Genomic DNA, 72,089 nt, shown 5'->3' with positions numbered 1-72,089 from the left:
TAGCTGTGCGCAACTACTTCAACAAATGTCAGATTTAAAGTGCAAAAGACATTTCTCTCATTTCACAACTTGTTTCACAGCAGGATCATCTGATACAGAACCATAGCCCTGTTACTGAGGCTGCCTATCACATGTAGACAAAACGGATTATGTTATAAATAAATAACAATCATGATTAAATCATGCACTTTGTTTTCAATAGAGGATGAAATATGCCTGTGCAACACAGTCAGACTTGCACGGAAACATAGAAAAGATCAAAGACAGACTGAGAGGGAAACTGCAAGATGACACTTGAAAACAACAGCAATACCCCGTTGAAAGTCAGGGTTATGGATGACTGCAGATTTAAGGTTGTTTGCAGTCCATTCCATGGTGGTAGAAAATATAAACTTTTTGTCAAGCTTAGAGTGAGTTTGAGTGCAGAGAAGAATGGAGTATCCTGACGTCACAGTTATCCTTTTAACTGATTCTAAACAGGAATCTGCAAATTTATCCCATTCAGCTTCAAAAAAGCTACATCTATTGACCAGACTCCCCTCTATACATACCCTGATATTCATTGTGCCTAATACAGAAAATGATCACTGTCTGAAGAACAGTCAGTCATGACATTCCACTCATGAGGTTTGTATTAACGGTCCAGACATGAATCTGACCGCATCCCCTCCTGTGCCTCAATCCATTAAGTACATGCATCCTGTTTCCTGGAGTATTCCTGACACATCATTTGTTATTTTATTAAATATTAAGCTATCAGGCAAGCAGTGCAGAAATGGACTAATTTACTATTACTTATAAGTAAAAATTCTTCAGTTATCTCACGTTCATTCAGTATTAGGGTAGCTATCCTTAAAGAGCATGTGTCACACATTTATTCGTAGTGCTGTAATGTCTAATTTAACTATACCCTTAGACAACACGATCTAAGGCCAGTCATAGGCAAGATTTCTAGACAAAAGCCAAATCGGCTACAACATTTCATTCAGTCAGCACCACTGAACTCCACACCATTAGCAAACAACAATTAAATGCCAAGGCCATCAGGCCGGTGATCAATACACTGTGAATGCTGAAAGCTGAATGGTAGAACCAGAGGGAGGAGGAAACAAGGTTGTCACACTCTGATGAAACTTGAAATACCTTGTTTAGCAGATAGATATATTCTCTCACTGCTTGGCTAAAATACCACGCTTGAAACCTTTTTTGTTCAAATGAAATTACAGCTGACAGACTATTTCTGCTTTTTCACTCTCTTTCTTGCTACACAGTTTAGTTTCATGCCAGCAGTTACCTTTTCTTCTCTTAAATCTGTTTTAATGCCTGGAGTCTCTGGTCTGTCCCTGTTAAATGCCTGAGAGGATTCTGTGTCAATTGCTCACCTCAGCTTGTCAGTTTTGTCATCAGTAAACTGTGTTTTTCTTTTTCCAGGGAAGCCTGATGTAAAATGACAAAGGCACAGGAAGTACTTTTGGGGACAAAAGCCTTGTAGTAGTAATACAACAAGGCTAAGGACATCTTAGTGGAAGCGAATAAAATGTGTTGTTACATCACTCAGTGCCTTTGTTTGTTTGTTATATTGACGTTATTATCACATTTTCTCTTTTCATATTTTGAATATACTGAAAGAGTCAAGCCCTGCTCATGCACAGGTAGGAATGTTTATTTTTTTTAGAGTCAGTGGAATACTTGTATCATTTTGAAATGAAAGATGTCACCTGTAATCAGGTTTAGAACTTGGAGCAATATCAAAGTTAAGTCAGTATTTCCATTTTTGAACAGTCCAAGGTTGCCCCGGCTCCACTACTTCTGGAGTTTCCAAAGTCCTCAGGGGGTCTGAAAAGAAAAAAGAGGGACTGGGTCATTCCCCCTATCAACTTCCCAGAGAATGACAGAGGCCCTTTTCCCAAAGAGATGGCGAAGGTAAGGGATAGTTTAAGGTATATTATAAACATAAACTGATGCTTTTTACATCATTTAAACATATCTTCATTAAACATATAATCATTAAACATATGTAAACATATCTAAACATTTAAACATCTTATATTTTCTGTGTTAATTAGATCAAGTCCAGCAATGCTAAAGAAATCGCAGTCACCTACAGCGTCACGGGTCCAGGAGCAGACCAGCCTCCTGTGGGACTTTTCACTATTAACAGAAACAGTGGTTGGCTTTATGTGACTCAGCCCTTAGACAGAGAGAGACAAGATAAATACACGGTAATATTTTTCTCTCTCTACTGCACAACATTTGTGTTTTGTGTTTGCTATATTTTCTGTCAAAACACCAGGTGGAAGTGTGACATGGCATGTTTGACTTTGAGTTCATATCATTCACATCTGTACCTTCAATACCATTAGCAGGGTCACATGTGGAAATTTCTCAAATAAACATGTGCCTTTTCTAGATACACTGATGGTGACAGCACTATAGAAGTGCAACTTTTTTCTCATGTTGAAGTTAAACTGAGTGTGAGAACTTGCTTACCAGTTTCCTTATCAGACCAGATTTTGCTTCATTTCATATGAGAAGGAGACTCATGTTGTTTGTCTATCGTGGGTGTTTTTTCATTGCAATATTACCTTTAAATTAGCAAGGCTGTAAACCTCACTTCTTTGTCTCAACAAACATCTGAGCATTAAAAGTGAAAAGGTTTATAAATGAATAATATTAATTAATCTCACTGATGTAATAGCTTCGGTGAAAATGTAAAATTCAGTATCATGATCATGGATTGCAATCAATAAACATTATTGAATTCATTTATTTTTTAGCTTCAAGCTCATGCTGAGGGAGCTGGTGGTCAGGTAGTTGAGGACCCCATGGATATCATTATCAGTGTAATTGATGTGAATGACAATAAGCCTGTCTTTACACAAAATCCCTTCCTTGGAAGTATTGATGAGGCAGCAAAACCAGGTATGTTCATATTCTGGTGTTTCTAGGTTTTTCAAGCAGTGTCTTTGTGTGTGTGTGTGTGTGTGACCATTATCGGCATCATTCTTAATTAAATCATGATCTTCACTTCTCTACTTGAAAGGTACTGAGTTCATGAAGGTTGAAGCCACTGATGCTGATCAGCCTGGAACTGACAACTCTGATCTCAAATACTCCATTGTGAGTCAGGAACCTAAACTGCCAAATGACAACATGTTTGCCATCAACCCTGTGACTGGAGGTATTCGACTGAGTTTAAGTGGTCTGGACAGAGAGGTAAGTACTCAAGTGTGTGACGGGTAGAAATGTCACAAACAGGAGGAGAATTATTTAATCTTTTTTCCCATTTAACTTTCAGAAATATCCCAAATACACACTGGAAATTCAAGTAGCAGATATGAAAGGAGATGGTGCTGCAGTCCTTGGGAAAGCTGTGATTACTGTAACAGACAGCAATGACAACGCACCTCAGTTTGAACAGACATCGGTAAGATAGTGATGCTTAATGTTGTTTTTCATGTCCCTGTTTTTCATTTGAGTGATCTGAATGCTCTTGTTTTCTTTAGTACACAGTGTCAGTTCCAGAGAATGAAGTGGGATATGTGGTTGTGAAAATGCCAGTCACTGATGAGGATGAGCTAAACACACCTGCCGTCTGGACCAAGTACAAAATTATTAGTGGTGACACTAATGGAGCCTTCAACATTACTACAGGACCAAATAAGATGGAGGGCATCATTACCACTGCTAAGGTACAAGAGATGTACAGAGACATCATTATCTGTATCTGTTCAGCCAACAAAATTATCTGTCTCTGTGTCTGTATTCGGACAGTAGACCGGATCTGGGCATGGTTTATGCCGGAGGTCACACTAAATCGGGCAAATGCAATTTTGGGCCTTCAAAGCATCATAATATCATAATTTTCACGTATAATCAATTATGCAATATATTTCCACGTCCTCATTCTGCATTTTTCTCTCTCTCTTTTTTTTTTAATTTTTATTTTTAACTAAAAGTTTTATGAACTGTGTGAACCCCACTACCACCATCACCCTTTAACTGGGGGACATTGAACAATCAGAAAGTCAAAGTGTTTTATAAATCGAAAGATTCTGTTTTGTATTAGAAATAGAAACTATTTACAGGTAAAATATATGGAAAAATATCCTTCAGTTGAAGGGAATACTCTTAAATTCCAATGATGCTGTGTTCGCGATTCTTAATGTTACTGCAGTTCACTAGGGAGATGTGAATTACTATTTTACAACAGTAATTTGCACTGACTCTGTGGGGGTGACTACAGAATATAGCGATCACTTTTCAACAATGTGTAGTAAATGAAATTACTTTTGACTATTTTTTTTTTAAATGGAGGAAATTAACACATACAGCTAAAAACTGCAGGTTGCAGGGGTAAATCAGCTGCCACACCAGGCTTTTGTCTCACTGTACTTTTCCGATTAACTTATTCAGATTTGGGTACATCCCTAAAAGGTACTGTACTTATCAGTGCCAAATGAGTACTGTTTAAATTGTCTAAGATCTGAGCATTTCACTCATTTTTATTTCTTGTTTCCTGTTGTCCATTTAGCCCCTTGACTTTGAGAAAAACAGCAAATACACACTGTTGGTGATTGTGGAAAATGATGTTCCGTTTGCTTCCCCTCTGGCCACCTCCACTGCCACTGTCACTGTGGATGTGACTGATGTGAATGAGGCTCCAGTCTTTAAACCAGTGAAGTTGATCATTACCAAACCTGAAGACCTGCCTGTTGGCGCTGATTTGGCTCTTTATACAGCCACTGATATAGACACAGCCATGAAACAGAAAGTGTCGTAAGTACCCTTTACCCACTCTTTTATGCATTCCCATCATAGTGTGATAAAATAGTGAATATTGTGTTGGTTTTGTGGTATGTCTTATTTTGTGCTGCCCATTTGTTTCTCTTATCTTGCTAAAGTGAGAAGTGCTCAGACTTTTTTCAGATTCAGGCTTTTCCCCCGCAGAATTCATCTCAAAAGGTTGCAACATTAGTTGCCCACTTGTATTGCGTAAGCTTTTTTGCATAGTTATTTTACTAAGTTTTTCATAAATTTGGGCAGAATAAGGTGGGCTGTAAAATATACTGGAGAAAAAATAGTGTACAAATGGCCACTTTATAAAAAATCACAGTTATTGAATAAGCCATCTGGAATTGTTAAAAAAAACAACTCCCCAAAAAACCCAGATCTTATCTTACTGTACCCCTGAGCAGAAATGAAGCCGTTAAAGTTTCGTAAGTCGGTCAGTATAATCTGAGAGGATAACTGTCCTTTTGTCACACTATTCAAAACCCGTGCACGCACACACACACACAGAAACACTTTCACAAATCTTAGTACTTGAATCCATCCAATTTCAGTTTCTCACAATTCAAAGGAGAAAACAGCAATAGGTCTAGACAACATGAACTTTCTATTGGCCTTTAACTACAACAGAAAGAAAAATGGTCACTTAGCCCTAAACAGTCCCCTCCAAAGTAAAAAAAATAGGCTCCAAATACACAAAGAAATGAAAAGTAAGAAAAAAAAATTCTCTTTGGATTTTAATAAATAAAATCGCTCTCACCAGATTTGGCGACAAAATCATCAGTATGAAAAACTGTGGACAAAAGTTCCAGATATGCGTTTTTTTGTTTGAGTGTTACACATACACACCCTTCCTTCACCCACTACCCTGACCTATCTACATTTTAATTATGTAATACTTCTTTTATTTCAGACATTACGTAATCGCAACCTTTTCTTTCTCTGACACTGTCACAGGTTAATGTTAGTCTTCTTCACCACTCTAAGAACGTCATCACTGTAATATGTTATCCTACAAGTTTGAAACAAATAATGTAATGTCTTAAATGTATAGAAAGAGTACAAGCCTTAAATAAAAGGAGTTAATGAAAACCTTTTGGTGTCACTTGTTTAACCATAGACAAATGCTAATTTTACAATCTGTCTTTACCTCAGCTATAAGACTGGCCATGATCCTGCTGGCTGGCTTACTGTCAATAAAGACACTGGACTGATCAAGGTGAAGAGCCCAATGGACAGAGAGTCTCTCTTTGCCAAGGATGGGAAATACACAGCTACCATTCTCGCCAGTGATGATGGTATTTTATTTAGCATCAGACCTTTTTTTTTTTTTTCCTAACTCGCATGTGTTTTTGTAAAATCAGTGTTTTATACAAGATAATCTTTTCTTCTTTCCCCAGCGGATGTTCCAGCCACTGGTACAGGGACCCTTGAAATAACCTTGGAAGACGTGAATGATAATGCCCCCACCATTGTAGAAAGATCATTCTCAATCTGTAACAAGGATCCTGCCCCTATACTGCTGTCTGTAACAGATAAAGATGGGCCTGGGTTTGCTGCTCCCTTCCATGTGGAGCTCCAGGGAGACAGCAGGAACAACTGGACCGCCAGAATGAATGACACAAGTAAGAACCTAACTGACATTTGGAAAACGAATGAGAGAACAACAGTTGTGCTGTATTCCTCAATTTAATACAGGGTGTGACTAATTTTATCAATGTTATTTTCAGAGACTGGCATCATACTGACCCTTAAGACACAGCTGGAGGCGGATTCTTACAACGTTGTGCTAAAGGTCTCTGATAATCAGCATGAATCTCAAGCCAGTTCAGTTACAGTCAGAGTGTGTGACTGTCAAGGAAACGACGTTGAGTGCTCAGAGGGGCGAGCAGCAGGTGTTGGATTGCCAGCAATTCTAGGAATTTTGGGAGCTGTCCTTGGTCTACTATGTAAGGAACTGGTTTTCCTGTTTGGTTTTTAATGCAAAAACATTAATATTCACTCAGCTTTTGTTGCAGTGTATAAATTGTTATCTTCTTTGAAAGGTTATTTTTGTAGGGTGCAGGTAAAACTTGCCATGTTATGTTCCGCCCCACAGTGCTAGTTCTTCTGCTGTTAAGGTTTATGAGGCAGAAAAGTGTGTAACTGTCAAGGAAATCATGGGAACCCTTACGAGGTGAGAAATACTTAATTGTTTCCCTTTAACTACATTACAGTGATCATTTTTAAAATATATACATATATATTTCTTCCATTCTAAATTTGTCAAACAAATGCATTTAAATTTACGCAATATTACTTCCCCATGTCCTGGTTCTTATTTATTATCTGATTTTTCACAATGTTGATTCCTCTAGTGCTGAAGATCCTGAAGACAAATATCAAATCAACATCCCTTTCACCCACACCAGTCGCTTCTGTATAATATGATTACAGGGTCTTTACACATGAATTTTTCTCTCTCCCTAAACTTCCTACTCTCCCCTACTCCCTTACTAAGTTCTGTTTTTCACTATCTGTCACTAGATCAAACCAATCTTTAAAATTCTCTGTTTGTTTATGGTCCTGCCTCTTCTCTCCTGGTAAGAATAATACTGTTATTCATGAATCAGGTTCTTCTTTGTCCTTCCCACCTTAAGCTCATTGATTTACCTTTTATGCAAAAGCAACTATGAAACTGCTTTGTGAGAATATCTTGTGCCAAAAGTGCTACACAAATAAAGCTTCCAATTTAATTTCATGTATGACTGTGTTCATCCTTACATAAAAAATGCACTCTTGTCCATGAAGAAAATTACAACATGCACAATTAGAGACTATTTTGGTACAATACATGAAATACTGACTTATGTCTCAGTTACATAACTGCAAACGTATCATACTATCATAAAAAATGTATTTATGTATTTGTTTCAAACATGCCATTACACGAATTTTTGATGTAACCTCAAACAATTTTGAAAATTAAAACTATGCAATCTGGCCATTAGGGGGCACCGTGGTCCACTCTGTGGAACAGAGTGAGCTGTAAAATATAAATATATATCAATGAAATTACTGTAATTAATGATCTCAATATCTCTCACAGACAGAATGGCAAGTTTTGAGATTTTGATGAACAGACTTCACTTTTGTATATACTTTAGTTCTCAAGACAGATGGTTTGCACCCACACTCTGAGGGCTTATTGTCTTGGTTTAAAGCAGAATAGAGAGTGACAATGTTCACTCTTTCTCTTCAGTATGTCACTTACGACGCTTTTTTAGGCATTTAGGGAGATTTTCTTGGTAAAAACGCTCAGCAAGAATGAAGGCTGCAGAGTGTCCATTAAGAGATCAGTTACAATGGTGCTGTTGAGTGGATCAGCAGTTCTCACAGTGCACATCAGCTTTAAGGCATCAGGTAGCACGCTGAGCTCTGTTACCGTTGGCACCTAGATTTTAATACCTGATTTTCATGCAGGCAGAGACTCTTTTGAAGAAATATCCACTTTTCCTACAAAACATGAATTTAGATCTTTCACAAGTCTATGTCCAGTTATTTCTCATATGGCTGGCAGTCCACAAAAGTAGCCGTGAGAAGAAGCGGAATCCTTATCAGTTAGTTCTGGGTGGTCTGCGTTGTTCTAAAAAAAAAAAAACAACACCACCACAAAAAAAACCAGATATAGCACATTCATATGTTTTTTCCCCCATTTCTGCAATTATTTGTGCTGCAGAGGTAGATTTCCATTTTCCTTGCAATCACAAGTGCCTTGCTCAGAGTAAATTCTATTTCAAGGAGCATTCTGTCACATCCACAGGTCACATTTGTTTGTACAAAGATTTACCTTCGTCACCTTTCACTCTTGAGGTGATCAGATCTGCTCACAGAAATCTTATAGTGCAATAACATTCCAGTCTGTCAATTTAGCAAAACATTTTTGGTCATTGCCTGAAGCAGTACCTCTCAGCTACACCATTGTCTGTCCTGGTGATGAAGGTTTCCAAAGTTCACAGGGGGTAAGTGGCGATACATAACTGACCAAGAGATCAAAGAAATTTTATCTCAAACGTTGTCTCGGATTACTCCGGGTTGATATTTTTAAAAGCTAAATTACAAAAAAAATTCTTGTGAGGAGGATGCTATCCGCTACCTAAGTGGGCCAGAACCAGTCCACAGCCTCTAAAATGATCATGCTAAAATAAATAGTCTTAAGCAACATGAGGAAGAATCAGGCTCAATTATTTTATTACAATTAACCAAAACTTATATTAAAATACTTTCTCGCAGCTTCTTCCATTAAAGCCAGCTACTGTGACAGCTAATAGTTTTTTCTAAGTTAAAAAGTTGGCAGTGGGCAGTTTGGAGGGGGGAGATGGCCAGTCGGTTAACTGTGGTTAACTGGTTAACTGTGCAATTAGGACCAAAATGAAAAGGAACATACACAGGAGACACATAATCAACAACATAAGATAATGGATAAGATAAAGGTTTATATTTACTTCTGCTTAGGTGATCAGATACTTGCAGAGAGGTAAAAACCACATGTGATAAATTGCAGACAACTGTTGCTGAAGTCATAAAAAGACCTCTGATTACCATTACTGACAGAAATTTACCCAAACAGTTCAGCCAATTTGTTAACCTCAGCATCAGAGGGGTTCAAGTATGCCCACCCACTACTTCATGTATTAGTCATCTTAGCAACCCAGTGTAAAGACTGAATTCATTGAGGCAATAAGGCAAGAGGGGGAGAGTCAGAACATGTGACCACTTGTGACAGGAGACCTCTTATTCTGACAGATGAGTCACACATAAGGCTGTGGTGGGAGTACCAGAAGCTGTTCATTTTGAAAAATATGGACAGAAATACTTTTTTTTTTCTTTAATCATCCTGTTTTGAATTAAATTTGTGGATTATTAATTCATTGTCACATACACTCTTTTTGGAAAATGCACAATTTTTAGCAACAATACTAAAATGATAAAGTTACTGATTTGAGGTCTTTGTTTAGTTTGTAACAGTACAAAGCTGTGCCAATGTGATTCAAAACGAAAAATAGGCATATGCACACTAAAATCATGCTTTCTTAGTTTCACAATGCCTAAAGCAGCTTTCGATCAAAGGCCTGCAGTGACCAATCAAAGCTCATTAATCTTTGTCAACCAGTTCATTATCTAATCACCATATACACCCATTCTCTACTCATCAACTCATTAGGTCTCTCACATAAATGTTTCACATACATGAGAGCACATGACTGAACAATGTCTCATGCTGACATAACAGACAATCAATCTGTTTTTGTTTCACTTGTTGTCTTGTTTTAGGCTAAATAAAGCAAAGGGAAGCGTGAATGCTTATAATGCATTTCAAGGAAAAGGAGAAGTGTGTTGTTTGTCTTAAAGAACGTGCACCATGTACATTGTCAGTTGGACAAGGGATTTCACTGACTGACTTGCTACTCCAAAAGATCTGACATAATATGATGTTTCATACTACCGCTGTTATTCACGGGTGCTGGAGTTTAAGAATGCTAAGAAAACCCCAATTGCCTTCAATTCTAAACTGGAAAACTTTCAGTTTTGTAGATGTTTAGTATTACTGTCATTGACAGCTATGAGCTGCATAAAAGGGTAAGTATGGAGCTTTAAGTGTACATAGTCCATTGGTGACAAACAGCACACAACATGTACTATCCCAAAAGTACATCACACAGAAAATGGCAATAATTACATTGAATTTCTCAATCATTTTGGCTGTATAGCACTGGATTCATGCACAGATCTGCATCCCAAATTGCAAAGTGGCAGTCAGATTATGTGCATATTCAGATTTTGATGTTACTTCTACTAAACAAAAACGTAATAAAATTTGAGACATCTTTGTCATATACTACAGAACAGGCTAAACATCATTTCTATTTGTCTTCAGTGCAGCACCATTTATAGTCTGGCAAGGCTTTGAGTTTGATAAGCACTTCCCTTCCAGAGTTTGGAAAAAAAGATATGCCACATTAAAATATAGGTAACTTCCTGAAAAACAAGTTATGTTAAGCAGAATTTTTGCCACTGCCTATCGGCAGTGATTTGGTTGTGTTTACAGTCACTTATTCAGACAAAGCAATATAACAAAGTGTTAGAAACAAAGCAGAAAAATAAAAATATGATAATATTAATTTCTTATTTTATGGTGCAGGCTTTTTTTAAATTTTGTTTTAAATTAACATTTATTATACATTTATGAATAATAAGCAATTTGAAGTTACACAGTTCAAACAGAGGGGAAAAAAGAGAACAGGGATTTTCTCTCTACACCATCTCACAGTTCAGAGTTAAAATGGGCCTTTCAAAGTTAGACCTGTTAATAAGTGACAGGCTCTGTGGGCGTCACTTATTTATCTATAGCAATAGCTAAACATTATGTTTTCTGTCTGTCTCCATCTCAGTTATAAGATTTACTATGATTCTGCTGGCTGGCCTAACATTAGTAAAAATAACACTCTCAAGAGCCCCATGGACAGAGGCAATCTTCTATTACATTACATTACATTGAGATGTAACTGCCAACATTTGTAACACCATCAGAACATTTAATTTATGATTTCACAAACTGTCTTGAAAGTCCCTATGATTTGCTCTAATGAGCAGTGAATGGAAACTTCCTGTGTCTCAGTGCAGTCAGATGAATGTGAGTTGGAGACAGAAGATGATTTTTACAGTTTCCTGTAAGCCACCAAGGCTGGAGGTCCATCACCCCTACTATTTGTGTGAGCAACATGTCAACATTTTACCTTATCATTGCATTGATACAGGTGAGTCAATTATTTTAGCTATTTCATTACTGGAGAGTCTACTGGTTACAGAGCAAAAAAATGTTTCTCAACCATTCACTAACTGCCTCTATATAACTCAGAGGCTCAAATTCAACTTTCATTTTCACCCAAGATCCTGGACACCACAGTCATATCAAAGTCTCGTCAAGACCCATCCACAGATTATGCATTTGCCAGCATTAAAGAAGCACATCATTCTGAAGGTGAAGTTGATGTTTTACTTCACAACTGAGTGCTGATCGTTGCTTGGTCTAATAATCGTAGGATAAATAAAAAGTTAAAGATCAGTGGAACACTGCAAACTCCACAGCCAAAAAAAGATGGAGCCTCCTCTCTGTACAACTCTGATGTGAATTTGGGGATTACCATATTTTCATCTTAGATCAATTATTGGATGAAGACTGATGAAAGATAACTAAAATGCATATCACAGAGATATGTGAAGCACAGTGAATACAGTTGAGTATCTCACCGAGTGATGTCCACAGTGAGACAGAGGTCTGTTTCACCTTAATGCTGAAGTCAGTCATTAAGGTTTTTTATCTTGTCTTACATAGTCTGTAATTCATATATTGTCGTATGGACGCCATTTGCTCAGATGTAGGGTTTGAGTTGTGGAGGCAACATGAAACTATTTTATATTCAGGTTTATAGCTGTATGAAACAACTTTGACATGTGTCAGATTTAAAGTGCAAAAGACATTTTCTCATTTCACTACTTATTTCACAACAGTGCCATAGCCCTGTTACTGAGGCTGCCAATCACAGATTATTATGTTATAAATAAATAACAATCATGTCTAAATCGTGCACTTTGTTTTCAATAGAGGACGAAACATGACAGTGCAACACAGTCAGACTTGCACGGAAACATAGAAAAGATCAAAGACAGACTGAGAGGGAAAACTGCAAGATGACACTTGAAAACAACAGCAATACCCCGTTGAAAGTCAGGGTTATGGATGACTGCGGATTTAAAATTGTTTGCAGTCCATTCCATGGTAGAAGAAAATATAAACTTTTTGTCAAGCTTAGAGTGAGTTTGAGTGCAGAGAAGAATGGAGAATCCTGTTGTCACAGTTATCCTTTTAACTGATTCTAAATAGGAATCTGCAAATTTATCCCATTCAGCTTCAAATCTATTGACCAGATTCCCTTCTATACATACCCTGATATACTTTGTACCTAATATAGAAAATGATCACTGTCTGAAGAACAGTCAGTCATGACATTCCACTCATGAGGTTTGAATTAATGTAGCTATCTTTAAAGTAGTATGCACATGCCACACATTTATTAGTAGTGCAGTAATGTCTAATTTAACTATACCCTTAGACAACACAATCTAAGGCCAGTCATAGACAGGATTTCTAGACACAAGCAAATTCAGCTACAACTTTTCATTCAATCACAACCACTGAACTCAACAATTAAATGCCAAGGCCATCAGGTCGGTGATCAATACACTGTGAATGCTGAAAGCTGAATGGTAGAACCAGAGGGAGGAGGAAACAAGGTTGTAACACTCTGATGAAACTTGAAATACCTTGTTTAGCAGATAGATTGCTAAACTGCTTGGCTAAGACACTCACTGCTTGGCTAAGACACCACACTTGAAACCTTTTTGCTCAAATGAAATTTTAGACTATTTCAGCTTTTTCACTCTCTATCTTGTTACACGGTTTAGTTTCAAATCATCAGTTAACTTTTCTTCTCTTAACTCTGTTTTAATGCCTTCTATAGTCAATGTAAAAAAAAGAGGGGATTCTCTGGCAATTGTTCACCTCAGCTTGTCACTTTTGTCATCAGTAAACTGTGTTTTTCTTTCCAAACAAGCCTGGGGGGTATTCCAGAAGGCGGGTTTAGTGAAAACTCTGAGTTAGTTAACTCAGAGAAAGTAGTAAACCTCCTAATAGAAGAGCCCCATAGCTTCATTCCCCTAGCAAAACAAAGCCACAGCACCCTTCTATCAGGAGGTTTACTAGTTTCTCTGAGTTAACAAACTCTGAGTTTTAACTAAACCCACTTTCTTGAATACCTCCCTGATGTAAAATAACAAAGGCACAGGAGGTACTTTTAGGAAAAAAGCCTTGTAGTAGTAATACAGCAAAGCTAAGGACATCTTAGTGGAAGCAAAGTGTAATGACATCATCTCCTCCTTCGTCAGTTTCAGCCATTCAACGCTCAGCGTCGCCAGTTTACTAATCACCAGTCTGATCACGCTCATTCTGCACACCTGGTCGTTTCCCCTGATACCCCTCATTACTTTAACCCCTTCTGTTTTATTAGTCAGTGTGAAATCTACACGTTCCATGTGTGTACTAAGCTGACTCTACTTAGTATTTGATGGTACTCAGTCTGTTAGTATTCCTCTAGTACAGCCAAGTGTTTTGTATGTTTACTGCCTGTTTGTATTCTTTTGCTCTGGTCCCCTGTTAACCCAGTTTTGCATTCTTTGCATACTCCTGTCATCATTGTTGTTACCCTGCACTTGTGTCCAGCTCCGTGGTCTTGCTTGACACAAATAAAACATGTTGTTACATCAGTCAGTACCCATGTTTGTTTGTTTGTTTACTATATTGATGTTATTACTACATGTTCTGTTTTCATATTTTGGACACACTGAGAGTCTCAAGCCCTGCCCATGCACAGGTTGGATTTTTTGTTTCTTTAGACTCAGTGGGATATTTTGCATTATTCTGCAGTGAAAGATTCCACCTGTAATCAGGTTTAGAACTTGGAACAACATTAAAGTTAAGTCAGTATTTCCAGTTTTGAACAGTCCAAGGTTGCCCCAGCTCCACTACTTCTGGAGTTTCCAAAGTCCTCAGGGGGTCTGAAAAGAAAGAAGAGGGACTGGGTCATGCCCCCCATCAACTTCCCAGAGAATGACAGAGGCCCTTTTCCCAAACAGATGGTGCAGGTAAGGGATAGTTTAAGGAGTGCTGTAACATACACTGATGCTTTTTACATCATTTAAACATAATATTTTATTTCCTGTGTTAATTGGATCAAGTCCAGCAATGCTAAAAGAATCGCAATCACCTACAGCGTCACGGGTCCAGGAGCAGACCAGCCTCCTGTGGGACTTTTCACTATTAACAGAAACAGTGGTTGGCTTTATGTGACTCAGCCCTTAGACAGAGAGGCACAAGATAAATACACGGTAATATTCTTCTCTCTCTACTGCACAACATTTGTGTTTTGTGTTTGCTATATATTCTGTCAAAACACCAGATGAAAGTGTGACACGGCATGTTTGACATTGAGTTCATATCATTCACATCTGTACCTTTTATACCCTTAGCAGGGTCACATGTGGGAATTTCTCAAATAAACATGTGGCTTTTCTAGATACACTGATGGTGACAACATTACAGAAGTGCAACTTTTTCTCATGTTGAAGTTAAACTGAGTGTGAGAACTTGCTTACCAGTTTGCTTATCAGACCAAATTTTGCTTAATTTATTATTAATGGAAAATTAATCTCACGGTTCTAACAGCTTTAGTGAAAATGTAAAATTCAGTATCATGATAATGGATTGCAATCAATAAACATTATTGAATTCATTTATTTTTTAGATTCAAGTTCATGCTGTGGGAGCTGGTGGACAGGTAGTTGAGGACCCCATGGATATCATTATCAATGTAATTGATATGAATGATAATAAGCCTGTCTTTACACAAAATACCTCCCTTGGAAATATTGATGAAGCAGCAAAACCAGGTAAATTAACTCATGTGATTACTGTAACAGACAGCAATGACAACACACCTCAGTTTGAACAGACATCGGTAAGATAGTGATGCTTAATGTTGTTTTTCATGTCTCTGTTTTTCATTTGAGTGATCTGAATACTCTTCTCTTGTTTTCTTTAGTACACAGTGTCAGTTCCAGAGAATGAAGTGGGATATGTGGTTGTGAAAAGGCCAGTTGTTGTAAGAGTGTCTTCTCATAAAATGTAATTGCTTTTCATGCATTTACACACAAATGTTAAATATTTATCTGTATTCCAGGTATGAGATAGGGAGCGATCCTGCTGGCTGGCTTGATGTTAAAAACAGATCACACTCGAGAGCTCCATAGACAGAGAGTCTGCTTTTGTCCAAAATGGCAAATACAGAGCTCTCATTTTTGCCTCTGATAACGGTATCCTTAACTTCCCAGTTTCCCTAGCACCCCACTGAGTTCATGTAGTGAGTGGTATGAGTAAAGTTATGTGAGAAAAATGTTATACGTAAACTGTGAGTGTGAGTGTGCTCATGAGTGAGATAGATTGTCTGGAGTTTCTTTACAGTGTATATATGTCATTTAGAATGCATCTGCTCCACATATAATGTGTAGTGTCATTCATGAAGGTTTGTGTAAATGAGCAAGTGCGTATGGTGAGTACTGTGTGTGTACGATGTGTGACTTCGTATGGTGTGTGTTTGATAGCGTGGGAGGTGTGGTTTGTAGGAGTAGCACAAGTCCCTATTAGTATGGTTTATTTCTAGTGTGTTCTCGCCAAGCTTCGAAGCTTTTATTCTTTAGATATATTTATTTAATTTAATTCTCACCTCTAGAGCCAAGCATAATTTTGAAAATTCCACCACTGAACATAATAGGATTTTTTTGTCTTTTAAAAAAGTTTTGCCTGTTCAAAAACTATTAATGGTATGGACAAACAAAAGCTACCTATCACCTACTACTTCTGTGAGCAGGGGAGGTTTGACAGGTCTAGCTTCAATGCTGCAGGTGGAGTAGCATCTAAAAGAATTGAAATAATAAAAAAGAGGCAAATATCCAGTTGGATTCATCCTAGTTTGCTGCTTTTGTATAATTATAAAGACCATCACCACCACACCAAGGTGTAATGGTGGCCCCTTTTTAAGTAGTACTTCTCTTGTAATTGTTCTTGTAACTTTTGGAAAAAGATCTTTTTTTCTTATGTTGAAATTTATTTTCTAGGTGATCCTCCTGCTACAGGCACTGGAACGCTAATTATTGAAGTTGAGGGTGTGAATGAAAATGCCCCCACTACAAAAACAAGAACCATCACAGTCTGTAACAGAGACCCTCAGCCAGTTGAGTTTCCTGTTACTAATATAAAAAACTCAGGCCACTCAGCTCCACTCCGTGTGAAACTTATGGGAATGTCTGAATCCTACTGGACTGCCAGAATAAACAATGCAGGTAAGTTCTACACTTTATCAAATGTTCACTGAGTTGTGGTATTGCTCTGTGTTTTTCTGAAGGAAGAACTGGTCAACAGTTGTTTTAATAATCAAAGAATTTCTAAACTAAAGTATTGCGGTTTTTATGGTAGCATGTTTTACAATGATATGAAAATTTAAAATTATTCATCCATTTCACAGTCTTTCAGAGAATCTCTTATGAACGTTCTTTAGACGTGTTTAATGTCCTTCCTGTATTTATTTTCAGAAACTGCTGTTGTACTGAAAGTCAAACCCATGAAGGAGGAGAGACACTTCACTATAGTCATGAGGCTTTATAATTCCACTGATCTGTACACTGACAACACCATATATGCCCTTGTGAAGGAGGACGTATGGCTATTTCTGTTTTAAACAATGATCTGAGATGATCATGTAATAACTACCATCTTTGTCACAGCTTCACTATCCATTTTTTGTTCCGCTCTGTTAAATGCACTTTTTTAGCATTACAGCGGTAATATTATGCATGAAGGGCACTTTTGTTTAACTGCTTGTTCAGTAGTACACTTTCCAAGCACCAAGCACTGCCCTGTTACCACAAAAAGCCAAGTTAAGTCTTCATAAAGTCATTGGATATGATTTGATAAACATAAATAAAATAAAAGACACTTGAAATTAAAACCTCTCCAAAACATGTTGTCTTTGCAGCAGTTATTCCATCTCATCTACAAAATCATTTTAAAATGTTTTAAAGAACAGGATTCGGGGCATTGTTGTAAGTGTCAGCATTTCTCTGGGTTGTCTGCAAGGTTGACAATATTTGATTCCTGAAATTTACTCTCCCATAACAATATTCACCATTTCTCAGCAGCACAGGTGCATGCTAATAAAGATGAAGGCTGGAATATTGCTGTTCGGTTTCACTGTTTCACACCAGGACAGTTAACAATAACCAGTGGTCCACTGAAATGTGATGGGTTTTTTTTTTCCTAGCAGTGTTCACAATGGTTAGACTGTTGCGTGGAACAACCTTGCTAACCTGGCTTTTGTTAGCTGTTGGGCTTTCGAGGGCAGTGGTTGACCTGGAGAGATTCTGCAGCCCAAGAAACTAGATCTGTCTGAAAAGACATTTTTCAGGATTCAGTTTCAGTTCGACTCTGCCAATCCTATGAAGCATAGTAGTTATTTTCATGGTCCTTCTCTGATAGTCCATACATGATATCCATACATACATGTCACCAAGGTATCACAGCATACCTTGGAAGATTGAAGAATCATGATCACCATACTCTCCAAAAACAGTGGGAGCTGAACTGAGTAAATACAGCACTCCACAGTACCTATATAAACCCTAAAGAATGAAAAAAACATTTTGAGGTCTCTGCCTTCATTGTGCAGTCTCATTATGTTGTATGTATTTTTGGCTGAAATATCACAGACCCTAATAGGTCAAACAGAAGGTAATCATAGAGTGCCACCTGGTGATTTCAACACCCTCTATAATACACACAGAAGTGTGCCTAGTTTTCATTTAGTAACTATTATGGGAGATGTCTATTCAGAAGAGTTAGGTGTATTTCTTCAATTATCCAGTTCTATTGTAATGATTCATCTTGTCAGAAAAAGGTTTAAAAGACTGATTCGGGTCAGTGTCTCAGTTTTGGTTTAGCAACATTTAACTGTAGAATACCTTAGCTTTGAGAAAATCCTTAGCATGCCCCAAACCCTGAGTACTTGTCTTGAAGACTCACAGCAGGATGCAGCGTGGAACAGGCAAGAAATGTCACTGGAGACAGCTAATATTTTAAACTGTAGCATGGTCACCAAATTCATTTCCAGGAATGGATGTAGCTGTCTCAGCAATATAAACATCTGTCCATTAACTTTTGTTTTGACATGCGGCCTTTACTGCTAGACATCCAGTTACGGCAATTTTCCCTGTAAACATGTTTAGAAGGAATAGACTGGAATATATGTGTGAATCTGTGAATCTGTGGCTGAGGATCTATAGCTATGTCTTTTTTTTTAAAAAAATATCTTAGATGAAAATATCTAAGAATCAAAACTGCATACATGGTAAAAAATATTAAGAACTTAACTATTTGGTATATATATATATTTCTGTGGGTTTTCCCTGTCTTCTTGTTTTGCGGTAGGAGAAAGGCTGTGATGTGTATTTCCTATGTTACTATTACCAATCAGCAGATGACAAAACAATAGTGACCTAATTGTTCTGATATCTTTATTGAAAGCCATAAATGTCATTGCACCAAGTCAGAGGAAAAAAAACAAACAAAGCAAACAAAATCACTTAATTGTTTAATTGCTGAACTGAGCAAAAGAAATGTCAAATTCACACATGAAATTAACACCACCTCAAGATCATGTATCCACAAGTTAATGACAATCAGCAATCACTGGACCCAATATCATGAGAAGAAACTGAAGTAAATTACATTTGAAATTCATATTTTCCTTTTCTTCTTTGTTCTTGTGATCATTGTAAGGACTGCCTTAACCTTTGACCTCAGAATATTTAATGTTATCTTGTTTCACATTTAACAGGAACTATATGTTTACATTAAGTGTCACTTCTCTTTCTGTGTTGGATTAGAAAGGCACAAGGAAGTGCAAATGCTTAGACTGCATTTAAAGGAAAGGGAGAAGGATGTTCTTTTACTTATCGAACACAGATGTAGTATGGTCATTGTTTGTATGAAAGTACAAAATTTCTGGGATTTCATTAATGTAGTCTGTACTCTGAAATATGAAGCATGACATGGTGTTTGGTGTGATATTTACATTGATAGCCTGGATGAGTACACTGACGCTGTGATGTCATATATCAGCTTCCGTGAAGACAGCTGTGTTCCAACACGCACCAGGGTAAGTATGATGACAAACATTGATGACAATGACAAACTCTGGTTCACAGCTAAACTCAGATGGCTACGTTTGGAGAGGGAAGAGGCTTTCAGGAGTGGGGACCGAGATGGGATGGGATTAAAGAGGCAAAATACAGGTTTGGCAAGGCAGTGAGGGAGGCCAAACGTCGGTATTCTGAGAAATTGGAACAACAATTTTCAACCAATCACTCTGCTTCTGTATGGAAAGGACTCCAACAAATCACCAGATACAGATCACCAGATAGGCTGAAGGCTATATGTAGCCTGAAAATATGTATATGATTAAAAGATGTACGGGCAACAATGTGTCTACATCAACACAGACTGTAGTTTACATGTTACATGAGCATAGTCGGATCCAGAGCAGTAGAAAAAACTCTCTCTCTTGGCTCTGGCTGGTGCAAATAGGCCACTGCAGACCTTCATTTAAACACTCATTTAAACTGTTGAGCTAGGTGACAGGCTTACTATTTTCATGAATTTCGCCCCCAGAGCGAAAAGTTTTAGGGAAAAATTCGTGAGGTGTTTCGCTGTGTGGAAGCCTAGCATAAAAGTAAATTCCTAAAAAGAAAGCAGATGCGTTCTGTCCAACATTATTTTTTTCCCCACGGAAATTACCCAAACTTTCACTCCGTAGTGTTCGGTTTCCAAACCTATGGAAATGCGGGCCGCCTCTCAAAAGGCACCAAGGCAGCACTGGCTCCACCCTGGCACTGGCATGGGCACCAGCACGTCCGAGTGGAAAAGAGAGACATTATCTCCATCCCCAAGAAGCCTAGGACCACAGGACTGAATGACTACAGACCCGTCGCCTTGACCTCTGTGGTAATGAAGACATTTGAGCAACTTGTACTGCCCTACCTTAAGTCAATCACTGACCCTCTCCTGGACCCACTGCAGTTTGCCTACAGAGGCAACAGGACTGTAGACGACGCTGTCAACATGGCCCTTCACTACATTCTCCAACATCTGGACTCTCCTGGATCCTATGCCAGGATCCTGTTTGTGGACTTTAGCTCTGCATTCAAAACAATCATCCCAGCTCTGCTCCAGAACAAGCTCTCCCAGCTGGGCGTGCCGAACTCCACCTGCAGGTGGATCACTGACTTCCTGTCTAACAGGAGGCAGCATGTTAAGCTGGGGAAGCACGTCTTTGACCCCCTGACGATAAGTACTGGATCTCCTCAAGGCTGCATCCTGCCCCCCTACTCTTCTCCCTGTATACTAACAGCTGCACCTCCAGTCATGAATCCTTCAAGCTCCTGAAGTTTGCGGATGACATCACCCTCATTGGACTCATCTCTGGTGGGGATGAATCCACCTACAGGAGGGGAATTGACCATCTGGTGACCTAGTGCAACCCCCCCCCCCCCCCCCCTCACTTTGCATGACCACCCAGTCAGCACTGTGGAGTCCCTCTGCTTTCTAGGCACCATCATCTCCCAGGATCTCAAGTGGGAGCTGAACATCAGCTCCCTCATCAATAAAGCCCAACAGAGGATGTATGTCCTACGGCAGCTGAAGAAATTCAACCTGCCAAAGACAATGATGGTGCACTTCTACACTGCCATCATTGAGTCCATCCTCACCTGCTCCATCACCGTCTGGTATGCTGCTGCCATTGCCAAGGACAAGGGCAGACTGCAACGTATCATCCACTCTGCAGAGAAGGTGATTGGCTGCAATCTGCCATCCCTCCAGGATCTGCACACCCCCAGGACCTTGAGGCGAGCAGGAAAGATTGTGGCCAACCCCTCCCACCCTGGTCACAGACTGTTCAAAGCACTGTTCTCCGGCAAGAGACTGAGGTCTATCAAGACCAGAACCACGCGTCACAAAAACAGCTTCTTCCCTACAGTAGTAGAACTGATCAATAAGACCCCTGACCCCTGCTAACACAGACACTGCTCCTCCTCATCTGTTATATTATTATGATTACTGTATTACCTACAATGTCTACTCATCTCTATTTCACTTTGCACTTCTTACATTCTAGTTTTTTTTTTATATATATATTCAGCATATTTTTTACCTCTTTAATATATTTTTATGTTATATTTTATTCCACTTTGCACATCTAAAAGGAATCTATGTAACTCTAAGTGTCATTTTTTTCTGTTCTCTCTTTCAGATATCAGCAGATTATAAAAATATTCAGTCTCTCAGAGCTCCCCCGGTAGCATTATAACTACTACACATTTTGAGAATTAGAAGTTCTTCAACTACTTGTCAAGTGACAATTACCTAAATACCCTCTTAACAAGAAAACATTACAATCAAGTCACTGCATGTAACTGTCAGCCCTCTGTCTCTACCACCTTGTCTTTTGACCAGTCAAAGCTTATTAACCATTGTCAACCAGTTCATTATCACTGTATACACCTGCTCTCTATTCATCAACTCACTAAATCTCTTGTATATATACACAGCTGTGTTTTCAGTTGTCCTCTGCAAAGTCTCACACACAAATGAGAGCACAGAGCTGTTTATTGTTTGGTCCCCTTTGCATACATATTCCTGTTTCCTACCTGTTTAGCATACCTGATTCCCGTCAGCCTCCCTATCTGGTTAGCTTCTCCGCTGTGCATTGACCTCAGTCCATTTCCTGACTTCTAATTTTGTCTAGCCAACAGTAGCCTGTTTTTTGTGTATTGCTCCCTGACTGTTTTTTACTCTGACTTTGGGTTGCATTTTGTAAAAGTTAGTCTGCACTTGCTTCCAGCCTCCCTCTGAGAATTTGTGACAGTAATATGATGTGCAACAACTAAATAAGCCTTAGAATGAATCCTTCATGGAAACAGACTGTGTTCATCTCTCTCTCTCTCTCTGGAGCCTTTATCTATACCTATCACAGAAGCTACAGATTATTATCAGGTGTGAATAATTATTACTTGCATTGTAAGAATCAAACCTATATTACTGAACAAATGTCTCATGTTGACATTACCAGAAATCCATCTGTTTTTGTTTCACTGGTCTCGTTGATCTGGGTTAAAAGAGGCAAAAGGAAGCGTGAATGCTTACACTGCATTTCAAAGAAAAGGAGAAGTGTGTTGAGAGTATTAAATAACACATGTACCCCATGAATTATCAATTTTAAGGACAAGAGATTTTACTGACTGAGTCTGTGCTCCAAAAGATGGGGTGTAACGTGTTATTTCTTATGATCCTTGTATTGATTCAGGTCTGTTATATATTATGCAAAGAAAGGTGTTTGACTCTAAAGTTGTGAATTTTAAATTTTGCAGATGTTAATTTTGACTAGCAACTTTGAGTTGCATAAAAATATAAGTGTACAGCTTTAATACAAAGCTTTTTTTCTTTTCTCTTTTCCAGTTGAAGGTTTGTGAGCCACAAAACCAACCTGAGCAGTACAGCAGAAGCTCGGACGATTCTGTGAACAAGGACAATGCTGCGCTGACATGTACAGTCCTCTCATACTTTGTTGTTTATTTTTATTTTACTCATGTGTGTTTACATTAAAACTGTTTGGTAGATAGTATTTATTTACATTTACATTTAGTTACACTTAATTTTTTCATATGAATTTTGCCACCCGTGATATATTTACAATTTTGCTTTATTGTTTAATAACAATGATGTCATTTCTAATTCTTTTGTCTAGGGATACCGAAGTCAAAATCCATTTTTGATGTACAGGTAACATTCAGTTCCTAAAATATGATAAATATAGTTATGTTGGCTTTGGATGCAAATGGAAAAATGTTCATTTTCAGTCATGTCATTGTTAAACAATTTTTGCATAGTCTGGTAAGTCATCAGGGGGTCTGAAAAGAAGAAAGAGGGACCTGGTCATTCCCCCCATCAACTTCCCAGAGAATGACAGAGGCCCTTTTCCCAAACAGATGGTGCGGGTAAGGGATAGTTTAAGGTGTATTACAACACAAACTGCTTCTTTTGAATCATTTAAACATAATCTTTTATTTTCTGTGTTAACTAGATCAGGTCCAGCAATGCTAAAGAAATCGCAGTCACCTACAGCGTCACGGGTCCAGGAGCAGACCAGCCTCCTGTGGGACTTTTCACTATTGACAGAAACAGTGGTTGGCTTTATGTGACTCAGCCCTTAGACAGAGAGGCACAAGATAAATACAAGGTAATATTTTTCTCTCTCTACTACACAACATTTGTGTTTTGTGTTTGCTATATATTCTGTCAAACCACCAGGTGAAAATGTGACACACTATGTTTGACTTTGAGTTCATATCCTTCACATCTGTACCATCAATGACAAATATAGAATCTAGAAAATATGTGGCTTTTCTAGATGCATGGCTTGTCTCAGCATTAACCAGTGAAACTGTTTTCCATGCTGAGCTTTAATTGTGTCTGGGAATTCTCAAATTTCCAAAACAATTTCCAAAAACTCTTGTACGTTTTAGTCACTGTAGAAGAATTCGATCTAAAAGAGCACTGCACATAAATTTCTGTTAATTTTTGATAATTTGAATATAGAGCATTCTTTTAATAGGAGACTCATGCTGTATGTCTATCATGTGTGGTTTTCCACTGCAATGTTACATTTAAATTAACAAGGCTGTGAACCTCACTTCTCTGTCTCAACAAACATCTAAGCATTGGTGGTGAAAAACTTAATAGAAACTAATCTCACAGTTCTAACAGCTTTAGTGAAATTTTAAGTTCAGCATCATGATCATGGATTGCAATCCATATAAATTATTGGATTCATTTATTTTTTAGCTTGAAGTTCATTCTGTGGGAGCTGGTGGACAGGTAGTTGAGGACCCCATTGATATCATTATCAATGTAATTGATATGAATGATAATAAGCCTGTCTTTACACAAAATCCTTTCCTTGGAAATATTTATGAGGCAGCAAAACCAGGTAAGTTCATATTTTTTCAAGTAGTGTCTTAATATGTACGTGTGTGTGTGTGTGTTTGTTCAGTTTTATTATATATAAACAGTCTTTTCCCTGACTATTATAGGCATATCATTCTTAATTAAACCATGATCACCTCTCTACTTTAAAGGTACTGAGTTCATGAAGGTTACAGCCACTGATGCTGATCAGCCTGGAACAGACAACTCTGATCTCAGATACTCCATTGTGAGTCAGCAACCTAAACTGCCAAATGACAACATGTTTGCCATCAACCCTGTGACTGGAGCTATTCGACTGAGCATAAGTGGATTGGACAGAGAGGTGAGTTCTCATGTCCGAAAGTTAGAAATGTCATACACAAAAGGAGAATTATTTAATCTTTTTTTCCCATTTAACTTTCAGAAATATCCCAAATACACACTGGAAATCCAAGTAGCAGATGAGAGAGGAGATGGTGCTGCAGTCCTTGGAAAGGCCGTGATTACTGTAACAGACAGCAACATACCTCAGTTGGGGAAGGACTCGGTGAGTCAGTGTTCTCAACCAAAGAAGACCGTTAATTGTAGTGTTATGTGTTTCAATTCTATATTTTGCTGCAGAAAATTTCCATACCCGAGAACTTGCTTGCTGGCAGTGAATTAGTTGTGTGTAAAGTCATTGCTTATCTCTGATTACTTAGGCTGGTGGTGCGAATGAGAATGACATTACGGTCTGTAACAAAGACCCTCGACCTGTGGTACTCCATATAACTGATAAAGATGGCGCAGGTCTGTCTGCTCCATTCTGTTTGGAACTTATGGGAACATCTGGAGACCACTGGACTGCCAGAATGAGCAATGCAAGTACGTTTTAAGCCTTGTTTACATTTCCCACACACTAAGACACAATGTTCATGTTTCAGTGGTGAAGTGTCAGCCAAAAACAATTAATAGCAATATGAGGAGGACAACCAGATCAATACAAGACATGCATTCCTTCATCTAACCACTCAGTTTTCTTTAACTCACTGTCAATCTGGACATCATTTGTACTGAGAGAGAACCCTCACGCGTTTAACCCTCTGCTTGAACATTTGCCACCTCTTCTCTTCCCTACCTATGGTCCTTCCAAATTGTGGCCTCGTGTATATTTGATTAAACTTGTTGTCACAAGTTAAACTAGGCCCATGAAGTCCCACATCAACTGCATCTCTTCCATTGCAATACAAGGAGGAGCTCCATCTTTTCACTCAGCAGCTCAGGAACCCTACCCCCAACCTCACCTGTAATCTTACCTGCCTAATACTAGCCACTGCAAGAGTCCCGCAAAAGAGGTTTACGGTCATTATTGTCATCTAAATAGAGTGTCCAGATGCCCCCTCCCCAAACTGCTTTGTCAAATAAAAGTAGTACTTTCCAAAAACTACACATAAATGAAACACAAAGAATTTGCTCAGACATTGGAACCTTAAATAAAAAGAAAAAACTGTTCTCACTTGATAATTGTTCACTGTCTTTTGCAGGAGACTCCATCGTTTTGACTTTCAAGCCAACGGAGGAGCAGAGCGACTTCACTATACCTTTGAAAGTCTCTGACAGCAAAGGACATCATGCACAGTATACCATTAGTGCCCATGTGAACGAGAAGAACTGTGAGATGGAAAGCCGTCAGTGCGCTAAACCATAACACAGCTTCCAATCAAATGTGCCTGCAGTTGATTTGTCCTTGAAACCTATTATTCAAAATGTGCTCTTTAAACTTTCCTATCGTAAATTTTGTTCTCACTTCGAGTGCTCCTTTTAAAGCTTACAGAAACAGAATGTTGCAATGCAAGTTCTTACCAGTAGATGGCAGACCGTGGTTGCCATAAGACCTGTGTTTTGGTTTCATATTCCCTCATTAATAAAGCATAGTTAAAAGCAATACTTTGGGGGAAAATAACAACATTCACTTGAGTCTTGACAAAGGAAAATCCGAAAATACTGTAAGGGATTATAATCTCACTGACAACGCCCCAAAAAATCCAGCATTTCGCAATACTATCTCTGTCTTCTTGAACCTGATGGTCTACTCTCTGAGGTATGCTTTACCTTAGTTCACTTTAAGGGCCATAACTTTTAAAGATCTCCTGTTCAATATTATTCGTGAAAAGAGGTGTTCAAAGGAAATTGGCAGCAAGCGGTGAATTTGAAACAATGGTTAAAATTGGCTCCACTTTAAAATCCCATAGGGAATCGGATCTCTGAAAACTAAACCCAGTTTACAGGCGACCAGTTTCAAAACCTAATTCCACTTCCATCTGACTATAATCCTTATTGATTTAGAGTATGATGTATTACTGAGCAATTGAAAAATGGTAATTTAAATGATTTGTAATATTCCTCTTAAGAAAAGCAAACCTAGACAGCACAAAGAAAGCAAGAATGGAGCAAAAATGTGATGAAAGAGCAGTTGAAGATTTGAGAAACGCCAGTCTTGTTTTAGTTGAGATGACTATATATGTACATATTCCAAAAAATAGTGACTTATTAAATCGTGCATGGCTGTTAACATAAGACATAGCACTGTCTGTATCTATTTTTCCTCTAACCCATGAGAATTAAGGATTGTTCTACTATGCCCAAATAAATATCATCTAATAAAACACATAGTTTTAACATGACCCAAAGATAAAACACAAAACATGATTATGAATGGGTGTTATCACCTCAAACTTAAATTCATACAGTTCCTTTGTCCTCTGGTGAGCACACTTCTTTTTATAATGTAAATGATGAGGCAGTTTTTATTGCAAAAAACTTTTGTAAAACAGCTTCAGAAGGCTCTGTGGACAAGACAAATCCTACTTTACCATCCGTCTTCAGAACTACCCTTTCATACACAGGTTTAAATAAGTCTGAAAAGGTTTGGCTGAGCACTTTCTGTAGTCAGCATATGCAGAAGGCAAAGTAGATCAGTGATTCTCAACTCCAGTCCTGGGGGCCCACTGTCCTGCACGTCTTTGTTTTAACTCGGGACTGACACACCAGATTCCACTGATCAGTTAACCATTAAATCCTTGATTAGCTCAATTAACTGTGATAATGAAGAGTTAAGACAAAGATGTGCAGTACAGCGGGCCCCCCGGACTGGAGCTGAGAATCACTGAACTAGATTATCGTGTTGGTTTTGCGTTCCATTAAATGTGGACCCCATGAGCTGAAGACCCATTAAGTTTTACTCTGATTGATCTCTCCATTAGAGGATCCATGTAGTACAGTCAGACCATTTTCAACTGATTTCTGAACATTTGGACTACGTGTGTGTATCTGTATCAGTGTCTGTGAGACTGTCGGCAACTACTGAAGAGCTTCCTGCTTTGCCTGCTGCAGCCTAACACAATGAGGCTCCATTGTGCCTTTCAACCTGTCTCAGCCTGAAATTCCTGTTTACAGATGGAGCCTGATAACACTGCTTCTGCACGCAAATAGCATTTGCACAATTTTTGCAAACAGACAGTTTATTGGGAGGATTTTTTTTTTAGGCCATTATCTGATATTTAAAAAATGATCAATTTTCATAGAATTATCAACAGTATTGTTACTAATGTACCATTTGAATATTTTCTTGGCAGAAACTCCATGGAGAAGAGAGCAATACGCCATGAACAATCTTTGATCTTAAATGTCTCTTTCATCAGTTGTGCATGGTGGATTAGCCTCGTCAAGCTTTTAGCCAAGTGACAGCAATTTCCAGGGCACACCTACATTGTGTGTTGACAATAACAGTTAAAGTGATGGCTGCCTAGCTTGAGCAGACTTCGGGTGGGGTGAGTTTGTTCTGGGCTTAAACCTAACCCTTTCCTGAGGGGTTTTTATCAACAATCAGACTGTTGTCAGGTGTGCTGAATGAGGATATACAAACAAATGTGTTTTAACCTCCTCTGCAAGACAAGGGGGATGGCAAGGTGAGCTATTTACAGTCAGGAAAGTGTAGGCCACTGTGAGCAAGGCTCAGGTGACAACCTGCAGTGTTAGTGCATACACAGACAGGATGTGAACACCTCAACACGCATCAGTCAACTGTTCTTTCAGACTAGGAATGTGGAACCAGGTGACACCTTTGTTCCCTTTTCTCGTTAACTCCGCCTTGACTGAGAGCGAGGCGCTCTTTAAATGGTTTCTGTGGAACAAATTATTGTGATGTCACAACCATTTCCTGTAAATCAGCCTCAGCCATAAGAGCGCATGTTATTACTAAATCCAAGCTTAATTTAAAATTCCCTCCCCTCGCTCCTTGTTTACCCATGGCATCATCGTTTAAAGTGTCTGACCTACACTCAGATGCACATGGGTGAGGGAGTGTTTCATCTAAAGAGGCAGTGTATAGTTTCAGGCAAACAAATGCCTCCAGCCAAGGTGTCGTCAGCAGGCAACACAGCTCTTCACACATTCCAAAAGAAACAAAATCCCAGCACTGCACAAGACAGAACTTGTCCCCTGGCAGTGAAACCCAGGCTCTGTCTGATGCTCCTGACATGTCTGAGCAAGCTCTCTGTCGAATCTGCAAAAACAGGCCATGACAATCGGCTGTCTGGAAACACAATCCCCCAGCTAATAAATGCATAAACATTTCATAGACTCTAAAAGCACCTCTCCATCCTGATGGGCTTTTAAGGCTGTTGGTGGGGAGGGCGGGTCAATCAATGTTGAAGTGGAAGGATACTGGCTGATGGCAGCATTTTTACTGGTGTCCATATCATAAAAGTTCATTAAGCTAATACAAATTACCAAGTATTCGACTTGCATTACAACTTACATTATATTGTTAAGGGCTCTTACAATAAACCACTCCTTCAGTTAAAGTCATAATTATTCAGCCTGAATCCTTATCTGAGTAGACTGAAACCAGTGTAACACCACACAGGACAGAATGCTTTTCAGTCCATGACTCAGTGGCAGGCTTTGATGGTGCAATACAGAACCAGTGTCTACATGAATAGATAAGCTCCCTTCCCCCATCAAGAGCTGCTGAACCACACCCAGATTACGGCTCCCACTCAGCATGCTCGCTCTACTTGTTTTCCGCCTCCACTAAACAAAGCACTTCATACATTATTCACAATTAGAATAACTTAGCACCACTTGTGCTGTAGCACTTGCCGTTTTGTTTTGTGTTTTTTCAACACTGCCATAAAGTTACAAACTCAAACATTAACAAATAAGCAAAGGAGGAAATGATAGAGAAAGAAAATGTTTACAGTATTTATTGTATCTACACACTATTTTGATCACTTACAGAACAAATGTTAGAAATTTAGAGTGCCATCACATTTATAGTGTTCAAACTCGAGATGTTTCTGATGTAATACTGGTATAATATCTGTTGACCAAAGGAGACCTTGATCAAAAGATCATGACAAATAGCTCAATTTGTTATTTAAGTCAAACTGTCATAGATCATCAGTCGGTGTTTGAATATGACTGTTTTGCCATTCTCCTGTATTGAAGGAAGTATACATTCAGTATTGACTTTTTGAACAATAACAGTATTAATGATTAACAGACTACCATCTTTAACAGCTGTTAAACGCAGTGGCGCTCAGGCAAGCCAACGAATACAGCCCTGTTACTTTAACAAACCAGGAAGACTCGCTCTACAATATCTAAACTTTTATAATATCAGTTTCACAAATCATGAGAGAATTGAACCATTGTTCCTCCTTAGATCAGTCTGAATCATATTTCCTAAAAACCACATGATCACATTGTGACACATTTACAAAAAAAAATTACTCCCTCCCCATAACACTAAGGGTGATGAAGTAGCCCACTGATAACTACAACATAATTAATCCTAAAAAATGTATGATGCATATACTTCTAACACACTGAACAGTGTATAAATATATGTCTTAATGTTTTCTGTCTGAAATGCCGTCTTTAAATTCTAAAATCTGTGACTTGAATCATGAAAACTACAGTAATAGGCCATCTAGATACTTGAGAAAGTTGATACTTTGATTAAAAGAAAAAAATTAGACAAAAATTGGGTCCAAGTAACAATGTTATTTTCGTTAGTTGACCACAATGCAAATACAGTTTCCTGGTATGACTCTGTTCTCAAAGCAGTTAATCATTCACTAACGGGTGAGAAAGTTCAACTGGTGCATCCAAGAGAAAGTAATTTTGTTCAATACAATAAAATGGACACTACACTGAAATGGTGTTTACAAGTTTGATATGAATAATAAAGATCTAAGATGAGGGACCCAGGGTTTTTTGCCAAAAAACATTCAGTGAATGCTATGAAGGTTGTCTTTTCTGCTTCCCAAATCAATAAAACTTAACTGTTTGAAACCAGCATAAAAGCTTTTCTCAATACTCTCCAGTACATACTGATCCATTAAGGGAGGAAGGAGTAATGGGAGGCTAACTCTGTTGATGAGCATATGATGATTTCATTCAGTTGTGTGGACAGTCATGGAAAAGCCCTCTGGTTCTGGCTGGGAATGTTATGTTAGCTTGGGTCACAACCCCTTCTCACAGTCACATGTTAGCACTAAGTTTACTGTTACCCCCCCAGGATTTGTCCTTCAGGGCTAATCTACAAGCACAGAGGCAGACATACAACAAATGATTAACAAGATCCGCACATTTTTTTTATACTGTAATCAGGATTCGTGTCCATGGTTACATTCTGTCCTTGTTGAGGTGCGTTGTGACTCCATTGTATCAAGTCATGCAGTCTGCTGTCTCAAGCCCCACAGTCTATAAAGGGGAGTTGCACACTGGCTTGGAACACATAAGGTACCATGATACACTAGACTTAATAATATGCTAAACATAATATGCAATACTTACAACTGAAGTACTTTGTAATTTCAGCAGCTGGTCTGGAGATGAGCCACAGTGCTGCCCACAGTAACAAAATTGGCTAAGGAATGTATTTTGGGAATTTGTTATTCAAGCTCACAGAGATAAGCCAGCACTGCAGGAGGCTACACTTTGCATTAGTGTATGGTAAAATATTGAAGTGGCACTGTAACTTTAACAAAGAAAAGTTTTAGTCTTTGTTAAAAGTCCAAAATCATTATGCAATTATTAATTTTGTCTTCATTAAGATCAGAAATACATGGCAGCAAATGGATGTCTTTCAAAAACTAGGGCAGGATGAGCTTGTACATGTCACTATTAGCTGCTTCTTTTGGTCTCTTCAAGTAACAAACATTCAAGCCTTTAATGCCGTTTCCTAATTACACATGACACAGTTCAGTCAGTGTTCACACAAGATCAAATCTGGCGAACGGCCTGAGACAATGCATCACAGTTTAACAAAGATCCAATATTAATGGCCATGAGCTGAAGTCACAGGGGCAGCGTCTCATAAAGAGTTCCTTGTAAAAAATCAAAGTGAACAGAGCAGCCACTGGAAATCTGAAAATTGCAGTTTTCATACCAGATAAAACTTCCAGAGGAGACTGGAGCTCAGTCTCAGACCTGGCTGAAATAGGCCTTTTTCGCCCAGTCAAAAGAAACGGGAGTGGGGTCATGTGATTTGCACATGGACAGCAAGGTCTTTTCTTTCACAAATATGCACCAAGTAGTTACAAATGATAAGCAGCTGTTCCCATTCTGAAGTAATTATCAACTATTTTATTGTTCCTGTATACAATCAAGCTACAGAGATGAAAAAAGACTGACCGTTATTTCTGACATCTCAGTAATGTACATCCATGTTAGTAAATGTGACATCACAATATCTCTACTACCCCCTAGCAATAAATGACATTTGGATTCAGTTCTGATGGTAATTACCTTTTCGTACAATCGCCCACATCGCACTTTTACATTGGAGATGTAAAATGTCCTCCACTGAAACATATAGCCTGGGATTAGTGCCTGGGCCTTCATTAGTAAACTGTCTGTAACATGTGTGCGTGTTTAATTTACAATATATTGACCAGACTCACAAAAAGATGACGATTAAGTATTGTTACCGACACAGCAGCTGAATCGATAAATTCACTACGAACGTCCATTCAACTGAGCACTTCGAGATAGCTCGTTAGCAGGACTTGCAGCTCCTTCGTCTTGATTGCCCTTTATAACTTTCAGAGTCAGCATACTCTTGTCAATCAAGAGTTTTTATGGAGCTATTCAAACGGTTTGAATATACATATATGTGTCTGTGTCTGTGTCTACACACACACAAACTAGAACTGGAGGGGAAAAATCGAATAACCTCACATCTCAGTTGAATGAGGTTGGGCATGCGTCGTGTCTTTCAGTTAGTACTAAAAACTGGCGTGATTCCATTGACTGAAGTAGAACATGGTAGAAACTGCCCATGTAGTTTATGCCACGGTCGTGCGAGACATTCTGTTCTGTACAACAGCGCTTTCATATTCTTGATTCATGCACCTGATTCTGATTTGTCATGAACCAACACCTTGTTAAACTTCCTCTACAGGTGCTCGCGAACCCTTATTACCATGTTTGGATGCTCTAGAGTCTAGACCGTGGGCAACGGATGGGTGAGGTCACCTGGCAACGTCACTTTCCCGAAACTACCTGCTGCTGTTGCTTATTTGCTCAACTGAGGGCGAGTATCCTACTTTTCGGTAGTCTTCTTGTGAAAACGAATAGGAGTCGGTGATCGTACCCAAGTGAACACAGAGGATTACAGTTTGTTTTATTGATCTAATGGAAGGTTTTCGGATTTTACACTTGGGAATAATACTTTTCCTAGCACAGGTAAAAGTACATTCGATTTTCGGTTGGTGCCTGTCGATCGTTTTTTACGTAGTAATCTCACACAACCTAGCCAAATGCGATTGTCAGTTTGCTTTAAAAAATGTGGCTTTGCTTATTGTTTTTTTTCTTTTAGGCGATCACAGTTTCTTTCGTGATTATTTTTAAATTTTGATTGATATTACCGAATGTACCGAACATTTCTGCTCTTTTAAACTCTCTTCTAATCGCTGTAAAATCTGATATCTAAGTGTAACAATAAGATTTCGCAAGTTAAATGTAAGGTACTTTTGAGGAGGTGGAATTTGTGTGTAAATCGTTGCTCTTTTCTCAAGGCATTGTCACCCGGATATACGGAAGAGTCGCCATGCTCACCTGGATTTGAGTCAGATTTGCTTATTTTCAAAGTGCATCGTGTGCACCTTCATAGAGGCCGGAGACTCGGAAAAGGTATGTATTTTGTTTTTTTTAAACGTCGACGTTACATTTTCGAAGGTGTTGGATCCCTGTCTTTGACCATTCTTGACGCTGCTGTGTGATTGGCTGGTCAGGCCTAAGCCTATGCGTTTAAATTGAAGTACTGTGCTTTTCCAACATCACCTACGTTTTGGCGACGCGTTTCTTGTAGGCTACTTGCCAGTTAACCCGAGTGCTTAAATGTGATGTCATTGGCTTGGTTTAGTTATGCTGTATTTACCTTTTCTTTAAAAAAAAAAAAAAGAAAAGAAAAGAACCTTCTTCTTGAACTCTAACTTGGTTTCCATTTGTGGAAACTTTAAATATGCATTCATTCATACATGGTGTCGATAAGAGGCTAGGTGTGTTTTTTTTTTTTTTGAAGTTGTTTCATTAACTGGTCATATTTGGTTTACGTGCTGTATAATCTCTAATTTTGAACCGCTCAATTTGAGTCTTGTTTTGAATACGTCCTCTGCCACTGTTTAGTGAACAGGGGTCCCCTGCTTTCTTTTTGTCTTAATGTCAGGAGAAAGGCTCTAGATGGTTTCTTACCCATCCCCACGCACACTAAACATTACAGAGAAAACATGTAGAGTCCCTGTCCCTCTCTCTCTTTTTTTCATAATATACTTTAGATCCCTTCTTGGATGTGGTGAAAATTCAGAATTGGTCTAAAGAATGTCTGCTGGGTTCAAAGGTGATTAATCCATGAGCAATTCAGAACATGCCTGTTAGTTTCAGTGTTGCACACGGTAAACATGAGGTGAGCCTGTACGTGAGCAGTTGTGGAAAAACTGGTTTCGCTCTCACAGCAGCGCCATAAAAGCTTAATCACATGGTTTGCCTTTTTTCTGTTTGTAGTTAAAGTAATTCTTATCAGAACTGTAAAAATCCATGTTGTCTTTCCGCATTGTGCTATGATGAGTGTGCTTCGATCAAGTCACTGAAAATATTTTGTCTAATCTAATGATCCTGACATTCAGGCATGCGGTGTCAAGTGAAGTCATTATGGTACTTTCCACCTCTGAGATCACAGATTCAGGCCACCTGAAGCTTTTGGTTTCACATTTACACCACCTTTAATCTACAACACTTGGATCTTTTAGCTTTTTGTTCCATATTTACTCCACTTTTAATCCACAACAGGCCGATCTCTAAAGCTCTGTTTCAGTACATAATGGAAGAATGGTACACTCCACAGTGAAACAGGAATGAGTAAGAACCGAAAAAGAACATCATTTGTGAAAATATAAGTGTATGTGAAAAAGGGCTCTTTAACATGAATTAGAATTTGGGGGGAAATTTTATTCTACAAGCTTTATTTTTGATGGGAAAAGAGATTGTGAGCCTTACGAGGATTCAGTGCATGTTACAAGTTACAGCCAAGTTTATACTATTTTAAGAAACTTCACATGCCAAAATGATTTTAGCCTGAATTTTGGTTTTACGTATGGCCCACTGTTGTGAGGCATTGAATATGGAGCATGGACAACATTCTGAAGCATCACCCTTGAACTGCCTGTTCAGACCAGCTTTCATTTTACTTTGCCGTCAGATTAAGGGGTTGCCAGTGTGCAGGATTTTCAGGATTTTGTGTGTTTAACCATGTTGACAAAATTAGCTGTGATGCAAAAACATACAAGTAAATTGTCAGTTTCATTGCAACTTTTGGTACACTACCAACCCATTGACACTTTGTCCTGTTCTCTCAAGAATTACGGAACTTTAGGATTTTAATTTGAAGGCGTTTTCTGCTGCTCAGACAGAACCAGAAAAAAATGACTGTATCTTATATAGATTACCATGCTTTTCTGTTCTAAAGTGTTTTTTTTCTAATTACTCCTGCCCACAAGTCACAAGTGCATTATGAGGGCCACAGGTTGTGCATTACACAAAACCATTTGCTCTTCACTGGTTGATTGAGAAAGCACTTGCGACACTGATAGTAAAGGAGTATCTCTTTACATATTGCTTTTGCCGTTGATTTAGAATATGTAGACTTATTGGTGGTCTTATTTTTAAACTTAATTTTGTAATAAACTTATTGCTTTGTCAGAAAGGGGGGGGGGGCATGTGAGTTTGTTACAGGGACTTTAGTGCTGATGAATATTGTTGAATTGCTGCTTTTGTAGTGAAAAAGGATCACAGGGAGCAGAGTACATTTACCACCAGCAGAGTGTTCAGATCCTCTGGAATGGAAAGAGAACTTCTGGAGACCTGGGCTATGTTACTGAAAATTATGAAGGCTACATATTTAAAAAGCTAATAAAACCCTTTAAAAAAAATGGTCAAATCCATAATTACTGAAAGCTGCCATGAGGTAACAGGGAGAAGGTGTCCTTTTGCTTTGTCTTACTGCTGCTTCCTTTTCTATGTTTCACCTAGATCACCATCTTTCAGGGCAATAAATGACATGGTTAACACTTGTTAACTGATGGATCCAGATTCTATAAGACATTTGAATTTTCATTTTTCCTCTCATTGTACTGGTCTAAACCACAGGACCATCCCTTAAACTGATGATACGACCCAGTGACTATTCTGGGTGGTTGATGTAGGCTTATCGATTGCAAACGACTGATACTTGCTTCCTCAGTGCAGGTTGCTGACTGAATCTGAATGGTCTTGAAAAATGATGCAAATTATACATTCGTTGATGTTTTGTTTTTGGGGTTTTTTTGGTAGTGGTTTTCAATGACTGCAGTGGACGCACACGGACACTGTTTGACTCGGCAGACACACGCTTTCAAGTGGACACTGATGGGACGCTGAAAGTAAAGAGGCGAGTATCCCTGCATGAGGGACACAAGACGTTTTCCATCAGTGCTTGGGATTCCAACAGCAAGAAACACACAGTAGCTGTTAAACTGGAGCTTGAACCCAGAGAGGACTATAAACATGCCCAAGAAGCGAAGGTGGCCACGCCTGCACAGGTACTGACTCAGTCTCTGCACTGCTGAACACATCTGACCTCTTGTGGACAAACTAGTGGCTTTCAGTAAGATTTTCTGGTTTTGGCCTGTTGGAGGTACAAAAATTCAGTTACATAATTAGCACTTTCCATTCTTGAGGCATACTCCTTATTTGTGGATGGAAAATCTTTGAAATTTTATTTGAAAACATTTGCAGCTTTCGTTGTAGTACCCACTGAGTGGGGTTTAGATGTAAATGTGAAATATTTAAACAGTGAGTGTTGGCAATCCTGCTCTATGATTAATGGTTACACCCTCTCATTGTATGCTTTTAGCAAAGTAAACAAAAACAGAGACCATTAAGTGCACCTCACTGTCAGAGAAACACTTTAATAACAGGGGCCTAATTGGGGAAATAAAAAAGCTTTTAATTAAAATTAAGATTTTATTATTTTCCACGTTTCATTAACTAGTTCAGACATTTTTATACAGACAGTTAAGAAATAAAAAAAATAATGTATGCTTCTGTTAGGGCTGGCCCCGAATATTCGCTTATTCAGATATTTGTTTGTTGGGTAGGTATTCGGTTTTCAATTTTGGGATTCAAATGTACATTTTTTGATGTTGTATTTTTGTTAAATGTAGGCTATCAATAAGGGCGAACAGCAAAATACATTATGTGAGAACTTCCAATAAACGTTGAGGCGTTTATTTGCTTTTAATTACTCAACTTCACCAGCGTTTATTGAGGACTCGGCGATGATAAGTGACTTGCGTTTATTTCGCCCGAAGCTCTCAGGCTTCTGCAAGTTGTCTTTATCCGAAAAACAGCTTGTTTTGATGGTTTGTTTAATCTAATTTGTGAACAGATGAACACGCATAAGGCAAACTGAATTCACTAAAACAACCTCACTTTTTTTTTTTTTTTTTATCCCATGTGCGTTGTTTTTTTATAGCCTGGAGAAACAATAGGGCTACCTGTTCAAAACCGTTTTTAGCCACAATAAGTAAATGACTACTGTAAGCATTGCAATCCACTGCTCTTTTGTTTTATAGTCACAAAGAATTCCACTGAAAGGGTCGCACATAACGGTGATTATAAGAGGCCTGCATTTTTTGAAGACTTGGCTATTATTGGAAGTTTTACGTTATATACCATCTCAGCTTGGGTGCCTGACATCCCTCTCGTGCAAAGCAGTGAACGAAAAGCTTCAGTTCACTTTGGCCGTTAAAGGGAAGACAGAATGCTGAACACATGGTGACAGAACCATTTACATGAATTCGTTACAGGGGAGAGAAAGTCAAGACGAACTGGTTGTAGCAGAATAACAGAATCCTTAAAAATGAATGCCTTTAGTTAAACGGAAAGACATGTGTTGCAGCACTATGCCGTCCATCTCAGCCGAGATGGAGAAATGTGTGGTTGAGTCCTTCATGCTCAACTCAACATTCGAATATTCGCGTACTCACTTATTCGCCGTTGATTATTGCTGAAGCTTCGGAGCTCAAAAAATAGTATTCAGGACAGCCCCTAGCTTCCATGTGAAACTGAATTTCACATTAAAACAATATGTAGATAAACCTAGATTCTTCTTTGACCTTAATCCACCACTGAGCATAATCCACTTTTCCGTCCTTGGTTTCACAGCCTGAGTTTGCCCAAGCTCCTCTAGTTCTGGAGTTTCCAAAGTCATCAGGCGGGCTGAAAAGAAGAAAGAGGGACTGGGTCATTCCCCCCATCAACTTCCCAGAGAATGACAGAGGCCCTTTTCCCAAAGAGATGGTGCAGGTAAGGGATAGTTTAAGGTGTATTATAAACATAAACTGCTTCTTTTGCATCATTTAAACATAACTTTTTATTTTCTGTGTTAACTAGATCAAGTCCAGCAATGCTAAAGAAATCGCAATCACCTACAGCGTCACGGGTCCAGGAGCAGACCAGCCTCCTGTGGGACTTTTCACTATTAACAGAAACAGTGGTTGGCTTTATGTGACTCAGCCCTTAGACAGAGAGAGACAAGATAAATACACGGTAATATTTTTCTCTCTCTACTACACAACATTTGCATTTTGTGTTTGATGCATATTCTGTCAAACCACCAGGTGAAAGTGTGACACACTATGTTTGACTTTGAGTTCATATCCTTCACATCTGTACCTTCAGTACCATTAGCAGGGTCACATGTGGAAATTTCTCAAACATGTGGCTTTTCTAGATGCACTGATGGTGACAGCCCTTTATTAGTGCAACTTTTTTCTCATGCTGAAGTGCCAAGTTGCTCTCATTCTCAAAACCTCTTGAACATTAGGCTAGTCGGTATAGAGGAACTAGAAACTAACATTTCATTTTGATAATTGATTTCAAACATTCTTTTGACAGACATACAGAATCTTCTATCAGTGTTTTTTTTCACTGCAATATTACATTTAAACTAGCAAGACTGTAAACCTCACTTCTTTGTTTCAAGAAACATCTAAGCTTTAGTGGTGAAAGGCATTATAACTGGATAATATTCATGGACAATCTCACAGTTCTGGCGGCTTTACACTGCATGCACAATTATTAGGCAAATTGTATTCCTCAGGATTAATTTGTTTTGTTGAACAAATACAGTGCTCTCAGTCAATCCAGAATGTCATTGGACCTCAAACCTGAATGTTTAACAAAGGAAAAGTGAGTTTTGTCTTTCTCAGGGGAATATGTGTGCAGAATTATTAGGCAACTAAATTACAAAAAGAATTTTTCCCAGCTCACATGCTTATTCTCAATTTTCAAAGTGTAACAAATACGTAACACAAAATGGCAATTAAATAACATCTGACGTTTCAATTTATTCAGTGACCAATATAGCCACCCAACTGCCATGAGCCTTCCATCCATGGTGTCAGTCAGTTTCTTGATCTTTTCACAATCAACTTTTGCTGAGGCAGCAACCACAACCTTCCAAATGCTGTTAAGAGGTGTATTGTCTTCCCTCACTTTAAATTTCACATTTGAGAAGGGCCCACAAGTTCTCAGTAGGATTTAAATCAGGTGAGGAAGGGGGCCAGGTCATTATTCGGTCATCTTTGAGGCCTTTGCTGGCTAGCCAAGCAGTGGAGTACTTGGGTGCAGGTTATGGAGAATTGTCCTGCGTAAAGATCATGGCCTTCTTGAATGCTGCGGACTTCCTCCTGTACCACTGCTTAGAGAAAGTATCTTCTAGAGACTGGCAGCAGGTTTTGGAGTTTATTTTCAGTACATCTTCAACCCGAAAAGGTCCAACTAGCTCATCCGTGATGATAGCAGCCTATACCAGTACCCCTCCTCCACCTTGCTGATGCCTGACTTCCGATATTTTTGGCCCAATCTTGACGCTTCAACTTTTGAATCTTACTCAGTGGTGGTCCTGTTTCAGCCTTTTTTTTTACCTTGGCCAGGTCTCTGAGCTAGGGGTGGAGCTGAATCTGAATACGTTATTCGGCAAAGTACAGTGGGTTTTTACGATATTTATTTCACACAAATATTTTATAAATGATTTGTTTTTGGGAAGGAAAAAACATGTCAAATAGCTGGTGTTCCTCTCAACTTTGAGTGTGGTGGGTATTTGTGCTCTGCCTACTTGTGCTGACGTGACAGGAGGCCAACAGGAGAATAGAGAGGAGTGAGAGCACAGCTTGAAAAAGGAGCAGTGCAGCCTGATTCAAATATAGGCAAAACATGGTACATTGCTACGCCACTATTTTTTTTGTTTTGATTAGGTTTTTTTTATTATTATTTTATTTTAACCTTAAGTGGTTTGCTGAGGTAGTTTATAATGTTAATTGTCTTTTTCCGTCCTGTTGGACCGGAGTAATACAATACATTGAGGAAAGAAAAATTCTGAAGTCTTAACATTACAAGAATGAAATTGAAATTTTATGGGAAAAAAGATAATATTACAAGAATAAAAATTTTTCGTGAAATTTTTAGAAAATTAAAAAACAAACAAACACAGTTTTCCCTACCAGCAATTTCCTCCTCCACAAAAGAGGCAATTTTCTCAATGTCTGTGTTGCTCTTTCTTCATAATAGACACGGTTTTTTTCTTTTCAAAGTCCTAATACTTATGATACTTGTGGCATTGATGTGCCAAAGGATTAAGTATTTGTGAAACCTATACTAAAGTAGGCTATAACTTCACAAGATGCTGCACGTTCCTCATTTACCGCAGGCAGCAGGCTTCTCTTCTGATATTTCCACTCTAAAATAACACAGTAGCCTAAAATAACGATTTTAATCTCACTCCCCTCCCCTCCCCCTCAGTGTGGCCCTAATACTCTAGTTTCTCAAAATGAAGTACATCAAGTACGGACTCCCGTTCTTTGGAGTTTGGACTACCAAGTTGAACTCGGTAGTCTGAACTCCCCATGACGTGGGAGGATGCAGTATGCTCAAACTGCATTTGAAACAGCAGCGTTCTTGCTGGCTAGAGCTAGCTAGTAAGAATGCTACTCTGAGCACTTGACACCTTGGACTTCTGGACACTCCAAGTAGGTTGCAGTTCTGGAATATGGTGGCACTGGAGGATAATGGGTTCCTGGTAGCTTCACGTTTTGATTCTTCTGAAGTGTCTTGCAGTTAACCTGCGCCTTTTCTTCTCCGTGCACTTTTTGCAACCCTATTGACTATTCTCAAGAAAACATTCGATTGTCACGCCTCAGTAGTTAAGCTGTTTCAAGAGTGTTGCATCCATCTGAAAGGCATTTTACAATTTTTGACTTTTCAGTGTCAGTTAAATTTCTTTTTTTTTTTGGCCCATTTTACCTGAGGTAATGAGCTGCCTAATAATTATGGACACCTTTTAATATAAGGTGTTAATCACTTTAGGCCACACACTCCCTCATTACACAAACACATCACCTAAAAATGATTAAATCCACAAAGCATTCTAGGTTATATGATTTGGAGGTGGAAAATGTGCATAGAAATAATAAGGTCAGAATACTCACTTGCCTAATAATTGTGCAGGCAGTGTAGTGCAATTTTAAAATTCAGTATTCATAGTCATGGATTGCAATGAATATACATTCTTGAATTCATTTTTTTTTTTATAGCTTCAAGCTCATGCTGTGGGAGCTGGTGGACAGGTAGTTGAGGACCCCATGGATATCATTATCAATGTAATTGATATGAATGATAATAAGCCTGTCTTTACACAAAATCCCTTCCTTGGAAGTATTGATGAGGCAGCAAAACCAGGTATGTTCATATTCTGGTGTTTCCAGGTTTTTCAAGCAGTGTCTTTGTGTGTGTGTGTGTGTGTGTGTGTGTGTGTGTGTGACCATTATCGGCATCATTCTTAATTAAATCATGATCTTCACTTCTCTACTTGAAAGGTACTGAGTTCATGAAGGTTGAAGCCACTGATGCTGATCAGCCTGGAACAGACAACTCTGATCTCAGATACTCCATTGTGAGTCAGGAACCTAAAATGCCGCATGACAACATGTTTGCCATCAACCCTGTGACTGGAGGTATTCGACTGAGTTTAAGTGGTCTGGACAGAGAGGTAAGTTCTTAAATGTGTGACAGGTAGAAATGTCATAAACAGAAGGAGAATTATTTAATCTTTTTTTTCCATTTAACTTTCAGAAATATCCCAAATACACACTGGAAATCCAAGTAGCAGATATGAAAGGAGATGGTGCTGCAGTCCTTGGGAAAGCTGTGATTACTGTAACAGACAGCAATGACAATGCACCTCAGTTTGAACAGACATCGGTAAGATAGTGATGCTTAATGTTGTTTTTCATGTCTCTGTTTTTCATTTGAGTGATCTGAATGCTCTTCTCTTGTTCTCTTTAGTACACAGTGTCAGTTCCAGAGAATGAAGTGGGATATGTGGTTGTGAAAATGCCAGTCACTGATGGGGATGAGCCAAACACACCTGCCTTCTGGACCAAGTACAAAATTATTAGTGGTGACACTAATGGAGCATTCAACATAACTACAGGACCCAATAAGATGGAGGGCATCATTACCACTGCTAAGGTACAAGAGATGTACAGAGACATCATTATCTGTATCTGTTCAGCCAACAAAATTATCCGTCTCTGTGTCTGTATTCGGACAGTAGACCGGATCTGGGCATGGTTTATGCCGGAGGTCACACTAAATCGGGCAAATGCAACTTTTGTGCCTTCAAAGCATCATAATATCATAATTTTCACGTATAATCAATTATGCAATATATTTCCACGTCCTCATTCTGCATTTTTCTCTCTCTCTTTTTTTTTTAATTTTTATTTTTAACTAAAAGTTTTATTAACTGTCTGAACCCCACTACCACCATCACCCTTTAACTGGGGGACATTGAACAATCAGAAAGTCAAAGTGTTTTATAAATCGAAAGATTCTGTTTTGCATTAGAAATAGAAACTATTTACAGGTAAAATATATGGAAAAATATCCTTCAGTTGAAGGGAATACTCTTAAATTCCAATGATGCTGTGTTCGCGATTCTTAATGTTACTGCAGTTCACTAGGGAGATGTGAATTACTATTTTACAACAGTAATTTGCACTGACTCTGTGGGGGTGACTACAGAATATAGCGATCACTTCTCAACAATGTGTAGTAAATGAAATTACTTTTGACTGTTTTTTTTTTTTTTAAATGGAGGAAATGAACACATACAGCTAAAAACTACAGGTTGCAGGGGTAAATCAGCTGCCACACCAGGCTTTTGTCTCACTGTACTTTTCCGATTAACTTATTCAGATTTGGGTACATCCCTATAAGGTACTGTACTTATCAGTGTCAAATGAGTACTGTTTAAATTGTCTAAGATCTGAGCATTTCACTCATTTTTATTTCTTGTTTCCTATTGTCCATTTAGCCCCTTGACTTTGAGAAAAACAGCAAATACACACTGTTGGTGATTGTGGAAAACGATGTTCCGTTTGCTTCCCCTCTGGCCACCTCCACTGCCACTGTCACTGTGGATGTGACTGATGTGAATGAGGCTCCAGTCTTTAAACCAGTGAAGTTGAGCATTACCAAACCTGAAGACCTGCCTGTTGGCGCTGATTTGGCTCTTTATACAGCCACTGATCCAGACACAGCCATGAAACAGAAAGTGTCGTAAGTACCCTTTACCCACTCTTTTATGCATTCCCATCATAGTGTGATAAAATAGTGAATATTGTGTTGGTTTTGTGGTATGTCTTATTTTGTGCTGCCCATTTGTTTCTCTTATCTTGCTAAAGTGAGAAGTGCTCAGACTTTTTTCAGATTCAGGCTTTTCCCCCGCAGAATTCATCTCAAAAGGTTGCAACATTAGTTGCCCACTTGTATTGCATAGGCTTTTTTGCATAGTTATTTTACTAAGTTTTTCATAAATTTGGACAGGGTAAGGTGGTCTGTAAAATATACTGCAGGTAAAAATAGTGCCCCCCCCTCAAAAAAAACCAGATCTTATCTTACTGTACCCCTGAGCAGAAATGAAACCATTAAAGTTTCATAAGTCAGTCAGTATAATCTGAGAGGATAACTGTCCTTTTGTCACACTATTAGAAACCCCCCCACACACACACAAACACTTTCACAAATCTTAGTAGTTGAGTTCATCCAATTTCAGTTTCTCACGATTCAGAGGAAACAGCAGTGGGTCTAGACAACATGAACTTTCTGTTGGCCTTTAACTACAACAGAAAGAAAAATGGTCACTTAGCCCTAAACAGTCCCCTCCAAAGTAAAAAATAGACTCCAAATACACAACGAAATGAAAAGTAAGAAAAAAAATTCTGTTCGGATTTTAATAAATAAAAATCGCTCTCACCAGATTTGGAGACAAAATCATCAGTCTGAAAAACCGAGGACAAAAGTTCCAGATATGTCTGTTTTGTTTGTGCTCACCATCTTCCTCCTTTTGCCCTCCCTCTCTCGGTGTTCACTCTTCCATTGTGCTTGAGGAGTTGTTTGGCTCCCAAGTTGCGTATTTCATCTTGTTTAGTATGTGTCAAACATACACACCCTTCCTTCACCCACTACCCTGACCTATCTACATTTCAATTACGTAATATTTCTTTTGTTTCAGACATTAAATAATCACAATTTTTTATTTCTCTGACACTGTCACAGGTTAATGTTAGTCTTCTTCACCACTCTAAGAATGTCATCACTGTAATATGCTATCCTACAAGTTTGAAACAAGTATTGCAGTGTCTTAAATGTATAGAAAGAGTACAAGCTTTAGTTAAAAGGAGTTAAAGTAATGAAAACCTTTTGGTGTCACTTGTTTAACCATAGACATGCTAATTTTACAATCTGTCTTTACCTCAGCTATAAGACTGGCCATGATCCTGCTGGCTGGCTTTCTGTCAGTAAAGACACTGGACTGATCAAGGTGAAGAGCCCCATGGACAGAGAGTCTCTATTTGCCAAGGATGGGAAATACACAGCTACCATTCTCGCCAGTGACGATGGTATTTTATTTAGCATCAGACCTTTTTTTTTCCCCCCTAACTCGCATGTGTTTTTGTAAAATCAGTGTTTTATACAAGATAATCTTTTCTTCTTTCCCCAGCGGATGTTCCAGCCACTGGTACAGGGACCCTTGAAATAACCTTGGAAGATGTGAATGATAATGCCCCCACCATTGTAGAAAGATCATTCTCAATCTGTAACAAGGATCCTGCCCCTATACTGCTGTCTGTAACAGATAAAGATGGGCCTGGGTTTGCTGCTCCCTTCCATGTGGAGCTCCAGGGAGACAGCAGGAACAACTGGACCGCCAGAATGAATGACACAAGTAAGAACCTAACTGACATTTGGAAAACGAATGAGAGAACAACAGTTGTGCTGTATTCCTCAATTTAATACAGGGTGTGACTAATTTTATCAATGTTATTTTCAGAAACTGGCATCATACTGACGCTTAAGACACGGTTGGCAGCAGATTCTTACAACGTTGTGCTAAAGGTCTCTGATAATCAGCATGAATCTCAAGCCAGTTCAGTTACAGTCAAAGTGTGTGACTGTCAAGGAAATGACGTTCAGTGCTCAGAGGGGCGAGCAGCAGGTGTTGGATTGCCAGTGATTCTAGGAATTTTGGGAGCTGTCCTTGGTCTACTATGTAAGGAACTCATTTTCCTGTTTGATTTTTTTTCTTTTATGGTTGTTAAACCTCTGCATAGCAAAAATATCAATATTTACTCAGCCTTTGTTGAGGTGTATAAATTGTCATCCTCTTTGAAAGGTTATTCTTTAAGGGTGCAGGTAAAACTTGCCATTGTATGTTCTTACCCACAGTGCTAGTTCTTCTACTGTTAATGTTTATGAGGCGGAGAAGCACCGTGAAGAAGGAACCCCTTCTTCCAGAGGATGATGTGAGGGACAATATTTACTACTATGACGAGGAAGGAGGTGGAGAGGATGATCAGGTTGGTGTCATCTCACAGAACTGTTTTTCTTGAATTGTTGCTGTCCTACTTATTCTCTTTCTCCACCTGAACACAGAAGAATATATGATGTACCGTTCATGATTTTAAAATTAGGGGTTGCAGATGACCAATGTACAGACTATCTGAAAACAGGGTTTGATATCAGACCATAATTGTATTAGACTGTAGGACCATGCTATGTGATAGACTGCTGACTGAGAATAATTGAGATAAAAAGAAAGTGAGAGCATAGTAAAAGGGAAAAAAAAAGAGAAATGACATCTTTTGGCAATGACGGAAATTTGATTGGCATTCATCAAATAGAATTCATAAAGATATTTAAGCGATTGGAATGACAGGGTTTTAGTATTTTGATGGATAAAATATGGAGACTTTGCCCTCCAATGTTCAGATGGACCAAATAAATAAAATACCTCTAAATTTAGTTGGTTTAACAGTGAAAATAAGCTTCAGTTTCATGCGTTGTACATTTGACAAGAGTTCCAAAATGCCAGGAATGAACTACACCACAACTGGAAGTTATTCTTCATTTGCTTTCCAAAACTCCTAAATTTGAAAATCTTGTAACACAAGTTGTAAGTTCAAGAGTATTAAAATACCCCGTTCAAAATGACATGCCTTATTTTATCTCTGTATGCTGCTGCCTACAGATTTCACATTAATTTACTATTGTTTATATTCAGTCTCCATCATACTATTGAGGTTAAAAATTGTTTTGCAAGGGAGTCCTGATGCAGAGCACAAAACATCTGACCTAGTGTAAGGCTATTTATAATCCGCTTTTATCAGTTATGTCAAGAGACTGAAATGGCCAGAAGGCACTCTTTCATGAGTAAGAAATTCCAAAAAGTACAGTAGATGTTATTGGCAGTATATCTTGTGGTAATTTATTTGGAATTAGCAGCCTGTCCCTTTTTAAACCAATGAATGATATTCATATTACTTACATCACTGTCACATCATTTTCTAATACTCTGACAGTGACTGATTGATTCTGAGGTGAACAACATGAGCAATTTAATGCTCTGTAACAGAGGAGACACTTCAGTGGCTGTACCAGCTCTGTTAACTTTAAAAATAGAATGTAAAGTCTCAAATGACGAATTTCATTAACATGGCTGTTTATGGGGGTTTTTTTGTTTTTTTTAATGTCTGTCTTCACTCTGAGAGCCTATGAAGGATTTCTTGAGAAACAGGAGGTTTCTGAATCGATGGATAAAATTCAAGTGTAAAATTCAATTAAAAAAATAGTTGTCTCAAGTACACTGAACTCATTCTAATATCAGTACTGTTTTATGGAGTGAAACTTCAACACTACCTGTTGATTTAAAACTGTCGTAACACAAAACTGCCTGTTGTCAAATGACTATTAACTCAAAATATCTAAAACAAAACATAAAGTAGCACTCTTCTGAAACACCTGCATTCCACTGAACAGGACTATGACTTGAGCGTGCTGCACAGAGGCCTTGATAACAGACCCGACGTGTTCCGCAATGATGTTGCTCCTACCTTCATGGCCGCACCCCAGTACCGTCCACGACCAGCTAACCCAGACGACATAGGCAACTTCATTGATGATGTGAGTAGACCTGGGTGTATCTAAGTGTCGTGATGAAGATTATGGGTTAGGATTTTTTTTCTTTGTACCAAATGAGTGAACGAACTTTAAAGGAAGAGCATTAACACTGGTCATAATTTCCTTTTCCCAGAATCTGAAGGCCGCCGACAATGACCCTACTGCTCCACCTTACGATTCACTGTTGGTGTTTGATTACGAGGGTGGAGGCTCGGAGGCAGGTTCCCTCAGCTCCCTCAACTCCTCCAGCTCAGGAGGGGACCAGGATTATGACAACCTTAATGAGTGGGGTCCACGCTTCAAGAAACTGGCAGATATGTATGGAGGAGGAGAGGACTGACAGCTTTCATGCTTTACTGATCGTCAGTCTGAGAGTTCACAACATTCACGTGAGGCACGTGAACGGGTTTGAAACTTTTGAATTGTGTAAATATAGACCCTGTTTCTCTCTTTGTTTCACTGGTCTTTTTGCAGTGTCAGATTATATGTGGGAAGTGCTGTACATCTAATGTGTCTTCTCAAGAATTTTGACGTTCACTTTGACTACCTTTTTAATAAACTTTTTTTTTTTTTAAACTTTTGAGCATTGCTTATAGCCAAATAGTGGTGAATTTTGTAGAAGCACTGAGTCAAACAGATAGGTAAATGATTATATAATATGAACTTCTTAGTTATCTGCCTTTTGTTTTAAACAATATAATTTTTATAATGAACATACTGAATTGCAGTGAAATTTCAAGAATGATGCCTGTATTTTAATAAATAACTTGAAACTGGCCTCTTGTTTATCAGAGGAGGGTTGTTGTGAATCAGTGCTCTGCTGATTTGTTAGCTAAATTACCTGGGGGTTTTTTCAGGATCCTGAAGTTTTGTTCATTTTACCATGTTTGTGAAACCTTTGAGTCATCATTTACCAGGATTCTAACTGTATTTTCCTAAGTCTTTTACTTGGCAGTGAACACACCTCTCCTTCATCAAATTTGTGTGAATAGTCAGTGTGGGTCTGTACAAAGCACAATGAATGAAAAGACTCAATGTAGACTGAGTTGAGTTTTTAGTAAGAAAACATTTTGAGTTTCGAGTTGCAATTAGTTTAAACTGCACCAAAACAAAGCCAAACCAAATCATAAATAAAGCATTAAATACTTCTGCTTAATCAGCATCTTAACCAGAACAGCCTGGGCAGTCTCATCCCCGCAGGAAAAAAAAAAACCCATGAAGAATTAAACACATCGCTCCGGCCCCGCCCGCCAGCAGAAAACCTCACTTTTGCCGCTTACCTACCACGACCGCTGCGAACAAGTGCGAAACAACATTCCATTATTGTCCATCACGGAACTGGAACAGAAACGCCTTAATAGGTCAGTACTAACAATAAGAAGCCAGTGGAACGTTCATAGCTCTGTGTAGTTACTGGTCGTCTCCCGGATCTGTCAAGGATCAGCAGAGAAGTTGTAGGCGAATCGCAATCCTGTCTATCCTCAAAATAAGTGAAACTCGTCATATAATCGTCTTTCGATTCAACACGTTCCCACTCTTTTGGAGAAAGAGAAAAAAACTCCCTCCCCAAGGTAAAAAAGGTTATCAAACTAGACATTGCATTCACAAGTGTCTGTAGTGAACAGATGTGGATATAAATCTGATGTAGAGTAGCTTTTACTGAGGTTTTATTTTAGTAGCTTGTTAGAGGTGACCGCGCAAACCTTTTTTCCCGTTCTTTAGAGAACTAAACCCTACCGACTGCAAGTTTGTGGTGGTGAGTCGAACCACCTTTTCCAATGAACAGTCGACTTCAGAACATACACAGCTTTAATCGATGTAATCGCTGCACCACAAGTAGCCTACTTTTTTTTTTATCAACATACACGTCTGTCACGTATTTAGAGAGGATGTACACCGCCATCTACTGATCACTTTTATAGTTTAGTGTAGCCATGGGTAAAAGCCTTCCAATATAGCCTTCCATTAAGTAAATAAATAAATCTGATTGATAGTTTCATACATACTAATGTCAAGCGAGTTAATTCTTCGTGTGCTGCAGCCTAGCGTTGCTTCCAGCTGATGCCATAATGATTAGAAACTTCCATTGTTCGTGCTCCAGAACCAAGAGTTGGCTATCTCGTGCTCTACAGGACGTTTTAATACTCTGATGTGACGGTTAACCGAGTTTGTGGGTTTCAACAGTTGTGGTGGAAATTGGACGGATTTATAGTTAGATTTATCTTTGTAGTTCGATTATCCTTATAGTTATCGATAGTTTAGTGGTTACTTTTGTAGTTAGAATATTTGTAACGTTAATATTAGTGTGATTCATAGTTTAGTTTATTGTCAATAGTTGTAGTTTGATAGTGTTGTAGTTAAACGTTTGAGGGAAAATCGTTTTGGTGTTTAGAATATTTAAGAATATTTAGAATATATATTGTTTAGTGTAATTAGGTGTTAACCACCAGTTACGATGTTCTTACTCTTTCAAGGTGAGTAAAGTTAACTGACGTTACAGTTTTATGAGGCTAAATTAAGTCTTACTAAATTATTTTATTTTGGGTAACTAGGTAACGTCAGCTTGATCCATGTAGCGCGCATCTATGTCAAGGGTATTCGCAGATTGCTACCGACTAGAACAGGATACGCAAGAAATAGAGGACACGAAGAAGATGACAGATTAATTTCAAGAGTAAGGACTACTCAGCAAATGACATTTGATAAACTATAAGAAATTAGATTGCTTAAGTAATGTCATTCGTTTTAGATTTTTTTTTTTTAAATCAGACAGTGGATATGTACATGGTGTGTTGTTGAAGTTATCTTCATATTGTGAAATGTCCGTGACAATAAATTAAATGATAATCATTTTTGTGTTAATACTGGACAGTTTAAACAAGTGCAGACAGTTTAAACAAGTGCAGGCTATGAAACTGTGTAGTTTGCAGTATTATGGCAAAGTTTACAGTAATGGACTAATTTGGCCTGGTGCAGGGCAAGCTGTGGTATCCATGATCACTGTTTGGTTAGGTCAAGGGTAGCAGTCATCAGTTTGAATTTAAGCCTATGATGCTCTTTAGTATCACTTGCCAAATTCCACTTTTATACTATGGCTAAGGGTTGGAAAGCAGCCATGATAGTATGATAGCCCATGTAACATCTGCTAATATATTGTAGGATGCAGTTGGCTAAATCCACAAAGAGCTGTAAACCTCAGTGCCACAGCAGCAGTACAGCCCAGAGTAGCAGCACACACACAGAACAGAAATTGCCTGATTGTTGGAGAGTTTCTCATTATGAATATTTCAAACAAGCATATCCATTTATTTTTGCCTCTAACAAGAACTTAGGATGCTCTGTATTTAAAAGTGCTACATCACTTGGTGTTTATAGAAAAGGATCACAAAGGCACTCTTTTTATAGCGAATCGCAAAATTGCAACATTGCTCCTTATGGAAAACAAAAGCCAAACAATTGAAATCATTGCAGACAAAATACCTGAGCACAAGTCTTCACAGAGTCACAAACAGGCAATTGCAATACTTGAAAAGAGACCAGAAAAGAGTTAGATTCAAGTTTACTTAAGGCACAAGTGGAGTTAACCTCATCAACAAAATCTGTATTCAGAACAGCTTATTATATTGCAAAACCTAACAGGCCCTTCACAGACCATCCAGAACTTCTTGACTTGCAAAAGTCAAATGGTCTCAACGTTGGCAGAGTATTGCACTCCAGTGTCACATGTGCAGATATCATACAGTAATTTCAAAAGAAATGAGAGATGCATTAATGGTAAGCATAAAGTCTGCAAGACCAAAACTCACCATTCTCATTGATGAGACCACTGCCAGGCGAGAAATCTTGCCTGGTTGTGTACCTGAGGTGCTCAGTTAATAATTCTGTACCGACTACTTTTTTTAGACTTGGTGGAACTTGGATCTACTAATGCTGAAGGCATTACTGAGGCTCTCTTGAACTGTTTAATAAGTCATGGCCTTGATGATGCCTTTCTAAATGAGTGTTTGGTTGGGTTCTACTCTGACAAAGCTGCAGTGATGTTGGGGAGAAAGGCTGGAGGCTGAAAAGCAAGTTCCCACATCTAATTGGCTGGCACTGTTTAAACTACAGACTGGAGCTGTCTGTTGGGGATGCCATCAAGTACTGCACTGAAATTAATCATTTTTTCAAGTTTTATGGACAAATTATATTGTCTGTACTACCAGTCCCCCAAAAATCTGAGAGAACTGAACTCAGCAGCCTCAGAAATGAGACAGCGATGTTTTATTTTGAAATATGTTAAAAACAGATCCACGAGTGCTGTGGATCATGACATTAGGCTACATGGTCACCGCTACAGCAAAAAGCATTTGGGTTCATCAACAGAATCATTTCTACGTGAACCAAGCAATCTGCCAAAAATACTACCACGAACCAGTTGGTTTTTTTAGATTAACCGTAACATTTCCTTTGTACACATGCAAGTGTAAATGCATAGGCTTAATTGTATAGTGAAATGCATTGGCAGAGCAAACGCCATGACTTGATGCAAAATTTCCCTGCACCATGTCCAATATTTTCCTATCAAGACAGTTCATCAGCTATCATCCCTGACAATCACCAAATTAACACAACACCACAATTAACCGAAGTAACGAAATACGATGCCTGCTTCTCTTAAAAGGCCACTCGGAGCTCATTTCTTAGTAAGCATGCGAAATGCCTTTTGACACCGGTGACTTCGCAACACCATAACTCGAAGCTGAGTTTGCCTACGACTCGTCCAGAATTTTTATACAGGGACAGCTCGTCCGCCATTATCCCTGACTTAATCACCAAATTAACACAACACCACAATTAAAAAGCTCATTCTTTACTACGCATGCAAAATGCCTCCCAACATGGGTGAATAAGCAACATGGCTAACATGCTCAAAACACTTAAACAAACATGGTTGCTCCTCTTATCAGAATGTCTCAAAGGGTACATCATGATGTAGCATCCCAATACAACCCCCACGCTAGAACTCATAATTTGATTGGTTAAACATCCTGTCACTCATCAGACTTGTGAAACTGGTCAAAAGTCTGTTCAGAGGTACCCAAATTCATCCTATCCTCATGGCTACACTGTTCAATGTATCGAAAATACCCTCACAGTATAAAATCAAGACACCCGTGACTTCATGTACACCAAATCTGAAATGAATCCAATGAACTGTCTAAGAGCACTGTAGCCGAGATGGGTGAAAAAGCCACTCTTTCTGTTGCCAGATGGTGCCACTATACTGGGGTGTCACTCTGAGCATGTGGATATCATCATAACCAATAACCTGTGAAGTTTGAGCTGCATCAAGCAACGCATGGAGAATTTATGACACATTCCTGTTTGTGTGGTGAGTCATATAAATTCATCGTTTCATCATTTCAGTGCCTTTCAATATATCAAAAAATCCCTCAGCAATTTAAAATCTGCAACATAATAACTTACTTCCTCTTGGGAATAGCTAATAAAATGTAATTACAAATTTGTTTGTCTTGGTGAGACCCACATGCCCACAAAATTTGGTGCGTGTAGGTGAAACTACACACCGGGCACAAGACTCAATGCCATATGGGGTCGCTATGGAGTCCCCATGCCACACCTGGGGCCAAGCCTCTGTCTCAGAGTAACTGTCACAAGCACTGATGTGTGTACCGAATTTCATGAGTTTTCACCGATGGGAACCACCTCAAAAGTGGCCAAGCCTTAAAGAAAAAAAAAAGGTAAAAAAAAAAAAGATAAATAAATAAATAAATAAATAATAATAATAATAATAATAATCCTTATGAAAACAATAGGGTTTTGCACCTTCAGTGCATGCGCCCTCCAGTGGACACCGGAGGCGCAGCACCTTCAGTGCTCGGGCCTTAATAATAATAAATATAGCTGCAAGCAGCAATGAAGGGGCCAAGCAGCTCATGGCCACTAGGTAGACAAGTAATCAGAACAACCCTTGCACAAGAAACCAGCCCATCACAGCGTGCAGACACCCTGAAACCCAGTATTCCCTATGAGGGTGCCAGATTCCACCAAAATTCACCTAGGGCCTCTTTGCCCTGCCATAGACAAACATTAAAAAATGATGATACCAAGACGACTGAAAAATAAAATGTCCCACATAGAGGGTTCATAACTTCTCAGCTAGGATTCTTTACTGTAATGATGCACAAGAATTTTGTCTGAAATAACTGCGTGTGTCCTGAATTAATGGGTACTTCAAAACATTTTTAGGTGTTTTTCTGATATAGCGGCCCCATGTAGCCAAATTTCACCAAACTTGCAGGGGACCCAGTACTCCACCTGGCAATGAGGTGTACTAAGTATGGCATCCATGCAAATATTGCTAAGATATGCTCACTTCCTGTTTTAGAGGCTTCACCATTGAAGTTCATTGGACAACAGCAGCCATATCATTTGTCCTAGCAAAATTCTTTATTCAACTTTTGGTCAGGCTGCTTTGTAGATGATGTGTACCAAATTTGCTGATGATAGGCTCAATGGTCTAGGACTAGTTCCAAAAGGTAGGGTTTATGAAAAGTTCAAAATGGCAGAAAATGAAATATGGTGGTTTTGGTTAACATAGTCCATTTCACTCAACATAAGACAGGAATTAAGGGGAATCAAAGATTATTGCTCTAGGCTAAACTGTTCAAAAGTTATAAGCAAAAATGTACTCTGAAATTTGGCCTGTTGGTGGAGCTACAGGGATGCATGGATTGACCTCAAATTTGGTGCTTGGATACCTGGTACTGTCCTCTATCAATATGCCAAATTTTTAAAAAATCCATGTAGGGGTTCTAGGGGCTGCTATAGACTCCCTTTGCGGAAACAATAGTGAAAAATTCTAACAATTAAAATAGGGTTCCAGCATAGTGAAAAACTCTAACAATTACAATAGGTGCATGCAGCTTTGCTGCTTGGCCTCTAATAATAGTGAAAAATCCTAACAATTACAATAGGTGCCTGCACCTTAGCTGCTTGTCAATTTGGTCTACCAGGAATCAGGGCCTCTGTAAGTCACACTAGGTGTGGAGATGATTTCTCATGGGCTTAAGAGTGGGTCCCCGGGGCCCAAGGGAGAGCTGGGCTCTGGTCCTCAGCTCCAGGGAGCAAGGCAGAGGCCAAGGTCAAGGTCAAGGTCAGTGGACATGGATGTCCTGGAGTAATGAGTACTTAAATACATTTTTATGTGTTTTTTTGGTATAGCGCCCCCATGTGGCTAAATTTCATGAAACTTTGTGGATACTTAGTAATTTCGTTTGTCCCTAGCAAAATTCTTTATACAACTTTTGGTCAGGCTCCTCCGTAGATAATGTGTACAAATTTGCTGGTGATGGGATCAACAGTCTAGGACTAGTTTGCAAAAGTATGGTTTATGAATAGTTCAAAATATGGTGATTTTTGAAAAACTGAGTCCATTTCACTCAGCACGAGACAGGGATTAAGGGGAATCAAAGATGACTGCTCTGGGCCAAACGGTTCAAAAGTTATAGGCAAAAATGCACTCTGAAATTTGGCCTGTTGGTCGCGCTAGAGTCATTGACAGAACAACACCAAATTTGATGGCTGGATACCTTGGGCTGTGCTCTATGACAGTGCCAAATTTCACCAGGATGCAACAGGGGCTTCTATGGGCTCCCATTGAAAACAATTGAAATTTGTTAAAAGCAAGATGGCCGACAAACTAAATGGTCGACAGCTAGAGGTCATTTCCCAGTTAGGGCATGATAATGTGATGATGCACAAGACGTTTCGTTGTAATATCTGCTTTTCTTCGAGTTATGGGTATTTTAATACACTTTTATGTGTTTATCTGGTATAGCGCCACCATGAGGCCAGTCCAATGGAAAAAAAATGTCCTCCTGCATTTACCACCACAGTAGCAGTGAACAACACGATGGGCTTGTGCCTAACGCTCGCTCGCAGCATTGTGTTTTTGTTTTTTTCCTTTTTCTCCGCCACAGCCCTCAAATCGTAAGCTGGACAAACACATTCTTATTTTAGGTTAAAATGCAGATCACAGCCACACAAACACCTACTGAAGCAGAGTGTATGCTACCTCTTTAACGTACAAATATACATTGGACGTTGTGGAAATGGTCATTGTTGGGGGATATAAAATACCGGTAAAATAAAACATAAAAACTTGATATGCCTCCCCTCCTACAATTCCAGACATTTTAAGACATTTTTAGACATGAATATCAAAAACTAAATGTAATACGTCCCAAGACTTTATATTTTGCACGGATCTTTAAAAATGGCGGTTGCAATCATTGTATGCCTGCGTCTGGACCAATGGCCGTACACCCACGTCACAAGGTTCCTTTTGCGCTGCAAAAGTACCTACCCTGAAGTAGGAGCTAAAAAAGCCTCTCAAAACGGCATTTTAAGAACTATAATCGTTTTAAGTTCCTGCGGTGCGAACACGCAAAAAAGCGGATACTTTCTCCAGCAGATCTAATAACTATGGAAAAGTTCCTCCGGTGCGAAAGCGCCTACTGAAGTGTTACATAAGAACTAGAAAAATATTGATTGTCAATTATTTTAATCTCTTCAGGGACTAACAACGATGTGGCAAATTTTATTGGCCTGAGAAGAGAGAGGGACCACCAATTCCTGGGAAAATGCCTCTCCTCTGCTGCCGGATGGGAGCGAGTTATGTCAAATTCCTGGGAAGGAGTATCTTATTCCGATGGATATTCATAAAAAAAGTAAAATGACATGTTATCTTTTGTTCTTTTGCCATCTATCAACATTGTTAATGATACTGATGGATTCATTGTTGTTTTTCTATATAATTTTTACTTGTCGTTGTATTTTGTAGAGCTGTTTTGAAAGAGATGGGCCTTGCCGGCTTGGTGAGTCCTGCCCGAGCAGCCAAGAAGTGGGATGACTTGAAGAAGACATACAAGGTTTGGATTCACTGTATTTTACTGAAGCCCTAATACTGAAAGCATAGACGAAAGATAGACAAAAGGCAACACCGTGACCCTATACTAAAGTTTCTGGAGAGAGCAGAGAAGAGGGTATAGGAGAGGGCCATGCGAGATGAGGCCAGGGAGGAGAGGCTTTTAAACTTATTAGAGAAGATTGTTGAGAAGATGTAGAAAAAATTTTAAAAAGACAAATGAAACTTGTTTGTTTTCAATAATAATAATATTGTTTTTTTGAAAAGGGATTAGCACTGACTGATGATTTGTCTGAGCAGTGGAGAAGGTAGTGATCAGTTAGAACTATTAACACAATTAGCAATATCTATTAAAACTATTTACAATTAAACTATTAAAACTATTTACATGAAATGAAAACTATTTTCACTAACTGAAACTTGAACTAAAAAACTTGTGTGAACTAGTTTTAACTTGAATACGTCTCCTCAGTAATAATCATGGTCCTGAAGACCTGGAGGAGTGCCGTTTGGTGCTGAGAGAGCAGCAGCGATGCACCCACACAGCTGCTCCCCACACTGCAAGTCCTGCTGAACCTGACCTCCGTAATCTGGCCCAAGTTCCTCTTCCACAGGCTCTAGCATGTCTCCATCTTTCAGGCAGAAGTTGTGCAGAATAGCACAACAGGCAATGACCTTTACTGCAAACACTGCAAACACTGCACGATTTGTACCATGCATGTTTGAACATTTTAACTGGAAACAACCGACAGTTCCCAGCGAGAGTCTGTTTGAAGATATGCAATGCTTGTTATAGCATAGCACAGATATGGAAATGTTTATAGTGCTGTTCATGGAACTCCCTATATAGGGAGTAGGGAGCAGTGAACGGTTCCGTGCACGATTTGTACCACGCATGTGTGAACATTTTAACCAGAAACAGCTGGCAGTTCCCAGCAAGAGTCTGTTTAAAGATATTTAATGCTCGTTATAGCGCAGATATAGAAACGTTTCTATATCTATGTGTTATAGAGTGAGCAAGAGACAATCGTCATTTTGTATGCTGCAGATTAGCATTTTTGCAAGTTCCGTTGTGTTAAAAAAATCCCTATGAGTAATGGGGATACCTCTGTATACCTCAGGTTGTTGTGTACCCATGGGAATTAAAACAAGTTATCTAATTATGGTTTTAGAACAGTGACCCAACAAAACAAGTTAGTCCTATGGCACAACTTGCCCCAAGATAAGGATAAAAGGTACATGGGGACGGGGTAAACTGATTCCTACTGAAGGCAGTGGGTCTTGCCAATGATGTAGCCTCTGGGTTTCGGGCATGATAGATGGTGGCACTTTCTGAAGAGCTCAAACCAATTGCGACCTCAAAAAACCCATTAAAGGAATAATTTTTGCATTGAAAAATAACTTAGGGTAACATAAAAATAACCTGTGCAATATAAAAATGACTTGTTTAAAAAGAAATAACCTGCTCTCTTTTGCTCAGTCCAGTTTTCAGGAGTAGAAATGCCATTCTTGCTTGCTAATTCAAATGCAAGTTCTCTGCATTTTAAGGGACTTTGTCCATGAAACTGGTCTGCAAGTTTCTTGATGTGGCTGGCAAGTTAAGACTCTGTTATTATCAAAAATCTGATGAGCTTTTGCTGGTCTGGCACAACTTGTTCTGGGAACTTTTTGAGGTATATCAACTTGTTTTGTTGATATACCTCTTCAGTGTCATTCTGTTAATCTTGTGGTCCCTTGCCACAGACCGAATGGACATCCCCTCTGACACTTGCCTTGCTGCTCTCTTTAGATCATCCAAGGAAATTGAGCCTCTGTTTGTCTTTCTTATACTGCCATCTTGATCTTGTCTGTAGAATATCAGAAAATAATACTTAAATACGCAGGTTACTCTGTATGTATGTAGCCTATTTAAAATTTTGGAGGTAAATTGAGCAACTGACTCTGTTTACCCCAACATCACTGGCACCTTTTACCCCATAACCTCCAGTTTGATAAAACTATTTCACTCATTGGCTCAGATCCACAATTATGCTAAGTCTATGACCTTGTTTATGCTGACTTAAATTAATCTGTAATAATGTCCCAAACTTATCTTTTTTAATTAAGATACAAGACTGATAACTTTAATAACATGATGGATTCACTTGGCCCGACAAAAATTATTTTTGTTGCTCTGGTTTGCTTAGCACTCTCTCCATGTGCTTGAGTCCAAGATGGATTGAGTAATGTGAACTACACTTCCTTAATTTGTGGTCACATTACTTTTGTTTATACTTACATTTATAAATATTCACATTTATATTTATAGATTTTACCCGCTCCAATAACCCTGTTCTCCCCTAAACATTGTAGATTACTGTGCTTCCTTGTGACTACAGAATGAAAGGCTACATTATTAAGGACACTGAGGCAGGTGAGAGAAGTCATATTTTTCTCTGAGAGGACCATGCCATACTTTTACCTTTTAATAACTCATTAAGCGAGATAAGCAGCAATACATTACTAACCCAAAAGGGATCAATGAAATTCTACTCAACAACTTCATCTCAGTTTGCCCTAATTTGATGTTTTAAACAGTTACTTTCTTAAACACTTTTTTGGGGAATGAAGTCGTCCAATACTACTGCAGATCAGATTCAAGCGTGGTTCTTGTATTGTCTCTTTTGTAAGTAATTCTCTGATATGACTGTGCCTCTCGATTAAAAACAGTCTTACACAACATGAGGAAGCACCTGGATGGTCACTTCAATCTGCTGTTGATGTGCATTCAGCAACAACAAAGCAACAAGCATCAACGGAACAAAGCAACATCTAAGTTAACCTTTGTGTAAAACGGATATGGTGGGTAAGATGAAGCAAACCACCTAACCAGACTTGTGAATTACACTCTCTTAAAATTTACAGCAAATAAATTATAAAATAAAACAAAATTCCCTCTCCCCCTCTCCTTGTTTACCCATGGCATCATCATTTAAAGTGTCTGACCTACACTCAGATGCACACGGGTAAGGGAGTGTTTCATCTAAAGAGGCAGTGTATAGTTTCAGGCAAACAGATGCCTCCAGCCAAGGTGTCGTCAGCAGGCAACACAGCTCTTCACACATTGCAAAAGAAAAAAAAATCCCAGCATTGCCCAGGACAGAACTTGTCCCTTGGCAGTGAAACCAAGGTTCTGTCTGATACTCCTGACAAATCTGAGCATGCATTAAAGCTCCCTGTGCCAAATGTGCAAAGCCATGACAATCGGCTGTCTGGAAACACAATCCCACAAGCTAATATGATTCTGAAAGTTGTGCAAGCATAAACATTTCATAGACTCTAAAAGCACCTCTCCATCCTGATGGGCTTTTAAGGCTGTTGGTGGGGAGGACAGGTCAATCAATGTTAAAGTGGAAGGATACTGGCTGATAGCAGCATTTTTGCTGTTGTCCATATCATAAAAGTTCATTAAGCTCTTAAAAAATTACCAAGTATTCAAATTACATTACATTGTGTAAAAGCTCTTACTGATATCCCAGTCCTTCTGTTAAAGTCATAATTATTCAGCTTGAAGCTTTATCTGAATAGAAAGTGAAACCAGTGTAACAACACACAGGACAGAATGCTTTTCAGTCCATGACTCAGTGGCAGGCTTTGATGGTGCAATACAGAACCAGTGTCTACATGAATAGATAAGCTCCCTTCCCCCATCAAGAGCAGCTAAACCACATCCAGATTACAGCTCCCACTCAGCATGCCCTCTACACTCTCCTTCCGGCTCCACAGAACAAAGTGTTTCATACAGTATTCGCAATTAAAATAACGAAGCTCCATTACTGTTATCATGTTTTGTTGTTGTTAGTGGGGTTTTTTTGGGGGGTTTTTTAAACGCTGAAGTAACAAACTCAAACATTAATAAATAAACAAAGGAGTGTATGTGAACACACAAAGGATGTAAATGAATATAGGAAGAAAATGTTTACAGTATTTACTATATCTACACAATATTTTGATCTCTTACAGAACAGTGTTAGAAATTCACAGGGCCATCACATTTATAGTGTTCAAACTCTAGATGTTTCTGATGTAATACTAACATAATATCTGTTGACCAAAGGAGAGCTTGATTAAAAAATCCTAACAAATAGTTTGATTTGTTATTTAAATCAAACTATCACAGATCGTCAGTCTGTGTTTGAATATGACTGTTTTGCCATTCTCCTGTATTGAAGGAAGTATACATTCAGTATTCACTTTTTGAACAATAATAGTATTAATGGTTAACAGACTACCATCTTTAACAGCTGTTAAACGCAGTGGCGCTCAGGCAAGCCAACAATTACAGCCCTGTTACTTTAGCAAACCAGCAAGACTTGCTCCACAACATTTAAACTTTCATAACAGCAGGAAATGAGGGAAATGAACCATTGTTCCTCTTCAGATCATTCTGATTCATATTCCTTAAGAATGACGTGATCATGATGTGACACGTTTACAACAAATTATCATTCCCACACCTTAAATCTGAAGATGATGAAATAATCCACTTTCATGTAATCTAAAATGTTTTAGCATGTAGTTTCCTGCTATGTGTTTGTATTACACAAAACAGTGTATAACTTCATCTGTTATAATCTTAATGTCATGAAATAAATTATGACATAGATAAATAAAAATAATGTATTCTATAAGCAATGACCTTGTTAGAAAGTCTGAAATCAATGCCTTTATCATGAGAAATTAACTAAATGTGCTACAGACTGTAGTATTTAAGACAGATATTGAATGACTAAAGTCAGGGCCAGGTATTACAATGATGCTTTTGTTCGTTGATCATAACACAGATACAGTTTATTGCCCAGAAAGTTCAATTAGTGAATCTAACGGAAGTTTGCTCACTGCAACAAAACAGACCCTGCATTGAAATGGTGTTTACAAGGCTGTGTGTTTACAATACACTGAGATGAGGAACCCAGGACTTTTTTCTGTCTAAAAACATTCAGTTAAGCAGAAAAGACAAAAAGGTCAAACTTAACCATTTAAACCAGCATAGAGGGCTTTTGTCAACACTCTCCAGTATATATGATCCATTAAGGGAGGAAGGAGTAATGGGAGGCTAACTCTGTTGATGAGCATATGATGATTTCATTCAGTTGTGTGGACAGTCATGGAAAAGCCCTCTGGTTCTGCTAAGAATGTTATGTTAGGTCACAACCCCTTCTCACAGTCACATGTTAGCACTAAGTTTACTGTTACCCCCCCAGGATTTGTCCTTCAGGGCTAATCTACAAGCACAGAGGCAGACATACAACAAATGATTAACATGATCCTCACATTCTTCTTTTACTGTAATCAGAGGGATTCGTGTCCATGGTTACATTCTGTCCTTGTTGAGCTGCTTTGTGACTCCACCATATCATTCAATCATACAGTCTGCCCTCTGTAAGCCACACAGACTTCAAAGAGGGGCTGCAAAGTGGCCTGGATTATAGAAGGCACCATAATACACTAGACTTGTGAGGCAAGTCAAAACATCATTAAACTACCCTTTCACAATTTAAGAAAGCTGTGATGTCCCACAGTCTATAAAGAAGAGTTGCACAATGGCTTGGAACACATAAGGTACCATGATACACTAGACTTAATATGCTAAACATAATATGCAATACTTACAATTGAAGTACTTTGTAATTTCAGCAGCGGGTCTAGAGATGAGCCACAGTGCTGCCCACAGTAACAAAACTGGCTCAGGAATGTATTGTGGGAGTTTGTTATTCAAGCTCATGGAGATAAGCCAGTACTTTGCACTAGTGTCCAGTCTAAGTGGCACTGTAACTTGTACAAAGAAAATTTTCAGTCTTTGGTAAAAGTCCAAAATTATAATGCAATTATGAATTTTGGCTTCATTAAGAGCAGAAATATGTGGCAGCAAATGGAAGTATTTCAAAGAAATGATAAGACTGAAATCCAGAGCGTACTTCAAATAATTTTCACTGTTGTAGATAGGACAGGATGAGCTAGTACATGTCACTATTAGCTGCTTCTTTTGGTCTCTTCAAGTAATAAACATTCAAGCCTTTAATGCTGTTTCCTAATTACATATGACACAGTTCAGTCAGTGTTCACACAAGATCAAATCTGGCGAACGGCCTGAGACAATGCATCACAGTTTAACAAAGATCCAATATTAATGGCCATGAGCTGAAGTAACAGTGGCAGTGTCTCATAAAGAGTTCCTTGTAAAAATCAAAGTGAACAGAGCAGCCACTGGAAATCTGAAAATTATAGTTTTCATGCCAGGAAAAAATTGTAGGGGTAGACTGTAGCTGATTTAACTAACGGCTGACTGGAATAAGAATTTGTCACCCAGTCAACAACAAACTAGAGTGGTGTCATGTGGTTTGCACATGAACAGCAAGGTCTTTTATCTCATAAAAGTGGAGCACGCAGTTTAAAAAGATAAAGTCATGACAAATAGGCATCTCTTCTAATTTTTAAGTTACTGCAATTTTTTTCATTGTCTCTGTAAATAATCACCATTCTGACATTAAAAATTATTTTCGACAGACACCGTTTCAGGAATGTACATCCACAGAGATGCCATTCATGAAAAACTAAATTTGCCCCATGAAAAAGACTGACAGGGAGAGGATCATAATTGTTTCCTGGATGTAATGGATCATTCACTTGTGTGAAGGATTTGCCACTAATTTTTTGGAGACTACTGGGAAACTTATGTTGTCTGCAAAATGCAACATTATAGTACATACATCATCCCTTGTATGTTATCAACATGTGACACTCAAATTTATTAGTAGTTTAGAGGAATACTTTAACTATCAGTTTATTGTTAATTATTAAACTATCCGTCTTGAAACGTACTCAAGAATAAAATAGTCACTCGTCTACAATTTACAGAAACGGTTGCCAGTTTAATTCTACTTAGAGTACTTTTTTTTTTAGCAAGAGTACTTCTACTTTTTCCACCCCTGGTCTTGCAAAATGAGCCTTTTAGTCTTATCACCCAAACAGCCCTTCAGTTTAGGAATACGCTACAGTTCTATTCATTATCATCACTTCTATACTATCAACAGGTTTTATGCTACAAAATAGGTGTAGACGTGGCGCTACTTCGTAGTCATAAACAGATTATTGAAAACGCGTATTCATTCGCCAGTGCCCTTAAAGGTAGCGCACGTGCAGCACCTGAAAGTGATACCAGTAAAATGAGTCAATTCAGCTCGCTATATAAAAATAGCTTGTTTGCAGGACCTCGCAACCCTGTAATTTTGATTGTCATATAGATTTTATAGTGAACACACGTTAGTCAACAAAGAGGGTTTATCGAGTTCTTAAAACACTTTGAAACTCTTCACATCTTCAAAGAGTAACGGATTCATTTAAGGTAAATTGGAACCGAGTTAACTAGCAGAACAAACATTAGCCACTGTTGGTTTGTTAAATTAGGATAGGTTGCTGTCGCGTTTGAGTATCTTAACACACAAAACCACCTGTTTAATCCTCCCGATGTATGTGATATTGATACTTTACCCCACACATAATGTAATTTTCGTTTAATGCTAACGGGTCTGACGAAGTTAGGGATCATCGCGAATCTCCTCCTCTGAAAAATCAATTCATTTGACTCCCCTGTGAACACCCATACGCCAAATCAACCTATTTTGTTGATTTTATGGGCCGTTCTTGAATTTGGAACAAGTTGGACCTACACCATAGCTTCCTCCTACCCCCTCCACCCGTGTCCATCCAACCCTGGAGGTATTTGCTCGCCCACTCTTTTGAAAAGGGCATGCTGCTTATGAGCTTTTAGAGATAATGACGATGTATTCATTCAGTTAACTGACCATTTTAATAGCTAACTCTGAATATTAGAAAATACTACAGCCATTTTATGGTGGAAAATATGACCGATAAGAGAGAAGATAAAGATGCACCAACCCACGCCGGAACTGCTAGCTATGAGGTTCAGTCGTTTAAATAAACAATCAACATAAAAAAAACTCAATCCCCCCTCCCGGTCTTTTTTTTTTTTTTTTTTTTTTTTTAAGCTTAGTTGTGATCACACTGTAAACTCATGATCTTGTGTGTCCTTATTCAGTGAGATATTCAGTGGGGAGGGGTTGGATTCTTCTCTGTGAACTGATGTGATGACTTAAGCAAGCAAAAAATCTTTTCATGTATTATTAACGTCTTCATAACCACAGGAAATGTCAGTATGATGAGTAATGGTTTTGCGAAATTTGCTGGGTTTTTCGTGCTGGGAAATGAATCCAAATTAAGTAAGCCAGACAGACAAAACAGGCGTACTGGTTTCGTTGCGATCCGTATAAACTATGGCAAATTGCATTTGGAATGACTTATTTTGCTTAGTGGTTAGTAAATTTTAGCTAGAGGTTAAAAAGACTCGATTCCATCGAATTGAACATGGTACACACCGCTTACGCTTAATGCCACAATCTATATTATGCATACTTATCTAACGCTTCCACATTTCACTGCCAGGGATATTCATGTATCTGAATCTGATTTGTTCCTGAAACGACACCTTGTTAATCTTCTCTTTAGGTACGGTAGAGGACAAATGAGTAGGCTATATTTGGAGACCGGACATCACCGGCCCCCAAACAACTGCAAGTCGGACTATTAACTTCGTTGTTGGGTTGAGGTGGACAGCGGATGGGCGGCAACCTGCTGACGTCACCTTCTCCGAAAGTACCTGCTGTTACTGTCGCTTTGAAAATAGAGAGTTGTTGGCCGTGCTTAAGAGAACGCAGAGAATTGCATTCTTTCCTACAATTGTGATGGAAAGTGTTCGGATTGTACTCCTGGGCATTATATTTTTGCTGATACAGGTAACTTTGCTCAGTATTATCAGTTGCGATTAGATTTTCTTTGACGGTTAAATATAAACTAAGAAACTACAATGTGTATTTAACATTTTTGCAGTTTCACTTCATATATATATATATATATATGTGTGTGTGTGTGTGTGTGGTTTCGTAAGTAGGCTAAATGTGATATGAGGAGACGGAATTTGTGTGTAATTTGTGTGTGTGTGTTTCCTAAGGCATTCTCACCCGGACTAACGGAAGAGTCACCATGCTCAGCTGGATTTGAGTCAGATTTACTTATTTTCGGAGTAGATAGTTTGCACCTTCATAGAGGCCGGAGACTCGGGAATGGTATGTGTATTTTTAATGTCGACGTTACATTTTCGAAGGTTTTGAATCTCCATCCGTAATCTTGACGCTGCTCTGTGTTTGATGGGTCAGTCCGTAGCTAATGCTTTTAAATGTAAGCACTGTGCTTTTCCAGGACCACTTACATTTTGACGGCTTGTTTCTTGCCCTTGTCGATTGGCACTTAACACTTAGTGATGTTTTGGGCTTGGTTTAATTTAGACGCTCTCTGTTGTATTTTGTCTTTCTTTCTTTCTTTCCAAACTGTAATTTACCTGCCATCCGTGAAATCTTAAATAAATTCATTCGTTCACTCATACATACGTAGTGTAGATAAGAGGCAAGGTGTCAGTTTGTTTTTTAAAGTTCTTTCATTAACTGGTCATATTTGGTTTAAGCGCTGTATTATTTCTGCAATTTTAAGATGCTCAATTTGAGTCTTGTTTCTAAAATAGTTTTGTATAGGTCCTCTGCGACTGCTTAGTGAACAGGGGTCTCCTGGTTCCTTTCTGTCTCAATGTCTGCAGAAATGTTCTAGATTGTTTTTCACCCACCGCCACCCACACTAAACATTATAGAGCAAACAAGTAGAGTCCCTGTCTTGTCTTTGTAAAATGCTTTAGATCCCCTCTTGGATGCAGTGGAAATTCAGAATCAGTCTAATAAATGTCTGCTGGGCTCAGGGGTGATTAATCCATGAGCAGCTCAGAACATGCCTGTTAGTTTCATTGGGCATTTTTACATGAGTTTAACTAATCTAATGGTCTTGACATTCAGGCATGCAGTCACAAGTAAAGTGTGAGGTCATTATGGTACTTTCCACCTCTGAGAGATCACAGATTTGAGGTTTTTGGTTTCAGATTTACACCACCTTTAATCTACAACACTTGGATCTCTAAAGCTGTTTTTCCATACACAGTAACTCCATAAATTGGCACTGATATCATTATATAATATTTAGTTTATTCAAGTATTTAGTCTGATTGCTGTAACTTATTTACCCACCAATGGGGGGGAGGGGGCCTCGCAGTTGATGCATTACTTATTACTCTATGTATACTACACATCCTTACTTTCGCCATCAACATATGTCTATACTGACCTATGAGCAGTGACTCTTACAATGTAGATTACTGGAGGACTTAATCACAATACTTAACTGTGATACTAATTGCAGTTTGAGAGACCTTTTTTTTGTTCTGTAAGCCTGATTTTCGGTGGGAAAGTTTGACTATATTAATTTGAAGAATTCGGCTACTTAGACAGAAGCAGAAAAAAAGACTTTTCTAACTGTATCATATATAGATTAAGATACTTAAATGAGATCTACCACATCTTTCTGTTAAGTGCTGTCCTAATTACCCCTGCCCACAAGGCACACACGCATGCATCATGAAGGCCACAGGTTGTGCCTTACACAAAACCATGTGCTCTTCACTGGTTGATGGGGAAAAGCTCTCATGATATTGGAAAAAAAAAGTAGTGTCTCTTCACATGTTGTGTTTAAAGTTGACTTGGAATATTCTCACTGCCTGTAAAATCACTCATTTGAGTAACTTTTTTTTTTTTTTTTTTAAACCTAATTTCCTAAAACTTTTTGCTTTATTAAAAGCCTCATGCTTTCATTAGTACTTTTGTAAATGTAGTGTGTGTGTGGTGTGGGAGGAGGGGGGTGAATTTGTTACAGGGACTGCTGCTTTTGTAGTGAAAAAGGATCACAGGGAGCAGAGTACATTTACCACCAGCAGAGTGTTCTCTTTCCATTCCAGAGGATCTGAACCTCTGGAGACCTGGGCTATGTTACTGAAAATTATAAAGGCTAGCTACATATTTAAAAACTAAAAAACCCTTTTTTTAAAAAAAAAAAAGATTAAATCCATAAATACTGAAGGCTGCCATGAGGTAACAGGGAGGAGGTGTCCTTTCGCTTTGTCTTTCTGCTTCTTTTTTTTATGTTTCACCTAGATCACCATCTTTCAGGGCAAGAAATTACATAGTAAACACTTATGGATCCAGATTCTAAGAGATTTGAATTCTCATTTGTCCTCTCATTGTAGTAGTCTAAACAACAAGACCATCCCTTTAACTGATAGCACAACTCTCTGGCTTTTCTGGTCAGTTGATATATTGATTCCAAACGACTGCTAGTTGCTTGCCCAATGCAGGTCACTTACTGAATCTGAATAGTCTTGAAAAATGATGCAAATTATACATTCGTTGATGTTTTTTTGGTAGTGGTTTTCAATGACTGCAGTGGACGCACACGGACACTGTTTGACTCGGCAGACACACGCTTTCAAGTGGACACTGATGGGACGCTGAAAGTAAAGAGGCGAGTATCCCTGCATGAGGGACACAAGACGTTTTCCATCAGTGCTTGGGATTCCAACAGCAAGAAACACACAGTAGCTGTTAAACTGGAGCTTGAACCCAGAGAGGACTATAAACATGCCCAAGAAGCGAAGGTGGCCACGCCTGCACAGGTACTGACTCTCTGAATTGCTGAACAAGTCTGTCCTCTTGTGGACAAACTGTTGGTTTTCAGTCAAGTTCAGTCAGTAAAATATTCTGGTTTTGGCCTGCTGTAAACCTTTTCAGCCCCATAATTAGTATTTTCCATTCTTCAGGCATGCACCGGTTGTTTGTAGATGGAAAGTCTTTGACGTGACATTTTAGGAGAATTGCAACTTTAACTATAGTACCCATTGAATGGGATATAGATATGAATGCAAAATATTTGGAGACAACCATGAGTGTTTGCAGTCCTGCTTTATGATGAATGGTTACAACAAGAAGGTTTCTGTTCTTGCCAAAGAAAATAAGAATGGAGACGATTAAATGCACCTCACAGTCAAAGAAACATTGTGATAGTAGGGGCCTAAGTATGAAAAAAATAAGCCTGCAATTAAAATTGAAAAATGGTATTATTGTCCAGATGAAAGCAAGTTATAATAGCATCATGAGTTTACAAATGTGTGAAATAGTTTGGATCTGATTACAGTGAGGATGACATTACGGTGGGTAGAGTCACTTGAGCATTATTAGAATTGATCATACACTCCTTTATTCTGTTGCATGTATCAGTAAACCTCAGACATGCATCTAAGAGATCAACCCTACATAACAATCATGGAAAACCATTTGTTTAGTTTACAGTTCCAAGTCATGTATTTCTGATAAGTGTCATTTAACTGGTGTTATTTTGATACACTGGCGTAAATACAAAAGATGAATGAAGACAAGGAGCAATGCCAGGGCCCATAAGTGCCAGTAATAAATATTTCTAATTGAATTGTTGATTTTACGAAGGCTTGCCCAGGGGACATAAAACCAATAATGCCTCATTAACAAAATGTTTCAACATTTGTCAGGTCCTCACATTTCATGCACTAGTTCAAAAATAATGTATGGACAGTTAAGTATAACATTACAACATCTCCATATAATCACCTTTTCTATCCTTGGGTTTCACAGCCTGAGTTCACCCCAGCTCCTCTAGTTCTGGAATTTCCAAAGTCTTCAGGGGGTCTGAAAAGGAGAAGGAGGTGGGTCATTCCTGACATCAACTTCCCAGAGAATGACAGAGGCCCTTTTCCCAAACAGATGGTACAGGTAAGGGATAGTTTAAGGTGTGTTATAACACAAACTGCTGCTTTTGCATCATTTAAACATAATCTTTTATTTTCTGTGTTAATTAGATCAAGTCCACCTATGCTAAAGAAATCAGCGTTATCTACAGCATCACGGGTCCAGGAGCAGACCAGCCTCCTGTGGGACTTTTCACTGTGGACAGAAACAGTGGTTGGCTTCATGTGACTCAGCCATTAGACAGAGAGGCACAAGACAAATATATCGTAAGTTGTTTGTTTTTTTTCCCTCTGTTTTTCCCTCTTAAAAGCTGTGTTTTGTGTTTGGTACATATCATGTCTAAACACCAGGCAAAAGTGTGTCTTGGCATGTTTGACTTTGAGTTCATATCATTCACATCTGTACCTTCAATGACCAATATGGAATCACATTAGGAACTTCTCAAATAAACATGTGGCTTTTCTAGATACACTGATGGTGACAGCACTTCACCAGTGCAACTTTTTTCTCATGCTGAAGTTTAACATTTTCAAAACCTGTTGGACATTACAATCAGTATAGAAGAATTGGATTTAAACATGGGATTGTTTAATTTCATTTGATGAGCACTGACTGCATTCTTTTGATAGGAGACTCATGCTATACCTCTACCTCAGGTGGTTCCTCACTGTAATATTACATTTGAACTAGAAAAGCTGTGAACCTCACTACTTTTATTTAAAACAAACATATCATCTTTGGTTGTGATTAAAATTATATAATAGGATAATATTCATGGACTATTAATCTCCGAGTTGCAAAAATATTAGTGGAAATTTGAAATTCCGTATACAGATGGCCATGGATTACAACCAATATTACTGAGCTTTTTTTTTTTTTTTTTTTTTTTTAGCTTCAAGCTCATGCTGTGGGAGCTGGTGGAATCATAGTTGAGGACCCCATGGATATCATTATCAATGTAATTGATATGAATGATAATAAGCCTGTCTTTACACAAAATCCTTTCCTTGGAAATATTGATGAAGCAGCAAAATTGGGTAAGGTAATAGTCTGGCATCTGAATGTTATTAAGCAGAATTTCACTCTGTGTGTGTTCGTGTGAAATTGTCTACCACTCATTCCCTGGGAATAATAGAAGTAACATAAAATGAAGTGGCTAAAAATAAAATTTTGATTTACTCATGAACTTGTTCACTTTTCCCACTTCAAAGGTTTTGAGTTTATGAAGGTTGAAGCCACTGATGCTGATCAGCCTGGAACAGACAACTCTGATCTCAGATACTCCATTGTGAGTCAGGAACCTAAACTGCCGCATGACAACATGTTTGCCATCAACCCTGTGACTGGAGGTATTCGACTGGGTTTAAGTGGTCTGGACAGAGAGGTAAGTTCTTAAATGTGTGACAGGTAGAAATGTCATAAACAGAAGGAGAATTATTTAATCTTTTTTCCCATTTAACTTTCAGAAATATCGCAAATACACACTGGAAATCCAAGTAGCAGATATGAAAGGAGATGGTGCTGCAGTCCTTGGGAAAGCTGTGATTACTGTAACAGACAGCAATGACAACGCACCTCAGTTTAAACAGACATCGGTAAGATAGTGATGCTTAATGTTGTTTTTCATGTCTCTGTTTTTCATTTGAGTGATCTGAATGCTCTTCTCTTGTTTTCTTTAGTACACAGTGTCAGTTCCAGAGAATGAAGTGGGATATGTGGTTGTGAAAATGCCAGTCACTGATGGGGATGAGCCAAACACACCGGCCTTCTGGACAAAGTACAAAATTATTAGTGGTGACACTAATGGAGCTTTCAACATTACTACAGGACCAAATAAGATGGAGGGCATCATTACCACTGCTAAGGTACTGTACTTACCTGTGTCAAATGAGTACCATTTAAATTGATCAAGATCTGAGCATTTCACTCATTTTATTTCTTGTTTCCTGTTGTCCATTTAGCCCCTTGACTTTGAGAAAAACAGCAAATACACACTGTTGGTGATTGTGGAAAACGATGTTCCCTTTGCTTCCCCTCTGGCCACCTCCACTGCCACTGTCACTGTGGATGTGACTGATGTCAATGAGGCTCCAGTCTTTAAACCAGTGAAGATGATCATTACCAAACCTGAAGACCTGGCTGTTGGTTCTGATTTGGTTCTTTATGCAGCCACTGATCCAGACACAGCCATGGACCAGAAAGTATCGTAAGTAGCTCACATTATCCATTCCCATGATAATATTTAGGTTTTTTTTATCACAATCTGTTGGATTTGTGATCGGAGAGGTTTCATTATGTTCTGCCCATTACTAAGATTGCCATGCTTAACCTGATCTTAGCAAAGTTAGAAAAGTGGTGAGTTTTTGTTTTGGGCTTTTTCCCACCAGAAACTACATGTGCCATGGAACAAAAGTTTCAATATTAATTTACTGCTTGTGTACTGTAGGCTTTTTGCGCTTGCTACAAATGTCCTTTAAAGAATAGTTGTTTTACTAAGTGTTCCAGGAATTAGGGCAAAATAAGATCTGTAAAATGTGCTGGGGTAGTTAATGTTAGTGTTCTCTTAGTGAATTTTAGTGTGTTATCCTACTAGCCTGAAATATGTACTGTAGAAAACGTCTTAAATGTAGTGGTGGGCGATTCAGCCAAATCATTGCATCATGATCATTTTATTCAGTATCATGATCCATGATTTGTTTTTGTTTTTTTAATAATTTACTATTTAGTACAGCCAAGTCCTAAATTAAATAGATGGTAGACT

At 38.6% G+C, this 72,089-nt stretch overlaps 3 protein-coding genes across 5 annotated transcripts in view; all 3 read left to right on the top strand.

Annotated features, from left to right (window-relative positions):
• Window positions 1-6,936, top strand: part of LOC115804661 (cadherin-1-like) — a 7,109-nt gene extending 173 nt beyond the window's left edge. Inside the window, exons 2-13 of the mRNA XM_030765169.1 lie at window positions 1,630-1,652; window positions 1,783-1,923; window positions 2,067-2,222; window positions 2,778-2,922; window positions 3,044-3,216; window positions 3,299-3,427; window positions 3,507-3,692; window positions 4,535-4,779; window positions 5,947-6,089; window positions 6,192-6,416; window positions 6,522-6,740; window positions 6,890-6,936. Of these exons, the coding sequence (XP_030621029.1) occupies window positions 1,630-1,652; window positions 1,783-1,923; window positions 2,067-2,222; window positions 2,778-2,922; window positions 3,044-3,216; window positions 3,299-3,427; window positions 3,507-3,692; window positions 4,535-4,779; window positions 5,947-6,089; window positions 6,192-6,416; window positions 6,522-6,740; window positions 6,890-6,936 (1,832 nt within the window). The remainder of the gene's footprint in view (window positions 1-1,629; window positions 1,653-1,782; window positions 1,924-2,066; window positions 2,223-2,777; window positions 2,923-3,043; window positions 3,217-3,298; window positions 3,428-3,506; window positions 3,693-4,534; window positions 4,780-5,946; window positions 6,090-6,191; window positions 6,417-6,521; window positions 6,741-6,889) is intronic.
• Window positions 6,937-14,481: 7,545 nt separating this feature from the next.
• Window positions 14,482-48,372, top strand: LOC115829663 (B-cadherin). Of its 3 annotated transcripts, none has more exons than XM_030793838.1 (16): window positions 22,779-22,859; window positions 23,012-23,099; window positions 23,301-23,335; window positions 23,443-23,550; window positions 23,637-23,792; window positions 41,701-41,845; window positions 41,983-42,155; window positions 42,239-42,367; window positions 42,452-42,637; window positions 43,485-43,729; window positions 44,930-45,072; window positions 45,174-45,398; window positions 45,504-45,722; window positions 45,899-46,029; window positions 47,489-47,632; window positions 47,763-48,372. In XM_030793838.1, exons 1-16 carry the CDS (start codon window positions 22,815-22,817, stop codon window positions 47,967-47,969), a joined length of 2,379 nt encoding a protein of 792 aa, XP_030649698.1. In that variant the 5' UTR covers window positions 22,779-22,814; the 3' UTR covers window positions 47,970-48,372. The 3 variants fall into 3 exon arrangements, with proteins under 3 accessions (XP_030649706.1, XP_030649698.1, XP_030649690.1); XM_030793830.1 differs by lacking the exons at window positions 22,779-22,859; window positions 23,012-23,099; window positions 23,301-23,335; window positions 23,443-23,550; window positions 23,637-23,792 and adding exons at window positions 33,081-33,256; window positions 33,589-33,703; window positions 36,398-36,645; window positions 38,273-38,413; window positions 38,501-38,656; XM_030793846.1 differs by lacking the exons at window positions 22,779-22,859; window positions 23,012-23,099; window positions 23,301-23,335; window positions 23,443-23,550 and adding an exon at window positions 14,482-14,532.
• A 16,990-nt stretch (window positions 48,373-65,362) lies between these two features.
• Window positions 65,363-72,089, top strand: part of LOC115829686 (B-cadherin) — a 10,685-nt gene continuing 3,958 nt past the window's right edge. Inside the window, exons 1-10 of the mRNA XM_030793856.1 lie at window positions 65,363-65,413; window positions 65,629-65,743; window positions 67,976-68,217; window positions 69,215-69,352; window positions 69,439-69,594; window positions 70,221-70,365; window positions 70,540-70,712; window positions 70,795-70,923; window positions 71,008-71,193; window positions 71,290-71,534. Of these exons, the coding sequence (XP_030649716.1) occupies window positions 65,363-65,413; window positions 65,629-65,743; window positions 67,976-68,217; window positions 69,215-69,352; window positions 69,439-69,594; window positions 70,221-70,365; window positions 70,540-70,712; window positions 70,795-70,923; window positions 71,008-71,193; window positions 71,290-71,534 (1,580 nt within the window). The remainder of the gene's footprint in view (window positions 65,414-65,628; window positions 65,744-67,975; window positions 68,218-69,214; window positions 69,353-69,438; window positions 69,595-70,220; window positions 70,366-70,539; window positions 70,713-70,794; window positions 70,924-71,007; window positions 71,194-71,289; window positions 71,535-72,089) is intronic.

Source organism: Chanos chanos, chromosome 2, assembly GCF_902362185.1.
Source record: "Chanos chanos chromosome 2, fChaCha1.1, whole genome shotgun sequence".
NCBI lineage: Eukaryota > Metazoa > Chordata > Actinopteri > Gonorynchiformes > Chanidae > Chanos > Chanos chanos.
The sequence above is the reverse complement of the archived record's forward strand: the minus strand, read 5'-3'. Positions and strand labels throughout refer to the sequence as shown.

Coding starts and splice junctions, on each gene's coding strand:
- LOC115829663 (XM_030793830.1), top strand. CDS start 33,206: ATGGAAGGTTTTCGGATTTTACACTTGGGAATAATACTTTTCCTAGCA. Junction 38,414..38,500: donor TTCCCAAAGAGATGGTGCAG/GTAAGGGATAGT, acceptor TGTGTTAACTAG/ATCAAGTCCAGCAATGCTAA. Junction 42,368..42,451: donor CTCAGTTTGAACAGACATCG/GTAAGATAGTGA, acceptor TGTTCTCTTTAG/TACACAGTGTCAGTTCCAGA.